The sequence below is a fragment of the Ambystoma mexicanum genome, chromosome 2p (genome assembly GCF_040938575.1).
Source record: "Ambystoma mexicanum isolate Mex_15411 chromosome 2p, UKY_AmexF1_1, whole genome shotgun sequence".
Classification (NCBI taxonomy): Eukaryota; Metazoa; Chordata; class Amphibia; order Caudata; family Ambystomatidae; genus Ambystoma; species Ambystoma mexicanum.
The window spans coordinates 457,032,302-457,104,390 of NC_090923.1; positions in this window are offsets into that span (position 1 = coordinate 457,032,302).

The window sequence follows — 72,089 nt, forward strand, 5'->3', positions numbered from 1 at the left end:
CCAGTACTGACTGTCTTAAGGGCATGTCAGTTTCCCCATAAGAATTGAGCAAAAGCCCAGAGGAGTGCGGTGGAGGTTTGCGCTTCTCTGGCAAAGTTTGGATCAGGATGAAAAACAGCAGCAAAAAGTTTGGGGGTTGCCACATGGAGGGAAAATGGCATTCAAATATTCAATCTTTCCTACTAAGATGTATGCTATTTGCTACTATAACTGAGGCTACAGAAAGCTTTGTGTTGCAAACTCAGTCCTTAGAAACCTTTCAACTCCCAGATTTCACTTGGTGCCTTCTAGGCAACCCCCCCACCAATTACCCCAACCCACTAATGGATCACAAGTCAACGCTTCATGCCCACATTGTTTCAGACCTGGTCCGAATCCGTACATTGGTTTGGTCTGGGGGTGCTTTGTCAAAAATGTACTTTGATTGTCTATGGGAAAATGAATGGGCAGTAGGCTGCACTTTTGGAGAAAAACAAACATGTTTTTGTCTTCTTAATAACGTTCTTATTTTTTAATGTATTTTTCCAAAACTTTGAAGTCTTGGTGGGGCCCCCGAGTTCCTAATTACTTTCGGAATTTAGGTCATATCTGTTACTCGAATCAAAAGTTATTAACAATAGAATGTTTAGGGGTTCCCATGGGAGTCCGACTCACCTTAACTACAGGGCGGCTGTCACCGCCGTATCATATATATTTGAGGGTGAGAGAGATAGTATAATATAATGCTTTATGTGATGAATTAGGCAAAGGGGACATTCAAATATACTCTGGTGGAGTGCCTTCATCTAGAGAGAGGGAATCTGATTTTCTAGTGAATTCTGTAAGAGTCAAATCCAGAAGAATCATTAAATCAGGAACTGCAACCCAAAAATGAGATACTATGTTGAAGTGAAAAGGCCCAACAACATTCTATAAACCGAATGAAATAATGTTCGTGCAGATAGACTGCGCAAAAGACTCAGTTATTCACTGGTTAAATCCTTGATGGTTCAGATATGAGTTCAATTTCACGAAAAACCGGATTCCAAAGATGTGCAAAAGTAGTTTATTCGGTCACAGCCTATCTGAACCATTAAGGATTTAAACGCTGAATAGCTGAGTCTTTTGCGCAGTCTATCTGCACGAACATTATGTCATTCTGTCAACAGTTGGAGGAATCCAGGGGTACCTCTTGTGTAGTTTCTGCTACACTTGACTACTAACATTTTTGAAGAAATTAAGCGCACCCCTAGTAGTCACTCCCTGCCCATCCTGTCAGGCATTCTATAAACCAATTGATACATTTAAGACTAAAATGCATATCGCATAGAAATAAACAGAATTTTGCACATCTCCGGTCTTAATAATTAAAAATATTTGGCAATATCTTATCACACTAGAGTCAAATCCACTACACAATACCTCTGCACTACACCTCTTGCCACTAAAACTCTAATTGTGTATGCTCTAGACCCTAGAACCAGAAATCCTATAAGAACTGCAAAAGGTTCACCTCACAACTTAAAACCGAACAGTTTGCATAACTTGCACCTGTGTGATGGTATTTTACTGTAGTGCTTTGCAATTTGACACTAAGATTTCAACTCATTGATGAATGTAAAATGTCTTCTTTGCATCGGTCAGTTGGCCCGAGTACTGTTTTGCTCTGTGTGTCCAGTACAAATGTTTTTGAAAAATGTCCATGTAACATTGCAAAACCTGGAATTGGAGGCAACATCCCAACACAGGTCCCATTTAAGTTACTGGGCCCCAGAGGCTTAATGACAACTCTTCATAATACTTCATACACCGGATTCCGGTAGAAACATATCCAGAACCAACCACCATTTTATGCTGTACTGGATGTACAGTTTGCGTCTTATTTTAGGGCTGTCAATTAGAAATATATGCTCTGAATATCTGCCACAGAGATCATTGACTTTAAAAGTGGTCGGAGTAGTCTGTGGTCTGTAGTTAACAGTATGTCCTGAGAATACTTTATTTTTGGAAACATATCATTAAATCCTATTATCATCCTGATGAATATGCTCTGAATTCTAGCAGTAGTTCAGTTAGCTCAAGAAAATTGATTATACTGCGTTTGGTTGGTAGCCATATGTAATTGTCTATAGTGGGAAATGAATGTGCTCATTGATTTTGTCTGCTTGGCCGCCTGGGCAGATGCTATTGTTGCTTAGTGCTTCTAACTCACTACATCTGCCATCCTCTGATTACCCCCTGCTTTCCATCTCCCCTATCTATTCAAGTTGCTTCTCCATCACCGATCCTCCTTCTATCATGAAGTCTGGAAGGAATACATTTAAAAAGGCACTCCTGAGATCTAACCCTAATCTGCCTATTGCAGACATCTACCCCAATGCTTCCTCCATGCAGACTATCACTGACTTTGTTGTTTCTCTTCTCCTGACTTATGGACTCCCCATATGGTTTCCCTCCTCTCCCCTTTTTCATCTGCACCCATTACTAGTGGCATCAGTTGGGAATTGCTCTTGGCTCACTTTGCATCTTCCAAGTGCACCTTTAATGTCTATCATAATGAAACTATCATGACACAGGGCTCTTAGCCCAACCTCGACCTCTTGACAGGTGTCTTCCACCTTTCTTCAACTTCCCCCCTCTCCTGCCACCCCTCCACCCCTCATCCCCCCTCACTCCCACAGTGGTGGCACCCTACCCCCGTTGCCCCCTCGTAAATCATTTAAAGGGGACAACCAGCTTTGGTTAGCTATCCTTAATTCTCTCTATGCTATCAACCACTCCACTGACATCTGTCTCCTCCTTGAAGTCCTTAACCTTCACGTCATTCTCTCACTGAGACATGGTTCAAGGTCAGCTCTGTCACTGCTTCTCCCCGAAGGCTACAAGATCCTGTCCAATCCCAGGCCCACCCCGCCTGGTAGCAGAGTGTCTCTGATCTTCCACGAGTGGGTTCCTGCCTTCATCATCCCCACTCAAACCTACTCATTCTTTGAAAACCTAGTCTTTGTGTCTGGCCTACCTTCCCTTGTCCTCAGATAATGGGTGGACCTGTTATCCTCTCTTCTTGTCCCCCAAAACTTATCTTCCTTGGGCACTTTAACATCCATCTGGACTCTTCAGATGTGGTTACTGCACTCTTTTGCAACCTCTGTGACTGTCACCCCCACCATACTCTCCTTCTCTCCCATTGCACCAGATGAGATCTTGAGAGTTGTCCACTCTATTAAAGTCTCCTCTAAACAGGTGCTACCCTGCTCCTCCAGAAACATACCTCCCCTTTCACATCCTCACCCATTAATGGTGGCACCAAGTGGGAAGTCCTCTTGGCATGCTTCTTCTCATCACGCAGCATCATTAATGTCTACCACACACTGGCACTATTCTGGTACAAGGTACTCAAGCCATCATCCTTCTCTTTGACCGGATCATGCCGTCCCTCCTTAACTTTGTACCTTCTCCTACCCCTCCCCCTCTCTCTGCCCCCTCCTACTGTGGTAACACGCCCCTGTACTCCACCTCATAAAACCTTCAAAGACAGAGATTGCCTCCACCTGGTGACTCTTAAAGGGATGGTCTAGTAAAAAATTTTATTTCAAAAATAGATAGGCCACATTAAAAAAAAAATACTAGCGTCCTCCGTTTTAAAACTTCCTATGTAAAATTTTGAGCTATTCAAGCTCAAAATTCGAAAAAGCAAGCACAGGGGCGCCGCCATTTTGTGAAAAAAAAAATAAGCACTAGCTGTGTTTTTTTTTCTAAGTTTTCCGGGCTGGAAACTTAGAAATAAAACCGCAGCTTTAAAAACGTTGTATTTATGTTTGCAGTTGCTTTTGAAGCGACCGCAAACATAAATACAACGTTATTGTGTTGGAAAACGCTGCGGTTTCTCGTTCCAAGTTTCTCAGGCTCCTCCGGCTTGGAGGAGCCTGAGAAACTTGGAAAGAAAAACCGCAGCGTTTTCCAACACAACCGCGTGTGTTTCTGCCTGCTGTGGCTTTCACTTCGGGTCTCCGGTGCTCCCAAGGGAGCACCGGAGACCCGAAGTGAAAGCCACAGCAGGCAGAAACACACACGGTTGTGTTTACATGCCGCATAGTGTTTCTACCTGCAGCTGATTTCCCAGTTGGGGCTCTCGGGCTTCCTGTGGGGAGCCCGAGAGCCCCAAATGGAAAAGCAGATTCAGGCAGACACAACGCGGTTGTTTTCCGCAACGCCGCGTTGTGTCTGCCTGAATCTGCTTTACCATTTGGGGCTCTCGGGCTTCCTGTGGGGAGCCCGAGAGCCCCAAATGGTAAAGCAGATTCAGGCAGACACAACACGGTTGTGTTGGAAAACGCTGCGGTTTTAAAACCGCAGCGTTTTCCAACACAATAACGTTGTATTTATGTTTGCGGTCGCTTCAAAAGCGACCGCAAACATAAATACAACGTTTTTAAAGCTGCATTTTTATTTCTAAGTTTTCCGGGCTCCTCCAGCCCGGAAAACTTAGAAAAAAAAAACGCAGCTAGTGCTTATTTTTTGTAAAAATAAATAAATAGCACTTACCGAGATTCAGCTGCAGCTTTCCTGCTCTGGTCTCCGGTCCGCGTCCTCCGAGTCCCGGCAGTAATGAAGGGAAATCCACCCAGCGGTAGACTTTATTTACTAGAGCTGGCTGGCTTTTCCTTCATTAGTGCCGCAAAAGCCAGCACAGGAGGGCCTCCATTTCACAAAATGGCAGCGCCCTTGTGCTTGCTTTTGAGCTTAAATATCTCAAAATTTTACATAGGAAGTTTTAAAACAGAGGATGCTAGTATTTTTTTTTTAATATGGGCTATCTATTTTTGAAATAAAAATGTTTACTAGACCATGCCTTTAACACCCACCCAGCCAACAAACACTCTGCCGTCATCTGCCTCCTTCTTGAAGACACTGGCCTCAACATTGTTGCTCTTACCAAGCAATGGTTCAATGCCAGCTCAGTCACTGCGGTTGACTCCCTCCTAACTGACAGCTTTAAGATAATTTCCAAGCCCTAACCTCACTGTGCTGGCAGTGGGGTTGCCTTACTCTTCCTTGAGTGGGTTCTTTCCTCCATCTTACCCACTCGGCTCTACTCTTCCTTTGAGAGCATGGTATGCAAGTTGGTCATCTCTCCTTGGCCTCGGGCACTACCTCCCTGTTCCTCTCTGAGTGGCCTAATTTCTGTTCCTCCTTACTTTCAACATCGTCCAATCTGCTCCTCTTGGGTGACTTCCACATCTGATTGGACTCCATTGGCACAACATCCACTCTTGTCATTGACCTCTGTACCTCTCTATCCCTCTCCATTCTCTCTTCTGGACCAACCCACGTTGCTGGACACACTCTTGATGCCCTCATACACTCAGTCTTCCCTCTCTCATCTCCTGTGTTCACCCCTATATCTTGCTCAGACCATTATCTTCTCTCCTCCCACCTAGCTCATTTTGGCCCTCTGATTGCAACCTCATTCACGAACATCTGCCCGATGAAATGAGTGCCAGCTGCTGCCTTCACTTCCACCTTTATTCCCTCTTACTCCCCAACTCAGACTATCATTGACACTTCTCTCAGCAACTTCCACTTGTCCATCACCAACAATCTTGACATTCTTGCCCCAGTCACGAGAATCTGCCTGAAACCTGCCTTATAACCATAACACCTGGTAAAACTCTGAACTTACAGATATGAAATGAAAGTGTAGAGCGGTGGAACATATGTGTCAAAACTTCAGGCTCACCCTCCGACAAACTGGCCTGCTGCCTGCTCCAAAGACAATACAGACTCTCCATCTGTTTCAAGAAAAGGGCCCACATTCAGGCATGGGTATCTGGTGCATCCAACAACACAGCTGAACTTTTCAAATTCTGCCGGGAACTAGTCAACACTACCCCAGTCTTCTCTTCCCCCATTCCTTCCCAGTCCCTCTGCAAATCACTGGCCACTCACTTCACCGCCAAAACTCAGGTCATCCTGAACACACTTGTTACTCACCCACCCAACCCATCCCACACCCCCTTGTCTCCCTTTGCCCCTCAAGCTCCCCCATCTCCCTTCTCCTTCGCCCTTGTCACACCTGAAGAAATCACAAGAGTTGTCAGCTCCACGAAAGTCTCTTCCAAACAGGTTTCCCCTTGCTCATCCAGAACCATCAACAACAAACTTTGGCTCTCTGGCCCCTTGACTCACTGATATCTGCAACCACTCCTTTGCCACTGGATCTTTCCCCTCCTCCCCTAAGCACTCCCTTGTGTGCCCACTCCTTAACAAAACATCGGCAGACCCTACCTGCTCGTGCCAACCCTACTCCTGGGGAAACTTCAGGAGAAGTTGGCCTTGCACCAACTAAACTCTCGTACTGAATTTGTGGATGGTCTCCAAGACATCAATCTGTATTCCGAGCATCCACAGGCACGGAAACTGCTCTTCTGTGAAGAACTGCTTGCATCTACGGATTCCAACTCCCCAGCTGTCGTCACCTTACTTGATCTCTCCTCTGCCTTTTTTCACGGTCTACCACTCCATCCTCATACAAAGGCTCCACAACACCCTTGGTATCTCGGAAATGGGGACTGAAGACCTATTTTCTAACAGTAGGAACGATTTCTCTTTACTGCACCTTTCCTTCCATTTCTATGGACTCCCAAACTTGTTGCTTTTATTTGTGATCCTGACCTGTACTTTTCACAGTGCAGAGAAGCCTTAAGCTTTACTACACTTTTATGGGGAAACTGACATGTCCTTCAGGCTTTCGGTACTGCGGAACATTGTTTCCCTTAGTCTTGTTACTTAGTAACTACTTTTAGTGATGTGTGGTAACTTTTTCTATCATTGTACAATGCATCCTACAATGCAGTACAATGGGGTACACTTTTTGTTTTTTGCCCTAGATTAACAGTCAAAGGATGTTACTCTTGGTGTGATAAATGGACAAGATGGTGGCAGCAGTGACTTTTTACAATTGTTTGGTACTTTTTGTTTTAGCTTTACTGCATTTACTGCATTTGGCTACTTACTGTGACTAGTGACCAAACATGGACATGCCATAAGGTTTCAACGCTTGTCCTTTGGTCATCTTGTTTTTTACCCTTCTTCCTGGCATGTGTGGCCAGGATAATCCTTATATGGACTTCCAGTGCCCGGTAAAGCAGAAGCTTTTGGCGGGCTATTGAAGGGCTTTGTGTGTTTGCTGGCAGGATGTGGGTTGGTACTGTCTGGTCCCAATCAACAAACTGGTTTCAGTGTGTCTGAGTGTTTTGCATGAGTGTTCCTGCCAGTGCTCTTGATTGTAGTGTGTGTGTGTGTGTGTGTGTGTGTGTGTGTGTGTGTGTGTGTGTGTGTGTGTGTGTGTGTGTGTGTGTGTGTGTGTGTGTGTGTGTGTGTGTGTGTGTGTGTGTGTGTGTGTGTGTGTGTGTGTGTGTGTGTGTGTGTGTGTGTGTGTGTGTGTGTGTGTGTGTGTGTGTGTGTGTGTGTGTGTGTGTGTGTGTGTGTGTGTGTGTGTGTGTGTGTGTGTGTGTGTGTGTGTGTGTGTGTGTGTGTGTGTGTGTGTGTGTGTGTGTGTGTGTGTGTGTGTGTGTGTGTGTGTGTGTGTGTGTGTGTGTGTGTGTGTGTGTGTGTGTGTGTGTGTGTGTGTGTGTGTGTGTGTGTGTGTGTGTGTGTGTGTGTGTGTGTGTGTGTGTGTGTGTGAGAGAGAGATCCGGGAGTAACCTGAAGGAGCCAAGACTCCTGTCCAACTGTGAGACCCGTGAATAGACATCTGATGCTGTCCTGGAAGAGCCCTGTCTTGCTATTGATCTTCAGCAGTACTGCAAGGCAGCTGTAACCCTTGGAGTGGTGGGAAACTCCCATCCTGATGTCTGCTCTATACCCTGCAAGGAAGAGCTGTAGAAAGTGTCCCGGGACTGTCCTTTGGCTGTCCAGCTCGGAGTTTGGGCTACCGTGCTGCTTATGTCACCGTCCGTGTGCTTGGAACTTGGGGGATACTCAGCTTGTCCTGCAAGACTTACCTCAGTGGAATTTCAGAGTCCTAGCATCAGGGGGTCCCGCGATAGGAGGGAAAATCTGACTGAGACAAGTGAGCCGTGCTGGGGTGACCACCATCTGAAACAGCTTACCTGATCCAAGTCCAGCCCTGAGAGGGGTCCTGCATCGTGTTTTTCTGCATTCTTCGGCAGGCGGGAAAAGCAACCTCAGACCTTCTTCGATTGATCTGCCAAGTCCTATGAAGAATCGTAGTACAGGGGGTGAGTTACAGTGGTTCTTACCTGCCCCTAAACTCAGTTTAAATGTTTTGATAACTTTTATCAAACCTTTGCTATACTTTGGCTTTGCTGTTGCTTGTGCAATCCTTCCGTAAGTTGGGGACACTTTTGTTAGTTGGAATAAACTGTCTTCTAACCCCTTGAACGATTCACTGGACCCCAGAGAACCTACCTTCTTGTTTTTCCTGCCTCACAAACTGTGTCAGAACATTTCCTGAACTTTTGGGCATAAGGCCCCAGACAACTTAGGGGAGGACTTTTGAAGTTAGGTTTAATTATCTGTGGACCTGTAGTGCATAAACTAATCTGCACCTTTGTTTGCAGTAGTTTGATTTTTATTATGTCCTACTCTAGTGATTGTATATGTGAAATCTATTATTAGTGGTGTGTGATACTTCTACCTCTTAGTAATAATTATTCATAGTGATATTTGGCCATAAATAAATAACTGTATTTTTATAAATACTGTCTAAGTGTAATCTGTGATTCCATTTGTGTGTACTCATTGTGGACCCTTTACAAGCTCACCACCTCTTGAGACTTAGCTTAGACCTCCAGTCACTGCTACCTTGAACTGATTTGGCGCCATCCCACAGAGTTGTCCCTGTCACAATGTAGGCTAGCCTTCTATACATCTGTCCACCAGGCCAGAGTATACAAAATCAGTCCTAACAAATTGGTGGATAGTGGTGGGATGACCCTCACCACTTAACATCTGGTTGTTTTGTTAAAAGGATCAGTATTGGGTACCTCAGTATAGTGCACTGGTGGTGTGTCCAGATAATACTTAATGCAGCACACTTTGATTTTCAATTGACTAGTAGCTAACAGTCGTCTACTGATATAGTTAACATGGAGACCATTACTTTCACTACTTTAAGTTCTTCTAAGGTGGAGCACTTGAAAAAACTGTGTAGTGACAGGGGCCTAACAGTCGCTTGAACTAAAACAGAATTAATTGTGAATATTCTTGATTTTGAGATGAGAAAATATGTACCTCCTGTATCTAATTGTACTGATAGTGGGGCTGCGGGTGGACCAAGCAGCAGTAATGGAATTGCTGCTACTGCAGCTACTCACTTTCCTTTCTCCGACCTGGATGAGCCCCTTTCCTCTGCTCCCCATTGCCCTCCACCTGCACTGGACTGCCAATACTGATGCGCTTCAATGGGGGTAAGGAATCTGCAATTTGGAAATTCCATTCGTGATGCGACGAGCGACGCTACAAATTGTGTCAAAATGCACCTTTCCGTCGTGCGTGCATACTTTGCTTTGTTTGTTGTGCATTTCCGCACTCCTTGCATTACCCACTTGGGTAGACATTATTAGAGCAATTGACTTGCCTGTTACCATCATGCCTTCCAAGATGGCCGTTTTTCTGTTTCATTGTGAATGTTGCTTCCATCTTCTGGGCCAGCTCCTGCCTCCCTCTCCCATTGGTTGCCTTGGCCCCCTTTAGCCAATGGCTGCAACCGGGAGGCGGGAGCCGGCCACACTGTCGAAGGTTCACTACGAGGCCCTCCCTCCATCCACCCTTCTCACTTTCCTTTCTCCGACCTGGATGAGCCCCTTCCCTCTGCTCCCCATTACCCTCCACCTGCGCTGGACTGCCAATACTGATGCGCTTCAATGGGAGTAAGGAATCTGCAATTTGGAAATTCCATTTGTGATGCGACGAGCGACGCTGCAAATTGTGTCAAAATGCACCTTTCCATCGTGCGTGCATACTTTGCTTTGTTTGTTGTGCATTTCCGCACTCCTTGCATTACCCACTTGGGTAGACATTATTAGAGCAATTGACTTGCCTGTTACCATCATGCCTTCCAAGATGGCCGTTTTTCTGTTTCATTGTGAATGTTGCTTCCATCTTCTGGGCCAGCTCCTGCCTCCCTCTCCCATTGGTTGCCTTGGCCCCCTTTAGCCAATGGCTGCAACCGTGAGGCGGGAGCCGGCCACACTGTCGAAGGCTCACTACTAGGCCCTCCCTCCATCCACCCTTCTCACTTTTCTTTCTCCGACCTGGATGAGGTCCCTTCCCTCTGCTCCCCATTACCCTCCACCTGCGCTGGACTGCCAATACTGATGCGCTTCAATGGGGGTAAGGAATCTGCAATTTGGAAATTCCATTCGTGATGCGACGAGCGACGCTGCAAATTGTGTCAAAATGCACCTTTCCATCATGCGTGCATACTTTGCTTTGTTTGTTGTGCATTTCCGCACTCCTTGCATTACCCACTTGGGTAGACATTATTAGAACAATTGACTTGCCTGTTACCAACATGCCTTCCAAGATGGCCGTTTTTCTGTTTCTTTGTGAATGTTGCTTCCATCTTCTGGGCCAGCTCCTGCCTCCCTCTCCCATTGGTTGCCTTGGCCCCCTTTAGCCAATGGCTGCAACCGTGAGGCGGGAGCCGGCCACACTGTCGAAGGCTCACTACTAGGCCCTCCCTCCATCCACCCTTCTCACTTTTCTTTCTCCGACCTGGATGAGGTCCCTTCCCTCTGCTCCCCATTACCCTCCACCTGCGCTGGACTGCCAATACTGATGCGCTTCAATGGGGGTAAGGAATCTGCAATTTGGAAATTCCATTCGTGATGCGACGAGCGACGCTGCAAATTGTGTCAAAATGCACCTTTCCATCATGCGTGCATACTTTGCTTTGTTTGTTGTGCATTTCCGCACTCCTTGCATTACCCACTTGGGTAGACATTATTAGAACAATTGACTTGCCTGTTACCAACATGCCTTCCAAGATGGCCGTTTTTCTGTTTCTTTGTGAATGTTGCTTCCATCTTCTGGGCCAGCTCCTGCCTCCCTCTCCCATTGGTTGCCTTGGCCCCCTTTAGCCAATGGCTGCAACCGGGAGGCGGGAGCCGACCACACTGTCGAAGGTGCACAACAAAGGCCTTGTCCACCGTGGTACGCCGGATCGCCTGCCCCTCCGTGAGTGTCTGTGTGCCCCCCCACCCCTCTGTGAGTGTCCGTGTGCCCTCCCTGCCCTTCCTTGAGTGTCTGTGTGCCCCCCCTGCCCCTCCGTGAGTATCTGTGCACCCCCTGCCCCTCCGTGAGTTTCTTTTTCCCCAGCTGCCCCTCCGTGAGTGTCTGTGTGCCCCCCTGCCCCTCCATGAGTGTCTGTGTGCCCTCCCTGCCCCTCCGTGAGTGTCTGTGTGCCCCCCTGTCCCTCCGTGAGTGTCTGTGTGCCCCCCTGCCCCTCCGTGAGTGTCTGTGTGCCCTCCCTGCCCCTCCGTGAGTGTCTATGTGCCCCCCTGCCCCTCCGTGAGTGTCTGTGTGCCCCCCTTGCCCCTCTGTGAGTGTCTGTGTGCCCCCCTGCTTGCTCCCCCCTCGTTTGCTCTGCGTTTCACCCCCCTTCCTGCCTCCTGCCCTTCCCCCTCCTTCACTTCCATCCTCTTCCACTACCTTCCTACTCCCCCCCATCTTCATTCTCCCTCCTCTCTGACTTCACCCTCCTAGCACTTACTCCTATCATCTGTTCCTTGACTCTTGATAACAGCTTGTCTGTCTCCCCTCCTCCCCCCTTTGTTCTCCCCCTCGCCCCCTCCCCTGCTCTTCAAATTTGTCACCAACATGTCTGCTTAGTAGCGTGCCTTGTTCTCCTTCCCCCTCCGTCCCCTTGCCCCCCCTCTCACCCCACCTCTTGTTTACCACCTGCACTGCATAAATTGTCGTCAGACATAGTAATGCTACTGCTTGCTTTGTTCTCCTTCCTATCCATTACCTCCTGTCTTACTTGTTCTATGCACTTGCACTATCAGAAATGTCGACAGGCCTATTATGATAGTTATTTTCACATTCTGTATTGCTTCAAGGACTTTTGCTGAATGTAACTGTATTTTCCTATGTCCCCCTCCCTCCTTGAAGTGCTTTGAAACACATTGTGTATAGGCGTTATATAAATAAACTATCATATCATATCATATCATATCAATGGTGAGGAAGAAGAAAGTGAGGGTTCTGGACTTTTGTCTGTCACCATCTCAGATGCTGAGACGTTGTTTGACCTGAAAAGGGAGAAGCTCAGCCTTAAAGAGAAACAGCTTGAGTTCAATATGGCCAGGTTAGAGTTTGAGAGACTTGAGAGGCAGAAGGACAGAGGTCACAAGGTGGAGCTTGCCAAGATTCAGACTTCACAAGTTTCTTCCAGAGGATCTGGAAATTGTTCTGGGTCCTCTTCACATCCTAGATTCCTAAAAGATCTTCTTAGTATATATGAAGATAAGAAAGACACAATTGATTGACTTGTGACTTTTGAGTATGCATGTGAAGTACAAGTAGTGGGTGATGCTGACAGAATTGCATGGTTGCACAGCAAACTAAGCAAAAACAAAGAGGTGATGGCTGGAAGGTTTAGAATGAATCTTAACCTCTGGCATTGCTCTGTGCAACCCTCCATACCATTGTTTCTCACCTGCCAAGCCATTTCGGATGGGGAAAGACAATATGCAAATCAGACTTGATTGGAAAGGATACAACAGGAAGGTGGGTTACTGGAAAATAAGCTGATAGAGCCCACCAGAGAAATCCTTGAGAGGTGAGAGGTTTCTCAGAGGATGAGGCATTTCTTCTTACAGTTGTGTGTGACATTCCCATAATGGTTCATCCTAGTATCAGGAAGTACCACACTTTATTGCTGGCCTATGATGGGGGTCCCAGAGGAAACCCACTGCAGGAGTCCCTCCCTCTGTCACCAGGTTGACAGAAGTGAGACAGGTATTTGCAAACTCCAGAGTTCACTTTTAGGAGTGAACTCATTTGTACCAGAGGCAAGACCTACTTTGTTTAGCCATTTGACCCTGTAGACTGTGAGCAGTATGTTGCAACTGGTGGTTGCTGATCAGAACACCATATGCCTTAATGCTTGAAGCCTTACTGAATGCCAGTCCCAGAGGTAGCTCTGCTGTACTCAGAAGTGGTCAGACCCAGTGGAGAGAGAGTGAAGTCACCTATTGTAACGCTTACCTTGTACTTGGGTTTCTGCGGGAGCGCCTGGAATGTTCAGGGTGTGTTCAGGGTAGTTGATTGGTACCTGTCTGGGTCACTGGCTTGTGCAGTTAGGGCTTCTCCTAAAGGGAACACATATGCGTGACTAACTTGGCTTTTGTATTCCCAGGCCCTCCACCCCAACCTTTGCGGTGTCGTCCCGATAGGTGCTGGGCTCAGGCTCACCTGTATGTATTTGAGGATGCGCTCTCTGTCCTGCTGTCTCTGGCAGGCGCACTGTTCTTCTGTCTGCGCGCACACCAGTTCCATTACTGGCCTCCAGGCCCATCCCGGCTGTGGTCTGTTAAAAGTCTTATAAATGTTCATGAGCCTTGTGCCTTGTGGGCTGCTCTGCTGCTGTCTGGGGCCACATGAGCCCTAGGGGTGCTCAGTGGCCTGAGTAAGTCATTGGGGAACGGTTGCCCCTTTCCCACACTGTTCTCCTACACTTCACAGAGTGCTGGACGTTCCCTTGTGTCCTTTCCCCAACTGCAGCTATGCGCGATCGATGGGTCATGGTATAGCTGCTGCTGCAGCTTCTCAGCTGTTTGATGTTTGGAGCCACATAATATCAGGTAAGTGTTTGAGTTTACAATCCTTACTGCTGCGATCCAATCCACTCTGATTTCTCTGTTCTTCTTCTTTGCAGATTGCGCGGAGGGGATGCTTTCCATGGTAAGCATTATGCTGCACCGGCAGAATAACGCGAAGTGAAGCTGCATCCTAGGGCTGTGGCTTTTAATGAGGGCCACACCCAACGCCTGTTGTGCAGCTCACAGAGATTTGCTTGGCCTAATAGTCGGCCATCGTGGGGGAATCAGGAAGTGTACTGCCCTCCTTGCCTCTCGCCTTCACTACATGCCTAATGTGCCATAAGTGAGACCAATTGCCACCCTCATGCGCTGCCTCCGGGACCACCACATGCACTGGGGCCTGTATCTGTAACCATACAGTCCCCCATTCACTTGTCTTCTGCACTTAGCAGATGTACCCTATCTGACTAACCTAGCACTTAGCCAATTGCCTGCTGCACTACCACTGTGTATCACCTTTATCTATTTATTTAGTTTATTTATTAATATTTATTCTGTTCTCTTCTCTGTTCTGCACTTTCCACTTCTCCCCCTTCCGTGCACTTTCACCATTTTGCCCTTTCCCATGCACTTGCGCGTTCTAAATGTCACTGGGCCTAATAAGATTGCTTTTTTTTGTTCTCCCCTGTTCCCTTCCCTTTGCCTGGTCGTGCTCTGAAACACATGTGTATGAACGTGATATAAATAAAACATAATTTCATTTAATTAACTAGCTCCTATCCCAACCATCCTCGATCTGAGAATGTCCTTTGTTTGTGTATTTGTTTTGTTTGTTTATTTTATTCATACAGCGCGCTTGACCCAGAAGTATCTGGGTGCTTTAGGTAAAGGAAGTGGTTACATGATAAAGTAATACAGTGGTTACATGATACGGTTATACAGACAGATTATATATAATGAGTTCAAATAACAAATGTAAAGCAAGGGTAGGTAGGGAGCATAGGAAAGTATGTAATACTAGATAGGGAAAGATATGTACATGAGGTAAGGGGAGTACAGTGTAGTGTCAGGTGTAGGGTACATGGTGTTATTATTCAGTAACCATGTGATGACGTGACTTCTGAATTGTTCAAAGGTTTGAATGGTTTTGTCGTCCTGTGGAAGAGTGTTCCATAATTGGGCGGCTAGAAACGGGAAACTAGTTCCGCCAGCTCTTTTTAGGTTGTACCTGGGCACCACCAGGCAAGATGTGTTAGTAGATCTTGTGATTCTTGTTGACAATTCCATAGTGAATTTGTCTGTGAGATATGGTGGAACTTGGTGGGTCAAAGCTTTATAGGTAAGGCAGATGGTTTTTAAGTACATTTATTCTTGTATGGAAAGCCATTTGTAAAGCTTTCTGGTTGCTGAGATGTGCTCTCTTCTAGGTATGTTTAGTGCAGCTCTGAGCACATTATTCTGTAGAACTTGCAGCTTATTAATTATGGATTTGTTGACACCTAAGTATAGGCCATTGCAGTAGTCCAATTTGGACTTTATAAGTGCTCTGGCCAGTATGAGGCAGCTGGTAGGAGACAATAGGGGTCTGCAAGCCTTGATCATCTTGCCTGTGTAGGCAGTGTCTGAGGCAATCATATTAACCTGTTTGGCTAGATTAGTATTTATTTTTTATTGCAATCTTTAGTTTATACAAACCTTTATCACAATGTTACTTCCATTATACTCATTAGTAAAAAGATTTCATTTGCCTTGTCAAATAATATAGTTCCCTAGGTAACACGCTCTCTAAGTTTCTTTCAAAATTGCATCCAAAAAGTCAATAGTTGCACAGGTTATCTTCATGTTGTGACCTGATATCACGCGTGTCCACCATTCGTCAGTGTTTTCATTTAGTGGGATGAAAATCCCAAATGACATGTCCTTTGGTCCGCAATTGCATTACAATTTACGATTAAATGATGCAGCGGTTCTATGTCTTTTTTGCAATGTCTGCAGAGATTATCTTTAAGTTCAAGCTCTTTTCTTATCCATCGCATCTCTTTGGTCTTTAGTGCATTCAGCCGTAAACGCAAAAATTGGTCTCGGTCTCGATGATGGCGAGATGGACATTTTAGTAGGTATTTTGTTTGTACGTCTAATTTATTTGTTGTACTCCCAAGCGGGAGTGCACTGCGTAGAGTCGGTCTTTTTTCTAGGTTTGAAATCCAACTCCATGTTTGGAGGCATTTCTTTACCAATTGTGGATGTCTTTGGAGAGACTGTCTATATCAGCGGCCACAAGGATTTGATCGATTTTGTTGGCCCAATCCTTTAGCATGTTTGATGTTCTCCCAGATTGGGATGTCTTAAAAATGGTATATGCAGGCTCTCCAGGATGTTCTGTCATTTTACATAGGTTGCACATGCTTTCCAGACTGTTGTGCTATATAAAGAATTGATTGCCAGTTCATGGCGCAAAATCATCATTGAAACATGACGTGGCAGTCTAAGTACTTTGCGCCAAAACATGCCTTCAAGTACTTCCCAAAATTTGAAAATGAGGTTCCATGCTGATTCAGCTCCGAATGTTATTGCTGGCAATACTTAATTCTGTTAGAACAATAATATCGGTTGGAATGAGAATTTACCATATTCATTATGCAATTTCAGCCCTGGTAATGCATATATGTTGTCATTCGACTTCTCAAATCTTGATACCATGTCCATTCTCAAATTGATGTGCTGAAGATAATTCCAAGATAACGTATCGACCTAGTTATCTCGATTGGGTCTTCTGCGACATGCCATCTAAACATTTTGTTTTTTGATCCTTTTAGAAGTCCCATTTGCATTATTTTGGTTTTAGTAGTATTTATTTCGAGATTATTCTTTGTCAAATAGATGTTTCGTTTTGACAGCAATCGCTGTAGTCCTATTTGTGTCTGATCTGCTCAAACCAAATCGTCTGCATATATGATGCAGTTCATTGGTTGGTCATTTCTTTTCGGTGGAAAGCACTTGACATCTTTCAAGTCGGCTGGCAGATCGGAAATGAATAGCTTGAACAACAGGGCTGCCAACGGGCAACCCTGTTTTACTCCCTTTGAGGTCGGTATTGTGTTTGTCAAATCGCCATCGTGGTTCATCCGAATTCGGATGGTTGTTCTTTTATGCAATGATCTTATAGGGTTCAATATGTCTGACGGACATTGCCAGGTTATTAGTTTCTGCCACAATAGCTATTGAATGCTTGTCGCATGTCCAAAAACGCAAGGAATAGGTTTTTACCCCCTCTTAAGGTCTCCAATTTTAAAAGGTTTAGTAGCGATAAGTTGACTTCTGTCCCTACACCTTTTGTGAATCCTGTTTGTTGAAAATCACCTATCCCAGCTTGTGTGGCCCATGTAGCTAGTTTTTTTGGTAGAAATGAGGTGAACATTTTGCCAATCGTGTCTAACAAAGCGATTGGGCGGTAGTTTGCTGGATCATCCCATCGCCCCTTTTTGTGAATTGGGACGACCACCGCAGTTCGCCAAGATGGTGGGACCACTTGCCTTAGTGATATTATTTTTAATAGAATTTCAATGATCCGAGCCTACATTTCAGGCTCTTGTTTAAGCATCACATTACTGATGTTGTATGGGCCGGCTTCTCTTGAAGTGTTTAGCTGCTTGATTGCTTTTTCAATGTCAGAGCGAGATTCAGCAACGTTCCATGGTTTGATGTTATACTCCTGGGTTTCCGATTGCTCAGATTGAGAGTCATTAAATAGTTTGAAAAAGTAGCTTTCCCAAAAGTTGGGAGCTACTTTGTTACTTAATATTTGGTTACTTTTTGTATTGCCAGAGTTTAGGATCGCCCATATTTCATTTGTGTTATGTTTTTGGAACAATTCTAATATTAGTTCTGCATGTTCTTGATCTCTTAGAGTAGCAAATGATTTGACCCAGTTTCTGTAACATTGACGTTGGTGTCAAATTTGTTCGCTGAGCATGATGTTCTTTGCTTTTCGGATCTTTCTTATGTCTTGCAATAAAGATTTTTTTTCTAAGGCTAGCAGTCTACTGAATTTGTGTTGATGCTGATGGCCAGCGATTCCTTTTACATTAGTTTTCACTATAAATTTGTTTAACAAGGGGACGTAGTTGATATCATGTTGTGTCTTGTGTGCTCCAAATGTGTCAGTCAGGCTTCCAATCTGAGTCCTGCTTATCGGAAGTCGGTTTCTGCTTTGGTCGAATTGCTAGTGCCCTGCATTTGGAGACCGGATAGCCAAGCAGCTATTGACCTGGACCGCGATTAAAAGGAGCATACCTTTTAAACTTCGTTGGCAGCACCGCGGCTGGTTTCATCCCTGGGTAGTGCAGTGACTCGAACTTTCCTCCACGACGAGACCCCTCTTCCTCTGCTGGATCACCCGAACTGCAGGAACTACCAGGAACAACCGCCACTTCAGGAGCCACTTCTTCACCTTTTAAGGTACATTGTTCCACCAGGCCGCCCTTTCTTCGCGGTAGTGCTAAAAGTGTTTTAAATCCTTTTCCTACCTGTTGGGTTGGCCGCCCCCCTTGTGTTTCGCTTTCTGCATCCACCTTTTCAACATCATTAACCAAAGACTTGACTGCAGCTACAAGAACATTTTCCTCCTGAGCTCTCGCCCTGTACCATTAACCCTGGCACAGGCCCACTGACTCTGGTCACATTTGTTAGACCTGCTTTCTCGAGATTGATTCTCCCTTTGAACTGTCTGGTGCAACCCCTTCTTATAACTACCCTTTCCTTCCCACTGCATAATCATTGTGAAATGACATTTTGCTCAGTTTTCATTTGAAGTATTGCCTATACTGATGTACTGTCTGGCTGAACTGGTTCACAACTGATGGGAAGTGTTGCTAGGGGGTATAAGAACCTATTTCTAGATAACTCGTGTTTTCCCTCCCTTGTGAGAAATTGTTAGAGGATCCCTTGTGTGTAGTTGTCACTGTGCCGTTTTTCTCAGTTTTCACTCTGGTTCACTTGGTCTACAATTTATATAGGGAGTGTGTATATTTTTCTCTTGACTTAATTTAACTTGCTTGATACTTGTGTTACATGTGTCTACTTAGAAGTGTATAAAATACATATATATATACTTTTTAACTACAAAGCGTTGGTCAGTGTTTTCTTGTGCCATAGTACAGTAGGCCTATTGTGTAAACCCTGAATACTGCTCATCTCCCTCTTGAGATAGGTCTGACTGCTTAGCCACAGCTACCAATTAAATCTTTGTGGTACAGACTGATACCAAAGGGGATTTATTGCTCTCACCTGTAGCCCTAATCTGCTGTATTGCTCTCTAAGGGAAATGCACTGGATTCTGCCAAACATATTCCAAGATTTTTATGTCGTCAGAAATGACTGTATGTAACGCTGGTATGCATTTAAACAGCTTCATTATATTACCACGGTTTAAGTTAACATCATGATCGTCTGAGTGAATGTTTTCTAGTCTCAGTTTAACTTTTGTACCTTCTTTGCCATGTTGCCGCCTTGGCAACGACTTTGTGCTTGCGTTGGATACTTTATGCTTCTGCAGCAATGTACGTTTGGGATTTAGCTTGCAATATTCAATGGGTTTTTTGTCTTTAGTTTGCGGTGAATTGCTTGACACATTTTCTTGTCTCTCAGGAGTTAATTTTGAGCATTTGTCTTTTGAATAGAGTTTTCCTTCTGAGTTGTCGAATTTTCTTACTTCTTTTTGGGGTGTTAAAGCACTTGATTCGTTTATCTGTTCTTCTGAGTATGTTGATAAATCACATAGATCAGATAGTGTGGCAGATCGCACAGACTCCTGGTCCTCAGACTCTACTCTCCGATGTTTGTTTGAGTTTTGTGTTTTGTAGATAGGCCAGTCAGTGGCTTATCAGCAGGGATTTTCACTTCTTGTGTTCCGGCAGTTCTTTTATTCATCTTTGCACATTCGAACATCGGAGTCTTAGTGGGTGTTGGCAAATTTCTAATGAATGTCTTTGCATTCTGACGAGTTAATTTCTTTGTCTCCTTGTTAGGCTCTAACAGGTGCATCTCTCTTTTTAAGTTTACTGTTGTTGCTGTTTTTTCATTGGAATTCAGATTTCTAATTTTTGCTGGCCCTGTGAAGATTCCAAAAGAGGAAAACGGATTAGTTTTCTCTCCTTTCTTGTCCCAGAGATTTCTTGAGTTTTGTTTGAAGAAGGGTTCAGTAAGCCGTCATCAATATCGCCTTTAGTTATCTCAAGTGGCGAATTTGATGTAAGTTCATTTCTGTTGTTACACATTACTTTTTGCATCATTTTTCTATGGCATATTTCGGTGTTTTCAGTTTTGTTGGTAGTTTTATTTGTCGGGCTCTCTTTGATCTCACTTTGGTTAACGTTGTTTGTTGTTGCCACTGTAATTGTAACTGCAGGGTATAAGCCAGCCGTCGATCTATTTTTTGTATCACCGGGCGCAGATAAACAAGCCTCGGTGTTTGACGGATTCGACGAGACCTTAGCACCTGCGGTCGTGCATGGACATAGATGTTGTACTGTTTTACTGCTCTCATTTTGTTGCATCCATTTTACAGATTTAAATAGTGCTGCCATCAGATCATCTTTTGCTGATTGATCTTTTTACATTAGCTCTTTGTGTAGAGACTGCCATTGCGCAGATTGCTCTGCTTCCTTCTCGATCCTTAACTGAAGGGGCCCAATAAAATCTTCAATGGTTGCTAGTTTTGAAAAGGCGTTTGTCATCATTGTTGCCTGATTGGCTAGAGTATCCTGCAAGGATTGGTAAAATTTGATAAACGGAATTAAAGCTGTAGTTGAGGCTGCTAAAACATTATTGTAAATTTGTATCGCTGCTGCAGTTGATAAGTTAGATTTAGCTCCGATTTCTCTATTAATGTCACCATCATTTCCAGGCGATAGGGGGCCTTCTTCTTGATCTTTTGGGGCCTCTTTGTTTTTTTCCTGTTGCATGGATTGAGCCATTTTGGACAGATTTAGAGCAGACTCTGGGTAGTCGACTTTTTTTGTTTCCAAATTTTTATTCCCCATGAATTTTGTTATTGGGGTGCTGGTAATTGCTTGTCGTCCAACATCAGAGCTGCTCTTCTTCCCTACGATTGACAACTGCTTTTTCGCCTCTTGTTTTTTTTTGTGCTCAATATGGAAGCTTGCACTTAGTTTTGTTTCAACAGCAAGATAGTCTGCTTTTAGTCTTTCCGTCAGGCGGGTTTCGCGAGCCGCCTGTTCTAGTTGCGACTTTCCCCTTTGACCTAGTACCAATTTCAAATTGATCTTTGTCAGATTTTCTGTAGAGATCCATTGTAGGTCGCCGCTTTGAGCTGGAGCTTTGAGGATTGGCTCCAAGTTATTGGTATTAACAGTCGGAAGAGCCATTTTGGGATCTTTAGTTTTTGTATCTCTACTGTGATTCAAATATTCATCTGGTTGAATGTCTACGTTTTTACAGTTTTTACTACAAACGTCGTCGGTTTGGGAGCAGTCTGCCACTTGTGTATTTATTGCTTCCAAGTTTGCATTATTAGGTTCAGCTTCAAAGAGGGAGACGTTGGGGACAAAGCTCATGCTTTTGTTATTCGGTTAGTATCCTTTGTCACGCTTGGGTGAGTCGTCACATTCAAAAGTTCAAGGTCTGTCACCTCAAACGGTGATAGGAACAATGCTGGATTTATTTCCACTGTGTTGACATTTAGCGGTGAATATACGGTCTGGCTCAGGTCTAAAAGCGGCTGAGTTTCGATATGGTTTGGTAGAGTTAGTCATTTGGTTTTTTCTCATTTGGTCCAGAATGTCTCACCAATTTTTCTAATAGCCCTGCTGTCTTGGCTGCTAGAGTGTATAAAGATGGTATCTGTACGTGTACTTTTGGATGAATAGAATTGACGGTAGGAGTCCTGTCTACAGGCAGAGTTAGAACTCCATCATTAAGCAATTTTGTGATGTTATAACAGTCATTCTATTGGCTTACCTTGTTTTTAAGACCTGATGGTTTTGCTATGGTCCACGGATTCATTTGCCGGCATTGCTGCAGAGTTTTCCCCCTTGTTTGTGGGCCAGCATCTGGCCTTGTGGTCTTACAGCAGTTTGTGGACGCCTGTGTGGCTCTGTGTGTGTTCCTCAGCCAGGAGGTAATAGGTTGCCGTCCGCGTACAGTGCACAGCAAACAGCTAACAGTCCCTTTACTGACGCGGGCTTCATGCCACAAGAGCTGCCGTGTGTCCGTTTAGTAGCCCTTCCTGCCGGGTTGGGTGTGGCCACAAGGTTTAAGGCAACAGTGCCTGCAGTCTTTCAATTTGAAAAAGAAAAAACAACACAGCGCGTGTGTCTATCCCAAGACAGCAGATCGAATCCAAATGCCAAGAGTAGCACCGGGTTGTAGGAGATTCAGCTCGCAGAGCACAGCTAACAGTCCAGATAGCACGGCCTTTACTGATGCAGGCTTCATCTATTGGCATTGAGATAGAAACCCAGGGTTTTTACATCTTTGGCTATGGGTATGTGTTCCCATCAATGAAGATGCTACTGTAGTTAGGACTGAGTTTCTGAAGGTTGTTGGGTGAACCGACTAGGAGCAGCTCAGTCTTATCATCATTCAGGCAGAGGCCATGTGTGGCCATCCATGCCTGAATGATGATGTAGACTTCGTTAATCCGGCAGACATCTATGTCATAGGTGCCTGATAATGTTAGGAGTAGGTGGGTGTCATCTGCATAGTTAGTGTAGGTGACACCCAGATGGTCCAATTTGTTGAATAGGGGCTTTGTAAAGATATTGTACAAAGTGGGCGATACGCAGGAGCCTTGTGGTACACCGCAGGTGATGGGGATTGGATAGGCCGCAGCTGTGAATGAGATGACACGCATGGTTCTATTTGCGAAGAAAGATTGAATCCACGTGACAGCAGAGTTTGAGAAGTGTGCTGCCAACGAAGGTGGTCGCATAAGATTTTATGGTCAACCAGATCAAAGGCTGCCGATAAGTCTAAGAGAAGTAGGATGGCAACTCTACCTTTGTCTTTTATTTCATCAATCTTTCTTTTGAGGTCAACAAGGACAGTTTCCGTTCCATGTAAGGGTCTAAAGCCAGATTGACGGGTTTCTAGTAGTTGATTAGTCTCTAGATAGTTTTGAATTTGCAAGTATGCAACTCTATCTAAGATTTTCAGTAAAAAAAGGGACTGTGGTAATCGGTCTATAATTAGTAGGTATAGACAGATCTAATGTTTGTTTCTTGAGTAATGGGAGAACCCAAGATTGTTTCAGGTTACTTGGGACTCAGTTGCTGGTGAATGAAGCATTTATTAGTTTGGTAATAAAAGGAGATAAATCTCTGGCTGCATATTTTATGATCTGAGCTGGGCAACTGTCACCTTTACAGTTAGATGGCAAGATTGGGCCGGGGGGATTGTCGGAGGTAAGTTGGAGTCGTTTGTCAGCAATTTTGGTCTGTAGCCCTGTGAATTTTTTGCAGAGAGCATTTTGAATGCTAGTGCACCAATGTTTATCCTTAGTGCAGGTATCTACAGGTGGATTCAGGTTTTCCAATTATTTTAGGATGTTAAATAATTCTTTAGTACTGGATCCTGCCTGGTTTATTCTGACGCTGAAGGTTTCTTTTTTGGTGCGGAGTATCTCGCTTTTATATGTGGCAGTGATGTTGGTTAGGTTAATTTTATTTTCCAGAGTGTCTCAAGTTTTCATTTTTCTGTACGTAATAATTTAAGTTCAGGGTGAGACAGGAGTTCAAATGTACTCTAGGGTTGCCCTTGCGCAGTTTAAGCGGGGCAATGGTGTCTATAGCTTTGGTCATAGAGTCACTGTAGGTGTCGACCAGCAGATTCAGGTAATTTGTGGCAGGTAGTGCATTGAGTACGGGGCCTACCAAAGGTATTATAGCCGCAGCTGTGATGTTGAGTTTGTTCCTAGTCAGACAAGGTGGTGCAATAGCTCTGGGTTGTTGACCTTGATTTCTAGGGATATGTGATGATGATCAGTCCATACGAGTGGTAAGGAGTCCTTTAAGGTAATCTTGCAGTCGAAGTCTGCTACCCAATCAAGTGTCCTGCCTTTCTCATGAGTGGGTTGGGTACTTATTTGTATGAGGCCTTGGCTAAGGAGGTGGCTGGAAGGTCATTGGGGTCGTTACAGCCAAGGTTGAAGTCACCTAGGATAATGTTTTGCGCCATGGGTTTAGTAATCTCAGCTACTAGTGATGTGATATCTTCTTTGAAAGATCCGGGAGGGCCTGGAGGCCTATATATTAGGAGGATAGTGACAGTATTTTAGGGGACATTTAGAACTTGACTGAGGATGGAATAGTCACAGCTAGAAAGTTAAAGTCGTTAGTCAAAATAACATCTGCGATTTCAATTGCATGGGCAACAAGGGACCTGCCATTTAGTAGTGCCCCTTTTATAGGGTGTTCTTGGGTGTCTTTCTGGATGTGTCTGAGGTTGTTGGCAACTAGTTTCTTTGTTATATTGGTGTGGGAGTTTTGTGCATGTGATTGGGATAGTTAGAGGCTTTGCACACTTTACTAGTGGTCTTAGTGTTGATTTTGGCTGGGAGGTTAATGTTCATGGGAAGTCTGGTGCCTGTTCTGTTGTTTCGCTCTTTTATGTCAGGGTTGGTGGTAGGTGTGCCTACATGCAAGTTAATTGCAGTCGGTACGAATATAGGTGTGTCATGATAGGATTGGGTATGGCATAATGAGCATGACATAGTGTGCAAGATCTTAGACGGTGATACCTGGTCATGCCTGAGATGGGATAGGAGAGGTTGTTTCCAGTGTTAGAGTGGAGCCGGGCATGCTCTGTTATGTGTGGCTTGGTGCATATTTTAGTATCATAAGTGAAGTCATTTGGGCTGGTTATGTGAGAGTGGTTGGTGTCTAGTGGAAATGGTGGCATGGAAGGAAGGAATGGTGTGGGGCATGTGATAGGGTGATGCCAGGGGCAGGCAAGTTTAGACAGACCATTTTTGAAGGCCACATAGTAGCGGCCAAAGCATGGTACACTGAATGCATAATACAATACGGGAACATGATTAAGATAAGGCAGATTTGCATAGTGACAATAGCAAGGTGGGCTATTCCAGCAATATGTGATAGGGCCAACAACAGCAGGGTAGGCTATACCAATATTAGGGCATTGGGCATACAACAGCAGGGTAGGCTATTTCAGCATTAGAGCAATACATTGTCTGACAGTCATGTTATGTTATGTGTGCATTTGAGCATGGCTTGGCCCGTGAGGATGGTATGGATTGTAAGCGGGGAAGGGTTTTAAATGTGGCCATGACAGCACTCCCCCTATGGCCCCTATGAAGGGTAGACTGTCATGCCCTGGTTTGGTTGGGTGATCCCGATGGAACTGGGTAATCAACCATGGTGCATGTATGTTAGAGATGGGCTCCCATGTCCGATCTTGTGGACCATATACCTTCCATAGGTAATACAAAGTGTTCTGGGCCAGTTTTGAATCTAGGATGTCTAACTTCATACTCTGGCTCACTTTCTACTATTAGTGGAGCTGGGGTTGCCTTTATGCGAGTGCCAGGTTGGACTGGTTTGAGTAGAGACACATGAAACACCAGGTATATACACATGTTGGGGTCAGTTTTAATTTCAAAGCGACTGCATCAACTATGGCTTCAATTGTATAAAGCCCTAGATTTTTGGGATGGAATTTCTGTGGTCCTTTCAGAGGAATATGTTTAGTTGCCAACTATACTGCGTCGCCTACTTGGTATCGGGGAGGTTCCTTCTGGTAACGGTCTGCACATTTCTTGTGCATTTCCTTAGCGGTGGACAAGTGCTCAGTAGCCTTCTTCAACATCTCAAGGATAGTGTCATGCAGGGTTCTAACCGCCAGCATTTTCAATGTTTCTGGTGGGTCACAAATGGAAGTTTGAGGATGTCGACCGTAAAGCATATTGATGGGACTGTGCCCAGTGGAGGTGTGCAACAAATTGTTGTATGCATATTCTGTTATCCATAACACATCCACTTATGTCTGTTACGTTTGAAAGAGCATACACCGAAGGGACTGCTCCAGCATCTGGTTGGTCTGTTCTGTTTGTCCGTCAGTTTGGGGGTGATGACTTGAGGATAAACTTTGCCAGGTTGCAGCTCTTCTTCCAGAACTTGAATACAAATTGACTCCCCTGATCTGATACCACCACTGAGGGGAAATCATGAAGCTTGACTACTTGCTCAAGAAAGATCTTATCCAAAGAAGAAGCCGTGGGAAGACCCCTTAGAGCGACAAAATGTGCCATTTTCGACAAAAGGTCCACTACGACCAAAATGGTATTATATCCATTGGAGGAAGCTAAATCCATAATGAAGTCTAGCGATATGGTGTGCAAAGGCGCTGGAGGTATCGCTAGTGGTTGTAGAAAACCGGAAGGTTCCTGCCTTTGAGACTTATTTTGAGCACAGACCCTGCATGTGCATATGTAACAAGTTACGTCTCTGCGCCAAGTTGGCCACCAGTAAAATCACCTAATCTTGGCCAAGGGTTTGGTGATCTAGGGTTGTCCTTCTACCAGGGCATTGTGATAGCTTGCAAGGACTTGGTTCTGCAAACCGGGTTTCGGGAGATAAAGTCGCCCTGATGGCATGGGAAGCCCTCCTAGATCATTCGGCGAGGGTCCTTGGTATCCCACACCTGCAACTCGTCTGTATTCATGCTTTGCTTCACTGATACCTTCAATTCTTCCTGTGGAGTGGGCATGGTTGCCAAAAGGCAAAGGAGTTTGATTACTGCAAAAATGACCACTGGTTCAGGCATAGCGTAAGCATCTTCTCCTCCTCCCAGACGTGACAAAGCATCAGCTTTGCCATTGCGCACCCCGGGCCGATATGTTATTGTAAAATCGTATTCAGCAAAAAACAACACCCACCTTAGCTGACGTGACGATTGTGCTTTTGCTGTGTGCAGGTATTGTACATGTCAGTGATCTGTGATGACTGTAACCTTGTGTATGGCACCCAATAAGTAGTGGCTCCATTCTTTGAAGACTGCTTTAATAGCTAACAGCTCCTTATTAGTAATGGCGTAGTTGAGCTCTGCTGCAGTGAACTTCTTTGACCAAAATGCCACTGGATGCAATTGACCGGTATCAGGATTCTTCTGGGAGAGGACTGCTACCATCGGCAGTTTCAACCATGTATGGTAACTCTGGCTTTTGTTGTTGCAAAACTGGGGCTGTTGTAAATCTGTGCTTCAGGGCAAGAAACACTTCTTCAGCTTCCTAGGACCAATTGAACTTCTTGTTTTTCCAAATCAGGGTTGTTATCGGATGGACCAACTGGGAGAAGCCAGGGATAAATCGATGATATAAATTTGAGGATCGCATCCACCTCTCGATTGTCCATCCGTATCCGTTATGGAGTCAGGATAAAACCTAGGAACTCGACTTCGGAGACACGAAAAGTGCATTTTTTGAACCAATTTGGTATATAGTTGGTGTTGACACAGTTTTTCAAAGACTTCTTGCACTTGGAGTATATGGTCTTGGTGTGTGGCGGAGTAGATTAAAATGCTGGTGATGTAATCCACTGCACATACATCCAACAACTCCAGTAGTACATCATTCATAAAATATAGAAATGCTGCGGGGGCGTTACATAGCCCAAAGGGCATTACTTGATACTCATAGAGACCATATTTAGTGCAGAAGGCGGTCTTCCATTCATGTCTGCTCTTTACCTACACTAAATGATACACAACCCTGAGGTACAATTTGGTATAGATTGAAGCATCCTTGACTTTGTTCAGGAGGACAATGAACCTGTGTAACCAACTCTAGGCCCTTTAAGACGGGGTAGCAATATTTTGAGATGGATGGGGATGCAGAAAATACTCAAATATCAGTAATCAAACTGACTCAGGGAGTTGGCAAAGTACATCAGTTTTCATTTCAATTATCTAAAACAGGGAGTATAATGAACATCAACGAACATCTGCTCCATCTTCTTACTCAACGAGTTTCATAAAAAATACAGTTTATATAGCAAAACCTCATCATCATTGACGTCAATCTACTTGGCAAACTACAAAAACCTACTTGGGAAAGTGATAGGGTTAAAGGGAACATCTAGGTATACCGTCCATACTAGTCAGGGAAAGTGATTGGGTCTCTAACATCAGGTGGGGCAACTAAGCCTTCCTCTAGTGCAAGTCATTATGAACCTCATCAAATGCACAACGTCCTATTGATTACATAAACTATAGGGCTCCCTATTACGTGGCCCTCTATAATTGGTTGGCACCCTTATACCCATCTGTAATTTTCACACACGCTAGTAGCATGCAGGCTGGCACCCAGGAGCTGATGGGCTGGTCATGACCATAGCTGCCCACCTTTAGCTTGTCATCTATCATCACTCTTGCTGTCTGCCAGTCAATTAGCCTTTGAACATTGGCCTTGGAAATGTTATCTGTGCCTGAGAATAAAAGGGAGTATAGGCATACTTTGTCTCTTGGTTTCGATACAGCTCAACTCAGTATCTATTTTCATCCAATCATGAGACTGGAGACCATGTTTCAGAGCTTTCTGTATTTAAAATACAATTAAATGATGTGACTCTGACATCTTCAATGTTCTTGTTCCTCACCTCAGACAGGAGTTTGCTCTTTTCACACGTTTTGTCACTACTGCATGAACATCCAGGCTCACGGTGGCCTTGACTTCCTGGTGCAGGGCCAGCCAAGCCTTTCTTGAATTCACCTACGTTATTAAGTCGTTTTCCAACTACACCACACTGAAAAAGCCTTTCTATTCAATTGTCCAGACTCTGCTAATGTGCGTTTTGGAACATCCATCTTCTATACATTCCTATGCATATACGTTGTCACATCACTGCAATCTATTCACTACGTAGCCAGCCTTAAGAATACTTTTCCCTACTTGTGTTTTCTGCATCTGTACCATTGTAAAATGACTTTGCATTTTCTTCATCGTTTCTGTAGCATGAGCATCTTTATCTCGAGCCCGAAATGTTTTTCATTTTTATCACTTCGTCTTCAGATCTCATGGAATGTTTACATTCTTCAGCCTCGTATCTCTATTCTGGATGCGTCAGTTCTGCTTTCCATGATGCCACCCATCACTTTTCTTGCTTATTGTCATACTTCCTCCGGAATTTCATTCAAAATGCCATCATATTGTCATGAGTGCATGTATGGTTTCCTTAATGGGTACCTTACTTCCATGATTCTTTGTGTTAGAGGCATTCTTACAGATACTGCACATGTTGCACACTGTTGTTCCCAGCATATAGGCAGCATGGTGGCAGAGCTTTGAATGGGGGTACTTGGCTCCACCTCTATGCTCCCCCTTTGGGAGATTCATCAACCACTCTCTCATTGTTCTACACATCTAGACATCCTTGTCTGAAGAAATGCTTCTTTGGGACCCATATCTTTGTAACTCGTTTCAGGCATCCTGCTGATTTCACATGCTCATCTTTATTCCAGGACATAAGCATGCATTGTCCTTTTGGACTGCAGTAGATCCATTTCCCCACATACTTCCTCTGGTTCTTCGGGTACAGGAACTTTCGATCCCTTAGGTGCATGGATGCTGGCCTTTATGTAGTCTCTGATCTCTTCCTCTGTCAGTTCCTTAGATTTGAGTCCTGATTCGACAACAATCATGATCTTCATTCCTACAGCTTTCATTTCAGTCTTCCTGCACTGTGAGATTATTTTTGTGATTACAAAAAAATCCAAGCAAAACCATCACTATCAGGGCTCCAAGAACATGTTCGCCATCCATTGTGTAACCCATGAGAAGATTGATCCAAGCCAACTGTCATCAGCAATGTCTTCCACTTCATCTATCATCTGGGCGTGTAATTTCGTCAGCAGCGTTATAACCTCTGTCAAGGTGCCCTTCTCGTCATCATGAAAAGGTATGAATGTGCAACATAATTATCTGATTTTGGCACAAACACCTCCATCCATAGATGTGATCATGTCCAGGACATATCAATCCTGAAGAGTCATCAGTCATATGGCTCTCAGCTCTTCCTTGATAGCATTGAATCCTTTTATGGTAGTGTTAATCGTCTGTAACAATTCCCACCTGGTTATCTGTAACCACTTGGTATTTGCTGCTGTCTGGATCCTGGACATGAAGATTATTGTGAATATCAATGAAGTCTGACTGAACAATTTGTGTTCATATGGAAGTCAATCAAGAGCTTCTATTGACTTGGCGGAAAATGAATTCTCTCTCTCCATTCGATTCATTAGCTCAGCAGATCGCTTCTTCTTCAGGTGAGCATCTGCTTTTGGAAATTCACCAATGTTCAAGTAACTTTTAGGAATCACCAACGCTGGAACATGAACGATCGCTATAGAACACCGGCCTCTGCAATCTCTGGGAAGCTTCATGTAAACTCTAGATCCACAGACCCAGTAGTGATGCATTATCACTGCTGTTCCAATGGTCATTCATGGTACATCAAAGACTTGACCACAATTTTGATCCTCTCCAATTTTTCTTGTGCCATTGTTTCTGAAACACAATTTTGCATTGTTCAAAGGCACTATCTGTAAAGGGCTTTCTTTATCTTTGACCCATGTCATTAGTTTTGCAAGTCCTAGCCATAAAGGTTTGCATCCATTTTCCACAATGTTAATGGTTGGTTTACGGTAACCAATTACTACCCATACCCTGCAGATAACCACACCTTCCTCCCAACCATCTGGCCTCTTTCCTTCCATCCTCAAATTTCTTCTACAGTTTTTCCTGGCTCTCAAATCTGTTTACTTCCCATCTGATTCCAGATCCTTTCACACCAGGCTGTTCATACCTTATCACATGATCTTTGGTGTGTGCTCTTGCTCTTGTATTTGTGTCTTGGACATAATCATCTTCGTCTGGAGCTGACCATTCTGTTGCACATACCAAAGATGCTGTTCGGCCCATGAACTGACCTCTTGCTTAGCAGAGTGCTATGCGAGATAGGCAATGTGGTGTCTGAACATCTATTTCAACAGCTGCGAATATCTTAGACTTTCCCATACTATAAGGTAGGAGTGCACACACATAGCATTCCTCCTCTGAGGTACTCTTTACCACCTCTTTTATGTGCTGATACCACATGTTATTCCCCAAATGTGCTATGCTATCTAGATAGTCATTCAATTCATGATCATCCTCCCGTTCACTTCTCTTAGGTCTTTTTTTGCCTCATGAGCTCTTATGATCATCTCATGAAGTATAGCAGCATAGTTACTTCTCAGTGGAGGAATCATAGTGAGACCTCTTAATGAAATGAAATTGATGTATTTAGATGAGCTACTGGTGTAGGAACAATCAAATATTTCCTTGGATGTCGTATATATGCCATATCTGTACCTTCCGTCTGCACAAGAAGACACATAGGAACTACTGCTCTCTTTGAACCAACATAACAAACAGTATATGTTGTAAGAAACAGAACAATAATGATAAATATAATACATGTATATATTATATACCAACACATTCATCCCCAGCCACAGTGGCTTCTTGAACTTCGCTGTGATTTCTCATTGTTTGTCACATTATTATTATTGCTATCAATATTTCCCATCTTGCTTGTGATTACTTTTAAGGAAGGGAAAATAACTTTAATCAGGCACGTTTGTCAGATGCCCAGGTAATAGACAAATCTGCTTGATTATCTTGTGTATTATCCAATTTATTGCGGGTCAATTCCTGGGATCTCTCAGAAATACACAAGTACTGGTCTGTCATCCAACAAGGTAAGGATGTTTGAAGCAGAAAGCAAAGGATCATTCCAAGCAGTTTGTAAGCATCATCGTCAGATAGGTTCATGTGTACTTTCCGAATAATGCTCAGGTAGCTGAAGGATCAGCTCAATGATGGCTTAGAGCAGCCTCCTCACAATGGGATCATTTTTAAGATCTTGCAGAAACAGGTGAATGTCACAAGTTCTCCCAACAAGTGCAGGATATGCACGAAGAATGAAGAGGAAAACATTATCCGATAAGTGTTGCTATCAGACACCACCATGGATGCCTCCAAAGAGAAACTCAGTAAAAAGGAATCGTGAAACTGCTCCCTTATCCAGTCATCGAAAAGGAACTCGAGATTTGGCATTTTTCACCCAGACTCACAGGCAAAAAAGTGACCTAAGAGAAGTGCAAGGGAGGATGATCATGAATTGGGAAGTAAACAGGAGACTTGAGAGCATCACTTTTCTGATATCCAACAAATTGTGAGCAAGGCGGAGACTATGCCCTTGCCCAATCCTATTGTTAGGGGCGTGGGTAGTGAATCCTATCCCTGTCATATAATGTAAGGATGTCATCTGGCATAATAAATAAGGGCCCCTGACTAGCACTCAGGACACACACTGATTCCTGATTCCTACGACGGTATCCTGTTCTTGTCTGTTCCTGTCTCCATCTTGCATCTATCCATCTAAAATCCAGATCCCAACCACAAGGCCAAGCAATTTCTGATCCTGCTTCAGCTAGGCCACAATTCTAAAATAATCCCCATAACCAAGGGAAGCGCTGTGGTGTTTTGGGGAAGCATCCTGAATTTACCTGGCTTGCTGCCACTCACTGCTATCCTGCTATCCTGATGCCCTATAGGATCCAGTAACCAGAACTGCCAGTCCAGAAGAACTATCCTTTGGTATCCAGTCCCTGCCCAGCTGACTCTGCCGTGCTGAATGTGTCCGGCTGCCCTGTGTTAGACCTGATCCGTGCGGTGATCCAGAGCGCTGACTGTTCAAAATCCAAACTAAAAGTGGACTCTGAGTATCAATAGGAACCATATAAACATAGTAAATCTTTCCTTGCTTTGTTCCATCCCAATCTCTGAGTCATCCAATCCTTATCCTGATAACTGTAATATTGTCACAATCATTCTGCCTTTGATTCCTTGTGCTAGTGCTAACTTCTTTTTTCTTGTGAAATCCTAAACCCTTAATCCTCCCTCAGGTAATCGGACTGCATCCGCCAGGGCAGGCACGGAGGTAATGGGTTGATTCTGCAGATCAACTCCGGAGCTTACTGCATCTCAAGCTGGTAGCCTAGCCTGTATGCCGTAGTGTACAGTAAAACTGTCCTTGTCAAAATTGATTTCTGTTCTTTTTTGTGCCTTTATTTTCCAAAACGCACCTCACTAGATATTGCATAACTCACTCAATTTAACAGCTAGAGACCTCATTTAGCTTTCCTATTGTACCTAGGATCCATAGCTACCCCACCCTAAAATCCACATCCAGAATTCACCCATTTTTATCTGAAACAGTTTGGTTAATTTCAGGCGGGAATGAGCATTTTTGCAAAGTTTTGCACATGTTATGTTTACTATCAATTGTTTAAAACCTTCCATTCATTTTAGAATTGTATGCTTTTGCTCGATCTATTGCTTATGATTGCTTTTAACTTTCCAGTTTTGCTCCTGTAGAGAATTGTACTTATTTAAGAATTTTTACACGCATTCATTGTTTTATTCGGCAATTTCCGAGTGTCATGTTAACAGTGTAAAGGTTTGAGAACCGTTTTTCTCTCTTGTTTGGGGAGGGAATGTTGGATTTGCATTTGGTTTCTTATTCCTCATTCCTGATTCCCTGCTGCTTCCTTATATCTATTTAGAATTGCTTATTTGTGGGTTGCAAGGGAAAATCCTAACTTGAGTGCTATCTTTCTCAAAATTCAAAAGTATCTCTATTCTCTGGTGTTTTCTATCTGTGTTGCTAAAGGGTTAATTTAAATGCATTCTTCACATTCCTATTTGTTATTATCACCCCATTGGTGATTGCTGCCCCATATATTAAAAAGTGTGTGATTTTCAGGAATTTTAAATAAATAAATAAATATTACCTTTACCAACCAGCCTGTTTCCTGGGGTGGCAACTCTTTAGCTGATTAATATGGACCCATTTCTCTTCTGTCAAGTCACCTTTGGAGTGTAGATTCTGTAGGCGAGGCCTGGGATAGAGTCCTCTCCTCCATTTCTGAACTTCAATTTCCTACCGTAGCACTGGGGCTGACCGGAAGGCTGTCTTTAGGACTGCCAGGACCCTGAGATTTACTCTTCAGTTGGGACCGGGCTTGGCAATAACGGGGCAAATTAATCTCGAGTGTACCACAGGCAAATCAAATTAAAACAGTGTCAACCATGTTAGTCTAAATGGCACATGCCACATGGGTGAACAAAAACCAGATCAAATTAAGTTTCATCTTCAAAATAATGAAATACCCGACGTTACCATAATTGCTGTGGGACAACAGACTGGTGATGGGAACTCCTCTCTATTCCTGAAAATCAACCTTCCTTCCAGGCTCAAGTGGCATTCCAACCTGGAAGGAAATACTTTGAAATTTTATACCAATGCACAATCTGAAACTCTCAATTCCATAGCCAAAATTGATGAGAAACCAGCACCAAGTGTAGCTGGCATTCAGAAGAAGGACGAACAGCTCTTCTTTCTGATTCAGTTAAATGACGAGAAGGAGTCTGCCCTCGCCTGAGTTGACTTGAATAGCGAAGAAAGCTTCATCAAGAAACTCCCAAAAGACCAGACCCTACCCGTGGTACAGTCAGTTTATCAAGGGGTGTGGGCCCTGGAAATTCCCTGTTCCAAACATCTTCTGCTTAGCAGTTGTATGATCAAAATTTCTAGAGGGCTTGTACCACTTTCGAATGAAATTCCTAATTAGAATTTAATCACCTGGAAATAGTCTTGGGACCTGTAGTTCCTCAGGTCTGGTTGCTGTATGGTCTTCGTCTGTGTTCTGAGACCAACACCACGTTTGTTTGACTTGATATGAAACGACAGAGATACCTGTGTTTCTACATGTTCAGTAAGCACATAGCTAATTTCCTAAAAATTCTGCTATTGTCTGGGCATCACTGCTAGTCCTTCATGGAGGAGTGAGAGGCATTCTCATTTGCCTCCCCGTAACTAATTCAAGGGGTGTGAGGTGATGGTCAGAGCCTGGTTAATTCCTTAATGCATATATAACAAGGGGCAGGTAATGGAGCCATCCCGTTTTCAATGTTAGCTTTAGTGTGGCTATCCTCTCTTTGAGCAGACCGTTGAGTCTCTCACATAACCAGGTTGCTTGCAGGTGATAAGCAGAAGAAAACGTATATGCTTAATGCTCAATAATAAATACACTTGCTCAAAAACCTCTTTCACAAAATGTGGGCCATTATCTGATCTCAGCACCTCACATATTCCCCATCTAGGAAATATTTCTCGGACTAAAACCTTCCCAGTGCAAGTGAAAACAAGGTGTGTGCATGGACCAGCCTCAATCCACCTAGAGAAGGGGCACACCACCACTATCATATACCTATATCCATTACAGATCTGCAGCATATCAACATTGTTGATATGTAAATGCTGAAAAGGACCATTTGGTTGAGGAATAACAACTTTGACTATAATATTTTGACATATGATGCAATTTACTACATAAAAAGCAACGTGTTCTAACAGGTTTGGCACAAAGCAATCCTCCACAATGGTTACTGCAATACTCTCCCTAGTGACATGCGCAGGGTAGTGTAGCTGTTCCAACGTCACCCTTAATAAGGCTACAGGCATCTCTGGTTTACCAGTGCTTTCCTGTCACCACAATGCCTTGGAAGGGGATAAAGAACACCCCCTCTGTGTCCATAGATCTTTCTCATCCTGTGGGGCTCATCCTTGAACTTCCATCAATTGTGTTTTTGACAAATGGTTAAAGCTTTCATTCACAATCATCATTACCACCATTCTTTGTTTTACATCAGGCATTTCAAACTCTTTTTAATTCTTCATCGGCGGCTTGGTTTCTGCGTGAAATAAGGTCTGCTCTCTTAGTGTGCACTGCGCACGTAATTACTGCAATGGCTACTGGGAGTTGTAGTGCTTTAATAAGTCTGTCCAATAAGGCAGTGTGCTGCACTGGAGTGCCGTCCACTCGGAAGTAGCCCCTCCTTTTCCAATGTGCTAGCACTGCGTGCACGGTTGACGTCACGTAGGCAGAGTAACTGTACACTGTTACTTCCTGGTTTGCGTGCAGCTTGTGCTGAAAATGAGACAGTAGTCGCACACTTGTCATTACTTCGAATTCCCCATTAGCCCTGTGTTTTACCAGAGCTGCACCTGAATGTCTTTGTCCATTAGTTTGATCGAACTTCCAAGAACCATCAATAAAGAGAATCTCCCACGCTGCTAGAGCATTTTCCTTCAACCTCAGGATCTCATCATAAAATTCATCATAATTCAAACAGTCATGTAGCTTCTCGTCCTCTGCCAGTGGTTCATCTACAAATGTGGCAGGATTAACATTTTACATCTGGCTATTTTAATTGCTGGATTCAATATAACCACCTCATAAACCAAAGTTCTTTGAGATGTTAGTGTGCCTTTAGGTTTTTCCAAAACAGCAAACAAAGCATGTTCAACAGTTAACAGCCAGTAATATGCTGGCAGATTTCTCAATAGTGAATGCGGCGGCTGCCAACGATTGTTCACAAGGGAAGTGGCCCCTCATTACTGTATCCAAAATCACACTGTAATATGCTAGAGGCTTGTACCCCAACGTAGTTCTCTGCATGAGCACTGCTGTAATGACTGTTCCATTCATGTGTGAAAAAAAAACAATCCCTCAGAATAATTGGGAATCCCTAAAACTGGGGCTCTGCAAATTGCCTTTTTCAACTCATCAAACCCTTCATCCATTTCCTCAGTCCATACAATATTTTCCTGATTCTGATTTGCCTTTTTCAGGGCTTGCAACAACGGTCTCGTGTAAGCGCTATAATCAAATACCCATGCTCTTGCCATAATTGTCCAGTCCTAAAAACTGTTGCATTTGCTTAATCGTGTGTGGTATTGCTGTTTTCAAAATTGCCTCAGCCCATTCAGGTATAACTTTCTTTCTTTCATGCGAGATTAACTGTCCTATGTATAACACCTCTGCTTGACAATATTATAATTTCTCTTTATCCACTTTATATCCCTTCATAACTAGTATGATCATTGACTAAACAGAGTCACATCTACACTGTGCTGCAGACCAAAATATCATCTACGTATCGTAACACAACACTTGGTAAATGAACATTGCTCAAGTCCATCTGCAGGACTCTATTGAAAATCAATTGAGGCTCACAATACCATTGGGGCAATCTTGTGCTTTTCAGCTTAGTCTGACAAAACACAAATAACGTCAGATCCTGCAAATCTTTATGCAACCTGATTGAGAAAAATACATTTTTCAAATCAATCACAGTGAAATACGCGACTCAACAGGGATACTACATAAGATTGTCACTGTTTTAGGAACTAGAGGAAATTCGGCCTCTAAAATCTGGTTAATCGATCTCATATCTTGAATTAAATGCCATGACCACCCCTTTGATTTTTTGATTGGGTATACAGCGGTATTGCATGGTGACTCTGACGTCACTAAAATGGCCTGATCCATCATGGTGGATATTGTCTTAAAAATGCCCTCATCTGCTCCTCGATACATGGGATACTGCTTAGCTCGAGGTGAAATTGCTCCTGGCTTCAGTTTGAACTTAACTTCTCCAACCCCTTTTTAATAGGCCTACGTCAAAGGGGCCCGTAGTCCATAAATAAACGGGCACTTTTGCCATATCTTCATCAAAAAATGCAGGACGCTGTCGCACTATCATAATTATTTGTGGAACCTTACTTCTTTCTGTTCTAACCCAATATGCAATGCTCATCTCAAATACTACCTCGTCATCTGACAGGTCATCTCTAAATATGTCCTCATCAGTGACGTCAGTCTGTTACCCTCTCCAATAGCTATCACAGTGCTCCATGATCTGCCGTCATCATCAAATCCTATGAGCATAGCCAATTCTCCTCGTACAACAACTGCTTGCAACTCTAAGGGAAAAACCTGTCCCTCCTCTTCGTCTGGGAATCTCTGGCCTGAAGAGAAATTCATCAGGTATTCTCATAGTCTTACCCACTATACCAGGCATCCATGTTAACCAAATGTGCAACTCATAGTGAAATACTTCTGGTTCTAAAGGTACTCCTCGTGTGGCTATTTGCCCTATAAATGGCATGATAAATTCACCCACGTTTAAGTAATGTATTGCTGGTGTTGAACACACTATGCCCTCATCAGTGAAAGAGATTGTCATGTTTAGTTTCATCATTAAATCTTGGCCCAGCATATTAACTGGTGTCTGTCGTGAATACAAGAATGGGACAGACATATCACATTCTCCTATGGAGACTGGCAATTTTTCAGCAAAAAGAACTCTACTTGTAGCTCCTGAGAATCCTTGAGCATTCATGGCATTACCCGATAATGAAAATGTTTCCTCTCGTATACATGAGCGAGTTGCACCTGTGTCTACTGAAAAAGAAAAGGATTTGCCTACTATAGTGATGTCCACCCTCGGTTCCTCTTGAGGATTGGGAGTCACGGATTGTACTGAACACATAAAGTCACCCATGTGCTGTCCTATTGTGGGTAGATACGTATTCCTGTGCCCGTGAAAGGATTCCCACCCTCGACAGTGACACCCCCTATCCTAGGAGTTAATAACTGTCCTGTGTTTGCACTCTGCTGTATCTACATGGGTGCATGCTGTAAATGCCTGTGTGGCAGATTCAATGGTGCTTGCTGTGGCTGCAAAGCTTGTTGCATTCTCAGCGCTTGTCCTTGATACACTGTCTAATCTTGGGCAAACCGATCCCTACTTTGTGAGCTATATGCAGGCGGATAAGCGGTCCCCCCTCTTGAGAACTGCCAGTTTGTACATACCCTTGCACCCACATGTTTGTGCTCTGTGCCCTGTCATTGCACAAGTCCAATAAACAGGAGGGAGTCTTCTGATTTGTCCCCCTTGCATGCCTCGAGTATCATTCTGCCTAGTCTGAAACCATTGGTTATTCTCATAATTTCCATTTCCGCAGAATATTCCCCTACCTCTGGTACAAATCTGTTCCCTCCTTGATCTGAGGTTGATTGTTCAACTGCGGCATGCCTGCTGCTTGCTGTGATTGATGCTCGCCCTTCTCCGCTAGTTAACATCGCCCCTTCTATAGAATACTCTGATAGCTTCTTCTGTACTAGCTTAGCCTCCTCAAGCTCCCTAACATCATCTCTCTTTAGATGTTTTGCCTGCAACAATCACCAATGATGCGCAATGGTCAGCTGTATTTCTGTCCATGGTTTCGCCTCCATATCCACCAGCTTCTTGAGCTGTCTCTGTACGTTGTCTGGTAGTCCCTGACATAATATATGATAGAATACAGGTATAGATTTTCCCCATGGATTCTTATGTTTCCAAAGACCACTGCTCCTGAAAACTCTGAATGTATACAAGCGGATCCTCTTCTTCCTGCATCTTTCGTGCCATTGAAGTGCCCATATCTGACGTATCAGGATATTGTACTCAAAGTGCTTTCCAGACTGCTGCTCGACAATTATTAAATGGCGCTCCATCTTGCACTGTGTTCTGTGCAGTGACACTCGCGTATCCTGCTCTCACCCAAATGTCATCAGCCCTCTCCCCAAGGATATCTGTAGAAGATCCTTAATGTCCCCTATAGCTAGCGTATTTCCTTGTGTAATTTACTCTAACTCATAGATTCATTTTCTGGCATCCAACATCAGACTCTGGAGTTTACACCTTACATTATCCTTATCCATCTGGGGCCATGATATATACTGTGGTCTGGCCCCTCCTTTTTCTAACAAAGGGCACTGCAAAATCCCAAAATTCCAATCGTCTCCCATCGTCTTAATGTCCATTGCACCGTCTTCTTCCTGGTAATGACCTTAGCCTACTCAAATAGGGTGGCAAGTCCCCCCTCTCACTAAGAGGTCACCTTTTAGGTTGATTTGGCCACACCAGTGGCTCTGGCATCCTCGATTTAGGTAGGTCCACATCTGGCCATCTTACTTCCCTATAGGTCAGAGAACACCCCTCGGGACCACATGCACTAGCACCCTCCTCCCCACAGAAGGTTTTCTCTTTCTTGGTCTGACATATCTTGTCCCCAACTAGTGTGACTTCTGTCTTTCTCGTCTCTGTTTAATGTTAATTTCTCTAAAGACGAAGCTCTATGCTCGATGCTGAACAGACCCCGCTCTTTGTTTTGTGACTGAACTTCTTCAAATTGATTGTCTTTCCCTTTATTTCTCGATTCACTTTTTGTCCTCATCTCTTGAAAAGCTTTATCGATTCAGTCTCCAATAGCTCCTATATCAAAATGATCTTCTAATTCTACTCTAGAGGGTCCTGGCATTGGTTCTTGTGTCAGGAAGAACTCCTCTATGTCCTCCTATGCCACTACTGGATTAGGTTCCATTAACTCTTTCACTATGCAATCAATGCCACGTGTCCTTTTCCTTCTCTTGTATACCATTTCCTTGTCAAACTCTCTTTGTTTCTTTGCTTCCTCCCTAACCCTTTCTGCTTCCTGTCTTTTCACCTCTCTTCTCTCGTTTGCTCTACGCACTTAACTGTCTCTTCATCTTTACATTCTTTTATCTCTTGATTTCTGTTCTTCCCTTTTCTTTTCCAGCATGTCTCGTTCTTCGATTGCTTTTTGCCTATTGTCATACTTTCTTTGCTCCTCTGCTCTCTCCTGCTTTCTCAACTGTTCATCTTGATACAGTTGTTCCCGCCTTTGTCTACTTTTCTTTTAGCTTTGTTTTCTTCCAATCATTTCTCCCATTCCCTGTCTTTTTTAATCTTGTTTATCCTGATATTTCCTTTGCTTACTTCCTCAATGCTCTTCCGATAAAGTTTGAGCAATATCTGATCACCCATCCATTCCTTCTGTATAAGCCCTACCTCATCAGCTTTCTCTTTGTCTCAATTCCATCTCTTTATTTATCTTTCTATATCTAAAGACATACCTGGTCGGTCACTTCTCTCCTTGTCCCATGGGACTTTAGGGATCACATCTCTGGATTCTTTTTTGGACTCTCGTCGCTGCTTCATGCAGGTGATTTATGTGTCAGGTTGTTATAACTTGTCGCTGCCTTAAGCTCTCTTAAAGGATATAATCAGTCATCTTTCGTACTATCACCATTTACTTCAGGTGCGGTAGGGGGATCAGAAGGCTCTTCACCCCCCTCCTTACACTGGTTAAGCATCCAGTCTTCAAGAGGTGGGTCTTCCCTTTCCTCATGGTACATTTTCCAAAGCTCTAAGATAGCTAACCTCTTTTTTAGCTACTTTTCCATGTACGCTGCATGCAAGTATGTCGTCATGTGTTGCAAAACTGCTTTGGACAGTGATCCTCCTTGTGGCCATGGCAAAGTAATAGATTGTGGTAAAAGGCTGAACTATGATTATTTAAACATCATCAGTCACCTTAAATACATAAATAATCATAGTTTAGCCTTTTACCTCAATCTACTACTTTTCATTCTTTGATATTTCATCATTTCCTTACCATATACAACATACAGACAGACAAATTAACAGACTGGCCTGCCAACATGAATCTCTGTCAACACTCCTCTTGACCACTATTGCCCCTAATAATGACTCCGATCTGAGTATAAGTTGTTCTCTTTAATGATCCTTGATCGTTCGTAGCCTAGGTATGTCCACTTGGACTTTAAAACAACTTCTTCTTAAATGTCTCTTTATGAAGGATTCTGGGCTTATCCTATGGATCACTCCTCATCATTATACCTTAAACTATGACGTTCTTTGTCCTTAAACTAAACATATGCCAACCAACCCTCCGTTACTCATTCCTGTTATCCCTTTATCACCTTCCCCACTCAATGCTCCTTCATTGTTTGCCTTCTCACCATTTGCATTTTCAGCTTCTGACCTTCGAGATCACCTCCTCCTCATCCAGCTGCCTGTAGAAATTGGGAGGGGAATTCCGTGAAAGAGGGACCCGCCCCACCTATCTCTTTAGTGACTTGCAAGTTTTAACTAACGGCTGCTATCTACAGGGATCTTCACGTTCCTCCAGCTAAATGACGGGGGGACATTCGATATTTCCAGACCCTTAAAAGTCTAGTTGGTCGATGGGTCTTTAACCATCCTCTCTCTGCTACCACGTGAAGCTGTATACCCAGGAAGTTGCCAAAGTACATCTGCTTTATTTTCAATTGTCTAAAACAGGGAGTAGAACGAACATCAACGAACATCGGCTCCATCTTCTCAAGCAACAAGTTTTATAAAAAATACAGTTTATATAGCAAAACCTTGTCATCATTGATGTCAATCTACGTGGCAAACTACAAAAACCTACTTGGGAAAGTGATAGGCGTAAAGGGAACATCTAGTTATATGTTCTATACTTGTCAGGGAAAGTGATTGGGTCTCTAACATCAGGTGGGGCAACTAAGCCCTCCACATCATATAAACAACATCCTATTTGTTACATTAACTATAGGGCTCTCTATTACGTGGCCCTCTATAATTGATTGGCACCCTTATACCCCTCTGTAATATTCCATACAGCTAGCAGCACGTAGGCTAGGACCCAGGTGCTGATGGGCTTGTCATGACCATAGCTTCCCACCTAATTAGCCTGCCATCTATCATCACTCTCGCTGTCTGCCAGTCAATTAGCCTTTGAACATTGGCCTTGGAAATGTTCTCTATGCCTGAGGATAAAAGAGAGTGTAGGAATACTTTGTCTCTTGGTTTCGATACATCTCAACTCAGTATTTATTTTCATCCCACCATGTGGCTGGAGACCATGTTTCAGAGCTTTTCTGTATTTAAAATACTATTTAATGATGACCCTCTGATGGCTTCAATGGCATAACCTGGTCTGTTCCGGGCGGGTAGCCCTATTGGTAACACAGGTGTACAGGTGTTTGCACTTGTCCGAGAAGGTTAGATTTCTGGCACACCAGTCAAGGCAGGTAGTGTGATTTTCCAGCCAGGGCATCCCAAGAATAATCTAGAACTGAGGAGCACTAATAAAGTAGAATTAAATGCTCTCTCTGTGCCCATCCTGACAGAGCAGATCGATCTCTTCAGTGCATTGGGTTACTGGTCCTGACAGCAACTGAATGCCATCCACTGCTGTGATGTTCTCTGCCACGGATTTTGACCGATCGCGAACCCCGATTCTATGGGCTATGTCATGGTCCAGGTAGTTGCCTACTGCATCGCTGTCCACACATACTTCTAAGGTATGCATTTGTGCTGGCTGATTGTGGCAGATAAGCACTACGGGTATGACTCCTTGCTCGACAAGCTGACCTCTATGCTTGCTGGGCGTTGGTGTTTTCTGACTGATTTAGATCCTCACCCTTGTCAGGGGCTCCAACCACCTTCCTTGGCAGCTTTACTGGGCAATCCTGGAGGAAATGGCTTGCTTTTCCGCAATGCAGACAAAGCTGCTGTCTCCTCTTTTCTCTTTCGACTCTGGTGAGCGGACTGCATAGACCCTCCAAATGCATTGGTTCTGGGGGGCCTCGGGTTGGCGTGGTGGGCCTTCCCTTGAGTGGACATACCATGCCCTGCACTCCGAGCATGCACAATCCACCCTGCAATCCTGTAATCTGTGATCAATTCGTAATGCCAGGTCGATGTATTCAACACACACCTCTGGAGGGTTGGCTACCTTGCCCAAGACATCCTTTAACTCCCCTTGCAGGCCCCAGTAGAACAGGGTGGTTTGTATTGCTTTGGGCTAGTTGGTCTCTGCAACTAAAAAGTTGAAAGTAGCTACGTAGGTCAATAGGTTTTTGATTACCTTGTCATAATGATAGGAGCTCATTATCAAGAGCTTGCCCTAGAGCATGGCAGGCAAACAGTTTTTCTATTTCCTGTTGGAAATCTGGAAAGTTACTTAAGAGGGGGTCATCAAAACTGACCAATGGGATGGACCAATATGCGACGTCCCCTCCCAGTTGGGATAAAAAAAAGGCCACTTTGGACTGGTCGGTAAGGAAGACCCCCGGTCTACAAAGGAAGTGTAAATGACATTGGTTCATGAACATTGCAAATTTATGAGGCTCCCTGGTGAAGCGTTCTGGCGGAGATAACGGAACTGTAGCGGGAATGACCACCTGAAGCGGTGCTGTCGGAGCAGCTGGAGGACCAACACCTGGCAACGGGGCCTGTCCTGCCTGAGTCTGAAGCAACTGCCTCTCTAATTCCTCAGTGTGATTTCTGTTTACAACTAATTCCCGCCGTACAGCATTGGTCTCTGCATTAGTCTCTGCTTGGGCCGAGTGGACCTCGGCTCGGAGCTCCCCTAGCAGTTGGGACAACTGGTCGACTTCAGAGGTGTCCATGACTCTCAGGCAGAAGGTTTAACGTGGGTTTCACTTACTGTAACAGATACTTTGTACTTGGGTTTCTGCGGCAAAGCCTGGAGTCTCAGGTTGGTTGATTGATACCTGTCTGGGCCACTGGCTTGTGTAGTTAAGGCTTCTCCTAAAGGGAACACATATGCATCACTAACTTGGCTTCTGTATTCCGAGGCCAACCACCCCAACCCTTGGGCTGGGCTCAGACTCACCTGTATGTATGTGATGATGTGCTCTCTATCCTGCTGTCTTTGACAGAGGCGCTGTTCTTCTGTCTGCATGAACACCAGTTCCTTCACTAACCTCCAGGCCCATCCCGACTGTGGCCTGTTAATATTGTGCGTGGTATAAGTCTTATAAATGTTCATGAGCCTTGTGGACTGCTTTGCTGCTGTCTGGGGCCCCTATGCCTTAGGGATGCTCAGTGGCTTGACTAAATCCTTTCGGGACGGTTGCTCTGGTCCCACACTGTTCTCCTACACTTCACGGAGTGCTGGACGTTCCCTCCTGTCCTTTCCTCAACCGTAGCTATGTGCGATCGATGAGCCGTGGTACAGATGCTCCTGCAGCTTCTCCTGCAGCTTCTCAGCTGTTTGATGTGCGCGATCAGTGAGCCGTGGTATAGCTACTCCTGCAGCGACACACAGTGTGTGAGTTTCAAAGTAAGTATTAAAAGTAAAATAAAGTTACAGATGTGCTGTTAGGCTGCTTGCCTGACTGTACGTTAGTAAACAATGCTTTTCCTTTGTTGTAGTTTTCCATCACAGCCCGGAGCGGAGACCCCTGCATGCCGATTGAGGGATAGAACCACCACTGAGGGAAAGATGAGGTCTGTGCTGACTCCGGAGCTTCAATCAGGCAAGTGTTTAAGTTTGCAATCCTTACTGCTGTGATCCAATCCACTCTGATTTCTCTGTTCTTCTTCTTTGCAAGAGGTGCCCATGTCCGTGGTAAGCATTATGCTGCACCGGCAGAATAACGCAAAGCGAAGCTGCATGCTAGGGGTGTGGCATTTATAGAGGGCCACACCCAATGCCTGTTGTGCAGCTCACAGAGTTGTCCTTGGCCTAATGGCCGGCCATCATGAGGAGTGTACTGGCCTTCTTGCCTCTAGCCTGCACTACATGCCTAATTTGCCATACGTGAGAACAACTAGCCCCTACAACAACCCTCTTGGATCTGAGAATGCCCTCTATGTGTGTATGTGAGGTTGGCTTGGCCCATGAGGATGGAATTGTGCGTAAGTGGGGAAGGGTTTTGAATGTGGTCATGACACTTTTCAAGTGTCATTTAGCTGTCATTCACAAGAAGATGGTCTGAGAGAGAGAGCTATCAGATCTCTCTTAAGTTTGATTGGGGCCCTCAGTGAGCCCCAGAAAAGGAGGTGAGACCTTCTCCTGTCCAACTTATTTAGTAAACCGCTGAACACATATGAGTGGCCTGGGTCTTGCCCTGTTTTACAGCTTAGCAAGAGAAACTATTCAGAAAGCTTTGGTGGACCTGCCCAGGTTGCCATAAAGTTCCCTATGGATAGTATGGAGGATCCAATCTTGATAGATAGAATTGGAGCCCTGGTTATGGCCTTCTATTCATCTGTCCACTAGGCCAAAGTATAGAAAATCAGTCCTAACACTAACTGACCACTCTTCCCAAGTCATCCTGGCCACCTTCTTCTCTCCCACTTTCTTCCCCATCTGTGGTGTCCCCCAGAGTTCTATCCTCTCCCCTTGTCTCTTTAACAACTACCTTACACAACTGGCATGCCTCATCTGCTCCTTCGCCCCAACTTCCAGTGTTGCATAGATTACACTCAACTCTTTTTCAAACTTCCTGCTGACCCTCTTGCACCTTCCATCATCCCTGACTGCTATCTGCCTAGGCCTGCTGCACTTCCAATGATCTCTGCCTCAATGCCAGCAAAACTGAGATCCTTCGCATTGGAACCCCTGCTCCCACCTTCCTCCCTTCACTCTGGCCTTCCTCCATGGGTTCTCCCCCGGCTCCTTCTTCTGAAGCCAGAAACCTTGGAGTCATCTTTTTCTTTCTTTTTTTTTAATCAACTTTATTTAATAATTATACAAAACATAATACAACTGAGTAACAACAGAATGGGAACAAGCAAAAGATTACTCCATATACATCAGTGCAACAAAATGCAAATTACTACTAAAGTAACAGCTATTCAAAACGAAATCCGAAAACATCCCCACCCTCCTATCTCATGGCAAGATGTGATAACACAAAACACAAACAAAGAAAAGGACAAAACATAAACCCCTACCAATCCCCAACCTCAATATCCACAAAATAAACCAAAGCCTACACCTCATCCAAATAAATCCCGGAATGGCCCCCATCTCTCCTCGTATTCAGTTTCCCGATGTTGTCGAACTGCCTGAGTCTTCTCATACCAAGAGAGCGTCCGCATATCCGACACCCAGTTCTCGCAATGTGGCTTCTTCCTGGATTTCCACACCTTCATTATTTGTTTTATGGCCATCAACAATGCTCTATCAATCCATTCCGAACAATCCCACATCTCCACACTTCGACTATCAGTTGAAAGGAAAATCACTGACAGAAATGTACGAGGCAGTGTCATACTAGTTACCATATCAATGCAATCCAAAACTTCTCTCCAAAAGTCCAGCACACTACTACACTCCCAGAGCATATGTAGATAGGTCCCTCCTTGGAGTCATCTTTGACACCTCTCTCTCCTTCCTCCCTCACACTCAGGACATTGCCAAGAAGTCCCACTTTCAGCTCTCAGTTCTCAAAGGAATTCTACCCTTTCTCACTTACCCCAGGAAGCTCAATGTTACCAGAGCCTCTCCAGGCTTGACTATTGCAATGTCCTGCTCCTGAATCTACCTACTTCCACTATGCAACCTCTCCACCTAATCCAGCATAGGGCATCGAGACTTATCCTTGTCCTCAATTCCAGGGACCACATCTCCTGCCCTAAAACGTCTTCACTGGCTCCCGGTTGCTTCACGGAATACACTGAAATCCCTTTGTATCACCCAAAAGGCCTTCTGGAGCCTGGGACCACACTATCTGCAACTCTCTCTTACTAAATATTCCCCTTCTAGACCTATCCATTTCTCTGGCGTAAACTATTTGAGCATAAAGCACAGAGGACAGAAGGTCAACTGACTTCCTCAGCTGGCTCGCTTCTATGGAATAGCCTACCTCCCTCCTCTGCATGTTGAGCAGATCTTTCTTAAATTCCTTAAGCTCCTCAAGGCTTTCCTGTTTACCTCCTCATTCCCCCTTCTCTCCTCTGCTAATATCACAGTTGCTTTGATTGGGTTCCAGGGCCCTCATGCACCGTTGGGCCCTAATCTCCCACACTCAATCGCCCCCAGCTTCTGTCTATCCTTAGCACTTGCCTCGGCACACTTTCCATCCTGGAGGTTCGCACTTACCTTACCATGCACTTCATCTGGTGCTCACTCATGAGCACAGGCACCCCAGCACCTATCCCCACTGCCGCCTCTCTCCAGCACCTGCACTTTCTGAATACTACCAAGGCATAGTAGGATTGTCTTTTTCTCCCCTCAACTGTATTTAATATTGTATGTATTTCAATGTGCCTCCTTCCCATGGCCCTCCATTTTGCCCTGAAGGTGCTTTGAAAAATAATGTAGTTGCTGTATAAGTGCCTAACAAGCAAAACATAAATAAATAAAAAGGTAAATAAATAAATAAAGTACAACATTGCCTCTACTGCTTCAGCCTTGACTGACCTCTGCAACCATTTCTTCGCCACTGGGTCCTTTCAACAACCCTTAAAGCACACCCTGTGCACCCTCTCATAAAAAAAAGCCATTTGCTGACCCTTCTTGCTCGGATAACCATCTCATGGAAAAGGTGGTCATCCCTCAACTGACCCTCCACACTGAAATGGCTGGCTGCCACCATGACCACCAGTCTGGATACAGGGCATCTGGAGGCATGGAAATTGCTCTCCTGAACACCCGTGTGCCTCCTCTATCTTTCTTCTTCCTTTGATACAGTCAACCACTCCATCCTCATAAACCGTCTTCATGATACCATTGGCATCACAGACTGGACACTGGTGTGGCTGACCTTCCTTTCAAACAAACCCTCTCAAGTGCAAAAGGATCCTTTTCACTCCTCTGCCTCGCAGCTCTCTACCTGTGGCGTCCATCAGGGCTCTATCCTACCGCAATGGCTCTTCAACATCAACCTGGCCCCTCTGGCAAACTTGATCCCCACCTTCTATCCTCATTTCCAGCGTTATGCAGATGACACACAGCTCTCCTTCAAGATGTAATCCTCTACCTCCTCCTCTCTTCTCTCATACCTGACTGCCTGACTGCTACTCAGGCATGGTGCTCTGCCAATCTCTGCTTAAATGCCAGTAAGACAGAGATCCTTCTCATTGGGGTGTCTGCTCCTTGTTTCTCCCCCACTCTCTGGCCAGCCTCCCTGGTTCCCCACCACTCACCCACTTGTGAGGCAAAAAAGCTTGGGATCATCTTTGACTCTGCGCTCTCTTTCTCTCCACACATCACATACCTTGCCAAGAAGTCCAACTTTCAGCTCCACCTCCTTAGGTGCATTCTACCTTTCCTCACCTTCCCCCAGAAGCTCAACATCTCCAGAGCCCTGGTTCTCTCTAAAATGGACTACTGCAACAGCCTCTTCCTCAGTCTACCTCTTTCCTCCCTTTGCCACCTTCCACTAATCCAGAATAGGACTGCAAGACTAATCCTTGGCCTCAATCCCAGGGATCGCATCTCTCCAGCCCTAAAATCTCTCCACTGGCTCCGTTGACTGCAAGGATCAAATTCAAAACCCTTTGCATCATTCACAACGCTGTCTGGGGCATGGGACCTCCCTACATCCAGCTTTCCCTCCCTAAATACCTCCTTGCCAGAGTCCTTCAGTCCTCTGCCTCCGACTCTCTGCAGGTCAAACGTTTCTCCAAGCAGAGACTGGGAGGTAGATCCCTTTCCTCGACTGGATTCCTCCTCCTGGAATGGCCTCCCTGCCTCCCTCAGACTTGAGCCGGATCTTCGTAAATTCCGGAAACTTCTCAAGACTTCCCTTTTTGCCTCTTCCTTCCCTCTCCCCCTCCTGTGCCAATGTTCCCTCTGCTGTTGTGACTGGGGCCTGGTCCCTTCAGAGTCACATAGGGGCTAGACCACCCCCTAGCATCCCTTGCCAGCACTTCCCCTCGTGCTTCCTTCCCCAGAGGAACCCTAACCTGGTCCACAATGTCCACCGCACTCATCCTCCCTTCCGCCCTCTCCTTCCCTTGACACCTCCCGTCTTGTCCCCCCCGCACTTGAGCACCCCCTCCCTTTGAGTACCCCCTCCTGCACTTCTCCCTCTAGCTCCCCACCCTGCACTTACCACCTTGTCTTGCACTTCCACAGTAGGATTGTCACAACGCCAAATAACCATTTTTGTTTTTCTACTTTCATTCCTATGCCCCTCACCCCCAAATGTGTCCTTTGGCGCCTGGAAACACATGTGTATTCACACCATACACATGTTCAACAAATAAATAAATACATACATTGGAACATTGAAGCCCTCCATGTCTGGTACTTTATTTTTCTGTTCTGTACGTGAAAAACGAGTTCAATGAAGAGGTTCTGAAGGCAAAGTAAAACACAGCAATCACAATATTTTTCCTAGTTCAAAATATTCTGTGCATTTTAAATAATCAGTTTAAAATGTAAAACAGACGATCGCGTTCTGATAACTGCAAATATCTAAAATAAAGCAATCATTGGGAACACATGTAAGTGATACGCACCATCTTTATGTTATAAACACGAATGAGATAATCTGCTTTCCTGGCTTGTCAGTTCACCCAGGGGACACTTGACATCAACAGCAGAGCCAACACTTCAAAACGCCTTTGTTATTGTAGAGACGAAAGGCAGCACTAATGAGTCTTGATATGGACGTAATTTGTTCGGGCTGCATCACACATCAAAATATAAACTAAATATAGATTGAGGGACAAGGAACTTTCAAAATGACAGGTTAAGCAACGAATCTAAGGAAGGACAAGATATGTGAACCTCAAGAGGTTAGACAGGCCAAGGCAGCATTATCTCATTAGCAGCAGGCACAATCCACGTGCATATCGTCAAGTTTTTAAAATAGCATTTCAGGTCGGATTCCTTTCAATTCTTAGAGCTGTTCTCATATATCTATTTTTTAATTAAATGATTATCAATTTATTAAACACGGAAGGATGCAGGGCTCATTGAGAATTAGATTGTGACCAGTGGTGGCTGCGTTCATATCCGGTGCCCCGACAGGAAGTGGGACAGTGTTCCAAGTTGTGCAGACGGAGTCAGAAGTTCTTCTGAAGTCTGTTCTGCATCATTTGTGAACTTGTGAGCAGCACAGCAAATCCGTACTGTAAATAAAAAATGAATAAATAAAGAATAATCTGATGACTCTCTCTTGTTGAGTCTTCATGGGCGGGCTGCCACAGGGGCGTGTCCCACTTTAGCAGCTTTTTCTAGAGTAGGGTGCATGGAGCTCGTACCTCCACGGATTCTACGTGACCCCATCACAACTAGAATGCAGGCGGGGTGCTAGAGGGGTGGCCCCGCTAATATTAATATGTGTTCAAACAGCGAATCAGTGTCAGGATCCTTTTGATCATCTTCTCTGACCTGACCTTGCTTACAGTTAGGTGCATAGCAAAATAATGTCATTGACTGTTTGCCAGGAAATGACATTTCAGTGTGGGGGGGGGGTCATGGGGTCATGAGCTCACGTGTGTGCCATCTTCTCTTGTGTTCAGTTGAGTGAAAGAGCTGCCCAGCATATAACAGCAGAGGCCGGGACCCACATGCACAGGCATACCTTGCCAACTACTCCGGGCCACTGTTAGTAAAGTTAAGTTACAGCAACCTGTTTAACTTACAGCCTGGATTTCAAATCATTCTACACGAAAGTGGTCCAGGGACGTCCTGGAGCCCTGCCCTGGGGAATGCGGGACCTAGTTGTTGGACAACGCCATCAAGACCAGGGCGGGTAGGCCCTGAATCGATTGCTCGGCTGGGAACTCACCCAAGTACTTGCTTAGCACTTGGGTGAGAGCCCAGCCGAGCGTCGATGCAGCGCCTACCCAGCCTGGCCTGCTGCTAGCCCAGACTAACTCGATTATTTTCAGATCAAGGGAATGTCAAATAGTCAGTGGCACTGGTCACTTGGCCATCCTTTGATTTGAAAATAATCGAGGTAGTCTGGAATACTGACGGAGTGACGGTGTCACTGCTGCTTGAAATTGCTAGTATTCGTACCGCTTTACAACTTGCAAAGTGGAATGAAAATCAGCTACTTTAAGTAGCCGTAGGCGGCCTATGGTTACTTGAAGTAGCTGATATTAATTTCGCTTTACAAGTTGCAAAGAAGAACAAATATCAGCAATTTAAGCAGCTAAGGCCTACCAAAGTCCCTAGATGCTGATTTTCATTCCGCTTTACAACTTGTAAAGCCAAATGAATATCTGCTACTTTGATATGATGTGGCATTTATAACGCACCTATACACAAGTGTTTCAAGGCGCGACGAGGCAGGGAGGGGAAAAGGGAAGACAGACAATGATCTTACTAGGCCAGGTGTCAATCAGATCGCGCAAGTGCATTGGGAGGGGGAAAGGGAAAGTGCGTGGGTGAAGGAGGAGAGGGGAAAGTGCAGTACATGGGATAGTAGTTTAAATAAGATAAATGAAACGGCCAGCTGGTGGCAAGTGCAAGGTAAGTCCAGACATAAGTGCTGGTAGAGGGACTGTAGGGATGCAGAAAACAGTCCTGCGGTGCAGGGGTTGCCAGGGAGGCAGTGCAGGTGTGCACTGGCGGGGCCTGGGCCCGAGATCAGAAAGGGTGGCCAGGTAACCAGTGCCGTTTCAGCCAGGAATTCAGCAGGGGAGAGCGGGAGAGAAAGCAGAAGCAAAGAGGAAGGTTTTGAGGTGCTTCCAGAACCGGAGATGGTTCTCCTCAAGTTTCAGGACGGCAGGAAGGCTGTTCCAGAGGGCGGCCCCTGCCAAAGAGAGAGATCTACCACCAACACGTTGCTTGGAGAAGCGACTGACCCTGAGGGAGTTGGAGACGGATGAGCGAAGAGCTCGAGAAGGAAGATATTTAGGAAGAGAGAGTTGGCGGTATTGGGGCTCCAGAAGTCCTTGTGGACAATGCAGAAAGTTTTTAAATTAATCCTTGTAACCACTTGGAGCCAGTGCAGAGATTTCAATCCTGGAGAGATACGATCCCTAGGCTTGAGACCAAGGACAAGTCTTGCAGTCCTGTTCTGGATAAGTTGCAGAGGGCGGAGAGTAGAGGCAGGCAGATTAAGATAGAGGCTGTTACAATAGTGCAACCTAGAGAGAACCAGGGCTATGGAGATAGTGAGCTTTTGGGGGAAGGAGAGGAAATGAAGAATGCCCCTGAGGAGGTGCAACTGGTAGTGTGACTTCTTAGAGACATCGGAGATGTGAGGAGAGAAGGAGAGTGTGTAGTTAAAGATGACCCCAAGGTTGTTAGCCTTGCAGGTGGGAGCAGGAAGAGGGCCAAGAGAGGCCGGCCAGAGAGCTGCAGTTAAGGAGGGAGTGGGTGTGCCGATGGTTAGAATCTCAGACTTACTGGCATTAAGGCAGAGGTCATTGGCGGCACACCAATCCTGGATAGCAGAAAGACAGTCAGAGATGAGTGAAGGAGAGGAGGAGGCCGAGGGTAGCCTAAAAATAAGCTGGGTATCATCTGCATAGCACTGAAAATTGGGGCAGAGAGCGGCGATGCAGTGGGCAAGGAGTGCCAGGTATTGGTTGAACACCCAGGGAGAGAGGTTGGATCCCTGGGGACACCACAGGTAGAGAAAAAGATATCGGAGAGGAAGGACCCAAGTTGGACGTGGGAGGGTCGGTCGTAGAGGAAAGAAGTCAGCCACGCCAGAGCCTGACCAGTGATACCCAGGTTATCACGGAGATGGTTGAGCAAGATGGCATGGTTGACAGTGTCAAAGGCAGAAGAGAGATCAAGCAAGATGAGAACGCACAGGGTCTTAGAGTCAAGGTTGAAGAGCAGGTCTTCACGGATGTTCAGAAGAGCAGTTTCCGTGCTTCTGGCACCTCTGAAGCCAGGCGGATGGTCATGAAGACAACCAACAGATTCAGTGTGGAGATTAAGCTGAGAGATGGCCAGTTTCTCCAGGAACTTGCCCAGAAAGGGAAGCAACCATAGGCGCTAGGGCCACCCACAGGCACTTTTCAACTGTGCTAAGGGGGCTGCAGAAATGTTGCACGGTGCACACACCCAACAATGCACTTAGGGGGCAACGGGCTGACAGCCCAGCTGAGCATGGATTTAGCCTGAAACTGGCATATAACGGCCCAGGCAGATTTTAGGCTGCATCGATACTCGTACTTGTCTGGGCTCTCACCCAACCAAGTGGCAAGTGCTAGCTAACTACATGCCAGACTAACTCGATTATTTTCAGATCAAGGGAAGGCCAGATAGTTGGGTTACGCTAGTAACTTGGCCTTCCCTTGATCTGAAAGAAATCGAGTTAGTAGACTGGAATACTCTGACAGTCTAGGTGTGACCACAGTGCAGCCAACAAGCTGGATTTCACTTGCTCGTGCAGCCGGTGTTGCTCGACACTGATGACTAAATAAGCAATTTGCTGCTGCAAAGGAAGTTGTGGAGCATTCATGAGCTATTCTGGACTTGAATGGATTGCAGACTTGCTGTTTTTGACAACAATCCCTTAGAGGTGCTTGAATGAGGAGGAGATCAAGGACAGTAGTAGACAGCACCTCTCTGTGCAAGCCCATTTCCCTAACCAACCGACTTTTGACACTGGCAGAAGAAAAGTAATGCTTGTGTGTATGGATATGCCCCGCCTTCTCATTATAACTCACCAGCCTTACCGCAGTTCACAGCAGATGGGGGAAGTGGGCATCGCCACAAGCATGCAGAGTTGGGAAATGTAGTATAGGACCTATGGCTGCTTAAAGTAGCTGATACTCGTTCTGCTTTACAAGTTGCAACGCGGTTCGAACATCAGCTACTTAAGCAGCCGTAGGCCCTAGGGCCACCCACAGGCACTGTTTTCAACAATGCCAAAGCCCGCAGATATTGTGCAACCACCCAATGCTGCACTTTGGCGTCAACGGGCAGGTTTAAGTTTTAAGATGTCAAGGCAGGCAGCAAAGTGGTTTTGAGGCATGCCCCAGCACTAACACGCACGAGAGGTTTTGCACGATTCTTGGACATTTTAGAAAAAGGTGACTGCCCATCCCTGATAGGGCACGCCATACCATTTACGATGAAAGACGTAATTCTCAGGATTTATTAATACGAGCTACCAAAATGATTTTCCACTTTTGGAAATCAAGTGCTGACAGGTTTTAGAAGTTATATGCGAGTAATTCAGTCTATACAGCTACACATGTTAAACAGAGACTTCCACTGAGATGTTTGCCGTAGACTCAAAAATAACCTGGCATCTGTTTTCATGATTTAAGTACCTTATCTTTAGTAGTTGTCCCGACTCCCTGGCACCTTGATTTAAAGGGGGCCTTACAGGCATTGTAAATAGAGCATTTATTGTGTGTAATGTTTTGGTGGCCGGTTGCCTGGAGCTGCTTTACTTTGAGTGTACTTCTGATTCCTATTTATTTGTTGATTCTTGTAAAGTTTGCCCGCCCATGAACTATTGGGCCCTCCTCTAGGGCACTTCTCATCCTGAAAGAACATCAAACTGTGCAGGGGTGGGGGAAATTCCATGGAATGAAGCTGCTTGTAGCCTGGTATCCTTGGAGCATTTTATCATGCGTGGTCTCCATTTCGTTTAAAAACAAGCACAGGCTATGCCAACAGTTTGGGCTTTTATGTAGGCATAGGAAAGGCATTTGCCAGGCACTTTCATAGTGGCATTAACTGGCTGTTGATGGTAGCAGGTGCAAAATGGTGTGAGTACCTGGGATTCTAATATAAATGCCAGGCAAATGCCTAATACCTACACACAAGACATAACTGTTGGCTTTGCCGATGCTTGTTTTAAATTTATAACATCAGTAGTGCCTTTACAGCTGCAATTATGTCACTAATTCTCAGAAGATTACTTTAAAAAAAACACTGCCAGTCACTTCAAGCACAAAGTTTGATTATCAATCTTGATAAAGCTAGCTCAAAGAGATCCCAGGAGGTTGTGTTTTTCACAGGGAAGGGCAGGAAGTGAGTGGGAATGCCCATATGTGTTTGCTTGGTAATGGGCAGCCAATGGGTGGGTCCTTCCTTTTCATATGCCATTTGTCCCTAGCTGTAAACATACAATACTGGGAGTACAATATGTTCAATGTACCCACTTGTACACATTAGTATTTCAGTCAGCGGACCCAGCAGTTACACCGGAAAAAAAAGCCACAGTTCTGTTAACAGAACGTAGCATGGGTGAGGGCGTGCGGTCATGTTCCTGCAGATGGTGGTCATTGCAGGAAGGCAAAATATGACCTGATAATTCAATATTTGATGGTAGTGCATACACAAATATTATAGCAAAAACTGTACGATGCATTCAGAATGCCAGATGGTAGGGGGAGTTTAGGATAACATTTACAGGAATGGTTTGGTCAAAAATGTTTATTGTCCCTACGGGTTGGCCATGTGTTTTTAAGCCTAAGTCGCTCGATTTTAGAAAAATGTCCTATGTTACCTTACCCGAGTTTTCGTCCATTAAATGCACGCGAAAACAGCATCAGGGTGCTGACATTTTGTGATAATCCTATCGCTTGCCCCATCGCCCTGGCTGACCTGCTTTTGCAGCACTAAATCATATCCCCCGCCCCTGAGCCTGATATTATCAAAACATTCATATTCCCCGCCTCTCTCCGTGACGTTACTGTGCTGCATAGGTAAACGTGCCCAGTCGTCTTCTACGCGACTTCACACAGAACCCGGAAACCAACACAGATCAACTCACAACACAGCTAGCCACAATTCGGAATATTAAACTGTACTTTCAAATCAAACAGCAACACGGTACATTTAACATTAAATGTTTATAGGATATTAAGCAATTGGCATATTAAATCGGAATGTATTTTTTTTCTTTTCTCTCTATCCGCAAATCCTGTTCCGTTTTATCATGAGTCACGCGCTGATACTTTATGATACACAGGGTGTTGGTTTTTGTTAAAAGAAGCACTTTGGTCGCACGGTGAACCGCAAGGCTGTTCCATCAACTAGGCACTAGGCCAGCGTAAAGGTTGATATGTTGCTTCTAGCCGCTAGTACCGCGTAAGGGCATATGGGCCCTTGGCGATCATTGCATAAAATCGTCAAAGTGGTGCAGTTGTTTACGATAAGCTGCAGCTGGCGGTTGAAGAAACCATCTGCCGGGGTCTGAAACTGGTGGCAGTAGCAGTAGGGTAGGATATGCCTGTTTTGAAAACATAAAAATTATAATCAGTCTCGCCAGCCGACTTTTATTAATATTATTCATTTTATTTATTACGGCCTATCTGAAACTATTTGCTTTCAAGGATAGTGCAATGGAGTATGTTCGCCTCTAAAATTAATGCGAAAACGAACGAAATAAATCGAGGTTAACACACAATGAGAAACAACTGTTTGTCTACATGCGTGTGGAATGTGGACCTGCATGCCCATGTGCCCGGTACAAAGACAATCCCACAAACGTTTTACTTGCTCTTCATTCATTCATTCATTCATTCATTCATTCATTCTTCATTCCGGTATAAAAGCGTCTAAAGAGTTACTTACATTATATTTGCAATTTCCATTGTGTCTCTGCGTAATGCAGTCCGTAAATCCCACTGTGCTCTTGACAACGATATTTCGTATACTGAACTAACATGAAACTCGGTCTAGTTTCAGAATTTTCTGCCTTATCGTCTTTTACGTTATTGCACCCCTCCTTCAAATGAAGTCCTTTCAGCAAGGTCCCTGTCTCTCAAGGTAAAAAAACAATAGAACCTTATACTGCCAGTGTGAGTTGTGGGCCTCTTCAGGCCGCCAGCTGAAAATCAAAGCCGCTGACCTTCACTCTAAAGGAGCATACATTCTTACTTTGCAACATCCCGTAGTAAAGCCATCTGTGAGACCTTGAATTTTCGAATCTATCTATGTACTAGGCCTCAATGTGCAAATGTGAACTGGCTTCTCTCCCATCTGCAACGGCTCGCTTGGCTCGTTCTGAGGCCCCCAATTTTGTCCTCGTTGTCCGTGAGCTTTGCAGCCCTAGAGAACCATAACTATGGAGACATTGACTTTTTGGGGGAAGGTCAGGGAAAGTATAACGTACCCGAGGAGTTGAGTTGAAAGTGAGATTTATTGTTTTTTTTTATTATTTGCAATACGCACGCCTTGCAAAACTTAGTTACAACAACAAAAATATATATATACACATATTGACAAGGTCAGCAATATGAGGTTAATAGAGAGAGAAGTCAAACATGACACCCAGGTTGTTCGCCTCACAGGATGGTGAAGGGAGGGGTTCATATTACAATTATTTAAGCCGGGATTTGTACTTCACAACCAGCTCTTCGTTGGGTGGACATGGTACGGTGGCAATGTTCGGTGGCAAAGCATCAGTGCTCTGCACAGAAACGTTAAAAATTCCATATCTGTGCTTCTCGAATACAGCAACAATAAGGCTTTTTACAAAGTCGAACTCCATTTCCTCATAGACTGGTTTGATGACTCATTGCTTACTTCTTTTAGAAAACACCTTAGTGTAGCGAGGCATCCTTACATTAACCGTAGTCCTAGATTGTTCACGGCTGAGATTCTCGTTATGGGCCAAGACCGCAAGTAGAGTCCTATGTTTCATGCCCTGTATGCTGAAATGCAAGCGCTTTGGCCTGTACTTTAGGCACATATTGTGGAACACCTCCAAACCTCCTGTGTGACAGAATTCTGTCAGTCCCCTCAAATCTCTTGATAGAGGTTTATCGAAAACAATCTTCTCAATGGCTTTGTGTGTCGGTAAAGATGGAATCAACCACTTCTTCTTCCTTGCCTCCTCTGGGGACAAAGGGCCATGTTCACATTGGTGGAAATGGAAGTTTTCTGACCAGCAGTGAACTTTGGTACAGTGGTGAATCAGTGACCGCCATTTTTCAAGTAGTATTTCCACTGACCCTTCATAAGTTTTGGAGCTCTACCAAAGGTGGTTGCTGATAGACTGGGACTACTGTGAAATACTTTCCAAACCTATTTTTTCCCATGCAGGCGAGATTTTCTTATTGATTGATTTAGCAAGATGCCATACATCAAATTGATGTTTAATGTGTGGGAACTGCTCTCTCATTGTCTTGGCAATTGAAACGTGTCTGTCCGTGGCTATGAGGTCAATGTGCATTCCCCTCGATTGTAGATATTCCACTGATTTTATAAATCCTAGTTTCCTAGTTTCTCCATGGCCACATTGTGTTACCTGCACGACCACCGAACTCACAATTTTCTTACTATCCATGTCCTGAAAGTGGTAGGTGCAGTACTTGGCAGAAAATCCAGGGCTGTCGCACTGTCCATCGCCGGCTAGCCTGAATCGATTCCCTTCGAATGTACTTGCTAGAGACACTTGTTCAATTTTCCAAGCATCACTAATGGCCGGAAACAGATAATCATGCTGGTATTTTGAAGTCCCACAAACTGAAAGAAAGACTCTAACTTTCTAAAACTGGACCCACTAAAAAGTGATGCAGCTGCACACAGTAGATTGCCTGCTGGCAGCTTTCCCAGCATCGGTTGTGCAGACCATTAGAACGCATGATTTAATCTACAGGCGGCATGTATTTTGACGTTGCTGCCTTGTTTTTGACGAGTCACATGAATCAATGGCCTCTGACATACTTTCCCTCTGACTTAATGCCCACATTTCAGCATACTTATAATATCCATCAAACAACTGTTGAATACTATGCATTTGCCCTCTTTCATTAGTTTGTCATCCGGTGTCACACTTGTTTCGGACTGCATCGTTGAGGACATTTCACCACAACTGAAAGAAATATCGCCGATATCAGGTTCTGATGTGTTGGTGAATGCTGCTGCTGGTTCATTCTCTGTCATTTCAACATCTGTTACTTCAACATTGATGGGAGAACACAACATTGTCGACAACTTTTTTGGTGGCAACTTTTTGGCGGGTATAGATTGTGTGAATTGATCTGCGACTACTTCCAAGCTATCCTCAATACATTCAGTATCATCTTCTTGTGGTGGTGCAGTCGCACTGTAGCAATGGTCCATTACAACTTTACTGGATTCTCCGGACACATTCATTTCATGTTCTGGCCATTAGATATGAGGATCTCTAGTCTCAACACGCGGCGTCTGAATTAATAGTTCCTCCATAGTGTAAATGGTCTGGCAAGCAACATCTCTCATTCGCTTCACTGTCTGTGTATGTATAGTTCGTAGACCCACGGGTAACTACAGGACAGATTGGAAAAGGGATGTTCAGTTTAAACACAAGATAAAGTATAGTACAATTGACTGGAAAAAACATAAAATAGTCCCCAGCACAAAGAAATTCTAAAGTTATGAACTGTTTGTAACTAACCTTATTTTTGTTTCTTTTCTTTGCAACTTTCTTGACTCGACCTTCAACATCTGCACGCTGTAGCTTCGATTCATTACCGCATCTCTTCCCTTCCTCTTGCGCTGCAACGACTATATTTTCTGTATCCGCATAGACAGCACGGAATGAGGCTCCATCGACTCCCTGAAACATAGTACTTTCATTACTATGTATCATAATATTGATAACATAAAACACACGTGAGGATGAACACACAGGTACATCACAATAGCTCAACACAAATTAAACATTGTGTAGAACAATCAAACGACAAGTATTCGAGCTCTGATGACCTAGTTCCATGGAACTGTCAGTATCCTTAGCTCTGGCTCTGCATGGACTGCCATGAATGATTGTATTGTAGAGGCGGCATCAGCAACTCCCTGAAACACAGTACTTGCGTTAGTATGGTTTTCAATATTGTAAACATAACACCCACTTGGGATCGACGGCACAGGTTCATATAAAGAGATAACCACAAATGTTGCATTGTCTCAAAGAATCAAGGAATATTTAAATATGATCAGATTTAATCGACTTATTTCTTCGATTTCTTTACATCTGCATCATCTAAATGGGATCTTGTGATTGTAGTGGAAGCTCCATCGTCTCCCTGAAACACAGTACTTGCGTTAATAGGGAAGAAAGTATAGCAAATGGAATCACGTTATATGATCACACTCGATGGAGCTGTCAGTATCCATACCTCGTGCTGCTGAAGAATATCTATGGATGTTGTAAATGTGGTGCGCACTTCCGAAAGCTGTTGCGCCGATTCGTATCCGCATGGTCCCGCTTCCACTTCCCCTGGAATTACTTGAAAGTCAGGCTCTGCATCAAGTGCGTGGGTTGACGCTTCAACAACTGCCTGAAACATAGTATTTGCATAAGTAAGGATTACAATATTGAAAACACAACACACACTTGGGGTCGACCGCACAGGTACATATTAATGGCTAACCACAAATGAAACATGGTGTAGAACAATCAAACGACAAGTGTTCCAGTCCTGATGATCACGGTCGATGGAGCTATCAGTATCCATACCTCGTGCTGCTGAAGAACATCTAGGGCTGTTGTCAATGTGGTGGATGCTTCAGCATCTCCCTGAAAGACAGTACTTGCATTAGTATGGATAACACTAATTATAACTGAAAACAAACACCAGGGGACGACAACTAAGGTGTATATAAATTGGAAAGCACTAACCAAACAATTGGTAAAATAATCACACGATACATAAAAACTATTACTTGACATGCATAAAACAAGTCTGTAGCACAATAGCCAAGTATGATTACCTGATACGCGCTAGAAGTGGTTGATAACTGCGGGCATGTTACGGATGTAGAATGTTCTTGCTTCAGATTCAGTGGATAGTCAAGCAGTTGTAAAGGTAAATTATTGTTTGATAATGAAATGCAAATATTAAAAAATTGCCATGTAAACTGACAGAATACTTGAGAATAATGCTATTGAAAATGCGCAATATAGCACAGTTCCCTGTGCCCATAAATAGATTTCCTTTGGGGGTTATAAAATCGAAAAATAATTTATTGATAAATGTCATTATTCAAAAAGCTATACACTCATATCAATATCGAAAGTATTACAAGGGACACAACACCTAAAATATCAATTAATCCATTTGGCTACCTACACACTACCGCAAGGCCTAAAGCTAAATCCAGACACTTGACTCACCAGTGTCGGAATGTGGATGACTAGAGTTGGAATAGCGTTTGCGAGCAATTTTCGTGTTGTTTGCCGTTTATTCTTCTTTGTTACCCAAGATGTGGCGTACATGTTCGAGGAAAAGTGCAAGCTGCAGATGCGGTATCGATTACCCCTCTTGTCCTCAAAAACTTGCTGGACCCTACTTTCAAGCTCTTCCGGTGGATATCTGCAATGTCTGACCCATTCTCTTATTCAATCAACAGTTTTAGGGAATACATGCATTGTAGTGCCTTCAGATTTAGCATGGGTCTTCGAAGGGCAACCGCTAATCGAACAGGCAGGCATTGTTGAAAATTCTGAAAAGTAAATATCAAGATTATTATAAAACCTTGATGAATAAAAATGTCATAAAAACGTAAATGAACCATACCATGTTCAATGCAAGGTTTGTTTTGGTCGCCGGAACTATACCAGTTCATCATGTGCGGCTTAGTATTTGCATAAGTTACAGACATTTTTTAAATGATGTGACTAAACTCTGAACATGTGACTCCTCCCTTGGATGTTCTGTCTTGCACAAAAAGGAAACATGCTTACATTATAGACTGGACCCCCGAAGGATGCAATTCGATGGCAATTAACACAGATAAAAATAAATAGATCTATTGATAGCATTACAATTGAAACTCAAGACAATAGCAATGAGACCAATGACCATAACACTATTGGGTACTGTAATCGCAAATAGTTAGAAATGTAAAAATGACCAAAATATGACTACGATACATGGCCTTACCTTGACCAACAAACAGTTGGAATCAGCAGGCCGAGCAGTATTTTGCAGGAGAACAGGTAGATGGCCACAGGTAGCACACTGACGAGTTTGCTCAAAGCGGTCACAGATAGCATGACGACGAGCAGATTAGCATAGATCTCAGTGCTTCTCAGGTAGAAGGTTCAGGAGTTCACTTGCAAAGCACAAAGATGTTCTCATGAGACATATCAAGTGGTTTATAAAGTATTAGAAACAGGGGTGTGTTTGTGAATGAATGACTGGTGTATGTCGTGGTATTATGTGGTTTGCAGGGGGGCGGCCTGCCTCAGGGGAGGTCTGCCTGGAGACACGGGGTCTGAGGAGGCCATGTGAGTGATGGCCCCTGGGCGTGGGATACCTTTTGAAGTGTACATGCTGTTTGGCACCGTGGCCGTTTGCGCCCGTGACAGCCCCCCATGCCAGCGCTCATCCCCGGGTGCGAAACCCCTTTGATAGAGGGTTGGTGGGATGGATGGGCCTGGGGCGTGCAGATAAGGCACAGGAAGACTGTTGAATGGAGACCCACTTATGTGGATTGCAGGGGTGCGACTTGCCTCAGGGGAGGCCTGTCTGGAGACACAGGGTCTGAGGAGGCCATGTGAGTGATGGCCCCTGGGCGTGGGATACCTTTTGAAGTGTACATGCTGTTTGGCACCTTGGCCGTTTGTGCCCGTGACAGCCCCCCATGCCAGCGCTCATCCCCGGGTGCGAACCACCTTTGATAGAGGGGGATGGGATGGATGGGCCGGTGGGCATGCAGATAAGGCACAGGAAGACTGCTGAATGGAGACACACTTAAGTGGATTGCAGGGGGGCGGCCTGCTCAGGGGAGGCCTGCCTGGAGACACAGGGTCTGAGGAGGCCATGTCAGCGATGGCTCCTGGGCGTGGGATACCTTTTGAAGTGTACATGCTGTTTGGCTCCTTGGCCGTTTGCGCCCGTGACAGCCCCCCATGCCAGCGGTCATCCCCGGGTGCGAACCGCCTTTGATAGAGGGGGATGGGATGGATGGGCCGGTGGGCATGCAGGCAAGTGTGTGGGAGCGGGGGCCATCAGACCCCTCTCATCCTTTGCTTCTCAGTAGAAACTCGGACCAAGTGCTTCCAGTAGGGGGTTCGCCCCTTGCCCTTATGTGATGTTAACTTTGGTTGACATTCGCGTAGATGGGACCACTGAGCAGGACACGGGGCATCCATTTCTGTACCCCCTTTCCACTCCATCTTGGTGACCAGGCCTCACTGCGCAGAGCACATGGCCCCCACCCTCGTTCTCACTCTGACTGGAAAACTCCAGAGGTATTTGCAACAGCTAATAAATGTAACACATCACTCTTCCTCTGAGATCGCTGTCCTGCATGTGAACCACCCTGAAATAAGCACATAGCTCGTTCATCTCCACAAACGTGTCCTTGCCCACGCACCCTTGCCAGTGGAAACTTACTGCCATTCTGACCCTGTGTCCCTGCAAGGTATTCTCTTCATGTGCCAGATAACTGACCACGCCATGATGCCCACCTAGCAGATCCCAAACTAAAATTATACCCCTACTGCAGTATATCGTTGCCTATCAATAACAAATGCCACATACCGGAGATTCTTGTGAGCAGAGACCCACACTTTAAACAGTGTATTATAGTGGTCAAGACCCTTAACCTAAGGTCTGTATAATCCAATGTTGATTGATAGTATAGATATATGTGTGACTTTTATAGAGACATAACCGACTGAAAGACTTTGAACAAGTGTTATTTAGTGGATGCATTATTGAGAATATATTATGTTGGCTTAGATAGTGACCACCCTGCTTCACAGCGACCTGACCTTCACCCATTCGGAGCACAGATGTCTGACGTCCATCCTTGAATGGAGACACACTTGATTCATTTAAAAAATCGAAACAACCGTTGTTAAAATATATGTGGTGTTGTATTTTGTATCTTATTTTGATGACACAAAAATACAAGACTTTACACATTGTACAGGTCAGGTTGCAGCACAGTGAGAGAAAATCCCCTGTACTGACCAATGTCACTTGGGAAAGTTTCTCTTATGGCACGAACGGCACAGGCGGGTATTACTGTTCGAACGCAGTTTCCAAGCCTCCCGTGAAGCCACCATGTAAAGGAACGATAGGCCACCAGCCTGTACCACATGTGAAAAGGAATGAAACAAACTGTTTTTAAATGACCAAGATAAGTTTAATAAATGTTTGTTGTCAATGACAATTCTTGTAACTAATGGCATTCTACTCGGACAAATGCTATCTAGACACTGCACACTATTGAACGACTTTCATGCGTTAAAATGATATGTATATGTAATTTTGGACATAGTAGAACACCATGAAATAGGAGTGGCATGACAAGCAGAGTATACTTACTCGTTACCCGGATTACGAGGACGAACAGTTGCGTGAAGTTCGTGCATAAGCACCATCATTATCCTCAACACGGGCCGTGTGAGGCAGGCTGCCCTGAAGTCTGACAGCTCGGTGATGCATTGCGGTTGTGGCTCGTCTTCCGAAATGTAGGCCACGCATCCTGAGTTTTCACAGCAGCAGCAGTTCTCGTCCTTGGTTGGCATTAGCTTGCACGGATTGCATGTGCACCAGGTGGAAACACCGTCCATGAGACTAGGTCCAGGCTCTTCAGCTGTTGAATCGTCCTCCCAACTGCCGTACGAAGACCCATCATTTTCGCGTGTTTCCCTTTCCAGTAGTTCCTCCTCCGTATATTCGGGCTTGTACATGTAGGGCAGCCATTGTGTGTTAAACAAACTGAAATAATTCATAGCGATGGTACTGGCATCTGTACACACAGGCTACAAGCAACGAAGGTAGCTGACCAGAGCACAGAAACGAGTCACAGAAGACTCAAAGTAACACAAAGAGAGGAATGGAATCAAAAATCTGCTGCTGTGTGTTGTGAAACGGTCTGTTTATACTTATTGAGGAAAGAGGCGTCCTGCCATTTCCATGGCGACACGTCATTAGCTGAAGCGCAGCGAATGTTGACACGAGACGTGCTTTGGCGTTGTGAAATGGGCAGTACTTGTCTGCTGATGACAGGCTCAGGGGTGGGGGATATGATTTAGTGCTGCAAAAGAAGGTCAGCCAGGGCGATGGGGCAACTGATAGGATTATCACAAAATGTCAGCGCCCTGATGCCTGTTTTCGCGTGCGTTTAATGGACGAAAACTCGGGTAAGGTCCATAGGAAATTTTTCTAAAATCGAGCGACTTAGGCTTAAAAACACATGGCCGACCCGTAGGTACAATACAAATTTTGGACCAAACCATTCCTTTAAGTTGTTCTGGGCGTTTCCTTATGTTTTTCATATCAAAGGCAACACGTTTCGGTGGTGAGGAGACTAAGGGGCTGATTCATGGAACAAACGTGTGCCGAAAATCCCAGCGCAAGCAGGCGCAAGGAGGCGCAAGCGTGAGAAAGCAAGCGCATGTGCACACGTGCGATTCAAGGAAGGCGCCGCGCTATTTTCCCACTGCTTGTGCGCTAAATCCATGCATGGCGCACGCTGGTGCATACATCTCCAAACAGCGTGCGCTAAGCGCACAGCGAAAGCGCACATAGCCCAGCGCACACAACAAAAGTAGGCGGAACAGGGGGCGTAACACCCGGAATGGGGAATAACGCGTGAAAAAGAAGGCGTAACGGGGGAAGTACGGCTGGGAAGTACACAGAACGCCCACACGCACGCGAACCACACGTATTCATGGAATTGAATAGGGCAAACCCGCACACGGCAAAGATACGCACAGGCCTAAACATGTCCGCCACACAAAGGCAGGCAGTAGCGTCCCTGCGCATTACAAAAGTGTGCACAAATAAAAAGCATGCATATACTGAGTGGGGTACGTGTATTCCTGGGGTTTGCGTGAAGTTTCACATGCCATAGGGCCTGTGCGAGTGGGGTACGTGTATTTCGGGGGTGCGCAGGAAGTTTTACACGCAATTGGCCTGGCTACGTGTATTTCAGGGGTGCGCGGGAAGTTTTACACACGATTTCAGCAGGGTACGTGTATTTCAGGGGTGCGTGGGAAGTTTCACACGTGATTTCAGCAGGGTACGTGTATTTCAGGGGTGCACAGGAAGTTTTACACGCGATTTCAGCAGGGTACGTGTATTTCAGTGGTACGCGGGAATTTTTACAAGCGATTGGCCTGGGTACGTGTATTTCAGTGGTGCGCAGGAAGTTTCACACGCAATTTCAGCAGGGTACGTGTATTTCAGGGGTGCGCAGGAAGTTTTACACGTGAAAGGGCCCTGTGCGAGTGGGGTACGTGTATTCCTGGGGTTCACGGGAAGTTTTACATGCGATTTCAGCAGGGTACGTGTATTTCAGGGGTGCGCAGGAAGTTTTACATGCGTTTTCAGCAGGGTACGTGTTTTTCAGGGGTGCGCGGGAAGTTTCACACGCAATTTCAGCAGGGTACGTGTATTTCAGGGGTGCACTGGAAGTTTTACACGTGAAAGGGCCCTGTGCGAGTGGGGTACATGTATTCCTGGGGTTCGCGGGAAGTTTTACACGTGAAAGGGCAACGCCCGTGCGCGATACGTCACAGACGCGCTTACTACGCGCTAAGGGCCTTTGGTCCAATGAAATCGCGTACGTGTGCTGACGTGCTTACGCGCTAAGGGCCTTTCCTCGAATTACACGCCGACGTGCAATTTTTTCACGTGTCAAATCACTCCGTATCAAGCTGGCCACGCGAAAACACACGGAAGACCATGCTCCTGCCCTGAAGGCAATTTTCCTGCCCCCCAGAGCCCCGAGCATGCTCCCACTGTCATCTGCTGCTGCCTGGTGCCCATGTGCCCTGCTATTTGGTGCCTGCACATCAGCCATCTGCAGGGGTCCAGTTGCTGTGTCCTCCCCTGCTGTAACAGAAGACTCCTGACTGGGATACCATCTCTCCACAGCCCAGCCCCAGGACCCAGTTGCCACCCACGCCTGCCTCGGGGGTCGCTATATCGGGGCAAACACCATCTGAGACCACTGGCGACCCCCAGCCAGAGGGGCAGAAAGCCACCAGCTTCAGTCAGAAGGAAGTTGGTGTCCTGGTGGAGCATGTCCTGGGGCATTATGATGCCCTCTTCGGAACATCATGTGCCAACAAGGAAGGAAAGGATAGGATCTGGGATGACTTTGTGGTTGCCATCAACGCGGTGGGGGTGGCAACCCGCAACGTCAAGCAAGTCAAGAAGCGCTGGGAGGACTTGAGGTCCAGGACCCTCATAAAGGCCCGACGCCTCGTGGAGGGTGGCCGGGGCAGCATGAGTACCATCCAGATGAGGGTCCTGGAACGCGTAGGCCCAGAGCTCCACGCCCAGATCCTTCAGAGGCAGACCCGTCTGGAGTTGAGCGGTAAGTGGCCAAGCATTGCTGTGTGAGACAGGGCATGTTGCAGGGTGCTGGTTGTCTGATACTTGCCTGTATGTGTGACATAGGCCATGTAAGTATGTGTGTGTGCAGGGACATCATGGTCATGCATGTGAGACCAGCAATGTGTGAACCACATGGTAGGTGCATGTGTTACAATGCAACATGTGGAGCAGCATGCGGAATGCACACATTAATGCATGCCTGTCTCTTTTATTGGACATGGATGGGGTGTGAGAGATGGGTGCTGCGGTCATGGACATGTATGGTGTCCATGTCTGTGCATCTGACTTGCGGGTCTGTGACTTGCAAATGTCATGGATGCATGACACATGTCTGTGACAATGTTCAGATTCACTGATGCAGCCTACTCATCCTTGTATCCACTGTGTCTGGGGTGTACGAGGCCAGATGGATGAAACTACGGTGAAGTGTGTGCATGTGATAGGCATGACCCATGATGCAAGTGAGTTTCAAACCAGCATTGCATGTTTGAAGAGTCCCTTGGACATGTATGCTAATGTTCATAGCATACGCCATGCCTGTTACTGCATGTGTTTTGCCTGCACTGACCCATGTGTTGTGCAGGGACATGATGGAAGTGATGTTTGACAGTGCCGCTTATCTGCTATTGCTTCCTGTCTAGGGGACCATTATACAGTACCCTGATGCTTGTGTTCTATGTCTCCCTCTACACAGTGGCAAGTGATGAAGAGGGCGGAGACGGCTCTGTGGAGCAAAGCGGTGGGGATGCCCCCACCAGCCGGCGACGCAAGGCCCAGTCACCCTCCCAGAAATTACCATCGTCCGGGAGTGAGGGGACTGGTGCTGCGTCTGCCACTACGGCTGCAGCGGAAGGGGTGGATGAGCCCCCAAAGGGGCTTGCAACGGCAGAAGACGGTGTGGAGCCATCCAGGTTGGTGGTTTCCACAGAGGAGGAGGAGGCCGCTACTGAGCCGCACATGGGGTCTGGTGGGGGTGGTACCACTGGTGCAAGTGGTGCACTCCAGGGGCAGGGGCAGGAGACAGCACAGGTCACCGTGGAGGGGCCTGTGCATGTCACTGTCCCTGACACTGTGACTGCACCACCATGCACCAGCAGGGATTCCCCATCCCAGGCCCTTTCCGCATGTAGGGGGGATGTCCATGTCATCTGACACTCCTCTACCTGCGGACGAGGGGACCACTGGACATATGGAGAAGGTCCTGATTGGTGTCGCATACGCACGCATGACATTCGTGATGACGTGCGTGCTTGCCGGGGGGAGCATGCACGTCATCACGAAGAGCAGCGTGCCAACGTGGCCCAGTTGGGAGTGTCCATGGTCGGGGGTTTTGTACATTTGTCGGCCACTCTGGCTGCCCTATCCTCCTCTGTGGAAACAATGCGCCAGTCGTTCTCCATGCCGTCGTCCGGCCCAGATGCCACCAGGGCCCCCTGTGGACCTGCCCTGACCAATGCAGACAGATCGGTGGGGATCCCATCCCTGCCACAGTCGGGAGTCGGAGGTCCAGCAGGGGTGGACACCACAGCAATTGGACCCCAACAGATGGAGGATGTGCCAGCATCATCAGGCAGGGCATGTGCACAATGGCGTCAGTGGATTCCATCAGCCTGGATGCCATTGTGCTGGCAGAGGCAGTTGCGTTGGAGGCAGCGGCATGCTCAACGTGGGAGGCATCATGGCTCCGGGCCATCTACATCAGAGGGGCAGGCATCGGCCGGAGGGCAGGAGGACCCTGGGATGGGAGTGTCTTCCGTGTGGCAGCGTTTGGGCCAGCAGATAGGTGCGGAGCGGCGGCGGGCAGAGGAGGCACGGCTCACAATGGTCAGGGCGGAGAACACCATGCGCAGGGTGCTGAGGCGGGCTGAGTGCCTCGAGAGAATTTGCAGGCAGTTGGAGGTCGACATGGCGTTATCCCTGCGAGACCTTGGGGCCAGAGAACAGGCCTGCCTCCAAGACATTTAACAGGAGTTCGATGATGCCCTGGCCCATGACATCAACAAGTGAGCCGTTGGACTTGCCCGTCGCCATTGTATATAGTTCATTAGTGTTAAGTTTCATTTCTTTTTTCTTTCATTTGGGGCGCATGGACTATGCCTCACATTTTTGTATATAGTTAGTAATTAGGTAGGTTTCATTGTAGGTTTCACTTAAGTCGTTGGGCTCATGGACCCTGGATTTGCTATTTGTACATAGTTTTACAGTGGATTTTTCTCCTTCATCTTTTTTTTTCTTCACCATGGAGCAATGGATATTACACTTTTCTTTCCCTTTGGATTTGCTTTGTTGGACGGTGACTTTGGACACATTTTCATTTGGATTAATTTGGATTCTCATTTTATTTATTTATCATTTTTTGGGACATGCTGCATTTTGATTATTATTGCCATTACTGTGTCATTGATGGGGGTGGGGGGGGGCTGGTGGACATGTGTCGGGGCCTGCTGGCAGGTGCCTGTCAATGCTGGGGGGTGGGGGTGCAGGGGGACATGAGTGGGGGCCTGCTGGAAGGTGCCCCTCACTGCTGGGGGGGTGGGAGTGCTGGGGGACATGTGTCGGGGCCTACTGGCAGGTGCCTGTCAATGATGGGGGTGGGGGTGCAGGGGGAAATGAGTGGGGGCCTACTGGCAGGTGCCTGTCATTGATGGGGGGCTGGGGGGGCTGGTGGACATGTGTCCGGGCCTGCTGGCAGGTGCCTGTCAATGCTGGGGGGGTGGGGGTGCAGGGGGACATGAGTGGGGGCCTGCTGGCAGGTGCCCCTCACTGCTGGGGGGTGGGGGTGCTGGGGGACATGTGTCTGGGCCTGTTGGCAGGTGCCTGTCAATGATGGGGGGTGGGGGGGCTGGGGGACATGTGTCGGGGCCTGCTGGCAGGTGCCTGTCAATGCTGGGGGGTGGGGGTGCAGGGGGACATGAGTGGGGGCCTGCTGGCAGGTGCCCCTCACTGCTGGGGGGTGGGGGTTCTGGGGGACATGTGTCAGGGCCAGCTGGCACGTGCCTGTTAATGCTGGGGGGGTGGAGTGCAGAGGGACATGAGTGGGGACTGCTGGCAGGTACCCCTCACTGCTGGGGGGTGGGGGTGCTGGGGGACATGTGTCGGGGCCTGCTGGCATGTGCCTGTCAATGCTGGGGGGTGGGGGTGTGGGGGGAAATGAGTGGGGGCCTGGTGACAGGTGCCCCTCACTGCTGGGGGGTGGGGGTGCTGGGGGACATGACCAGGGGTGCAGGGTAGTCCCCTGTGGTGTGGGCTGCCTGCAGGGGCCGTGGAGGGGGTAGAGGGGACACCTGGGAGGACCCACACTGCCAATTCACGTGTAGGACTCCCCGCGCACCCCCGAAATATGCGTTCCCCGCTCTGACAGCAAAATCGCTTGTAAAACTTCCCGCGCACCCCTGAAATACACGTACCCTGCTGAAATCGCGTGTAAAACTTCCCGCGCACCCCTGAAATACACGTACCTAGGCCAATCATGTGTAAAACTTCCCACGCACCCCTGAAATACACGTACCCTGCTGTAATCGCGTGTAAAACTTCCGTGCACCCCTGAAATACACGTACCCTGCTGAAATTGTGTGTAAAACTTCCTGCGCACCCCTGAAATACACGTACCCTGCTGGAATCGCATGTGAAACTTCCTGTGCACCCTTGAAATACACATACCCAGGCCAATCGCGTGTAAAACTTCCCTTGCACCCTTGAAATACACGTACCCAGGCCAATCGCGTGTAAAACTTCCCGTGCACCCCTGAAATACACGTACCCAGGCCAATCGCTTGTAAAACTTCCCGCGCACCCCTGAAATACACGTACCCTGCTGTAATCGCATGTAAAACTTCCCGCGCACCCCTGAAATACACGTACCCTGCTGAAATTGCGTGTAAAACTTCCCACGCACCCTGAAATACACGTACCCAGGCCAATCGCATGTAAAACTTCCCACGCACGCCTCAAATACACGTACCCAGGCCAATCACGTTTAAAACTTCCGACGCACCCCGGAAATACATGTACCCAGGCCAATCGCGTGTAAAACTTCCCGTGCACCCCTGAAATACACGTACCCTCCTGTAATCACGTGTAACACTTCCCCCGCACTCCTGAAATACATGCACACAGGCCAATCGTGTGTAAAACTTCCTGCGCACCCCTGAAATACACGTACCCAGGCCAATCGCATGTAAAACTTCCCGCGCACCCTGAAATACACGTACCCTGCTGAAATCGCGTGTGAAACTTCCCGCGCACCCCTGAAATACACGTACCCAGGCCAATCGCGTGTAAAACTTCCAGCGCACCCCTGAAATACATGTACCCTGCTGAAATTGTGTGTAAAACTTCCTGCTCCCCCCTGAAATACACATACCCTGCTGAAATTGCATGTAAAACTTCCCGTGCACCCCTGAAATACACGTACCCTGCTGAAATCGCGTGTGAAACTTCCTGCGCACCCCTGAAATAAACGGACCCAGGCCATTCGCATGTAAAATTTCCCGCGCACCCCTGAAATACACGTACCCTGCTGA